Raw genomic sequence first — 72089 nt, 5'->3', positions numbered from 1 at the left:
GTGGTCCATGGACCACAAGCTTGAGGCAGGACATGTGGAAGGTAGGTGTAATCCTGAGGGACAGTGGAAAATGGAGATGGTAAGTGACTGGACTGAAGTGATGGGTAATTTTGAAAGGGGCAGTGAACTGAGGTGAGAGATTGTGGGAGTCAGAGAGCAGGGGCAGATCTCAGTTGGATAGCCAGACACAGTCCCCAGGATGGAGTAGTTTGGCTGGGCACCACCGGTGGTTGGCCTGGTAGCGGTGGCCCTCCATGCCCTCTTCCAAGCATTCAGGCCTCAGCGAACCAGGGCCTGGTGCATGAGACTTCCACCCTTGGCTCCTCTGTGGGAAAAACATGGGTTGGTAGTAATGAAGCAGTTCGAAGGTTGGTATGTAGATTGTGGGACAGCTCCATCCAGAGCAGATACCTTTTCCATGCAGAATGCTCTGAGGTGGTGAATCATCGCAGAAATGTCTCCAATTGCTGATTTGCTCTTTCTGATTGTCTACTGTTCTGTGGATGATAGCCTGAGGACAAACTCACTGAGGTGCAGAGGAGGGAACAGAAAGCTCGTCAGAAGCAGAAGATGAATTGTGGGCCCTGTGGAAGTGAATTACATGTTGGGGAAACAGGTTCACCATCTCAGCGGCTGACAGATAATGGGGGAGAGCAATGAAGTGGATCGTCATGGAGAACTGGTCCACCACTGTCATGATCACTGTAGCCCCAATGTAACAGGACAAACCCATGATGTAATCCATAGCATTGTGGGATCATGGGCATTGAGGGACCAGTAGGAGCTGCAGATTGGAGGAATTGTACTGTGTGCATTGAGAATAGGCAGCAACAAATTGACATATGTCTGTGATCATGGTGGACCACCAGAAATGGCGTCACAGAAAATTCAGCTCTGTCATGCCCCTGGATAGCTGGAGAGGGATGAGGAGTGGGCCCACTGGAGTGCCTCTGGATGTACATGCGGTTGACAGGAGTGTCAGCCAGAGCAGGCCTGGCAGATCTGGTTCTCAAGATTCCAGATGATCAGGGCAAGGATGGAATGACAGGCTAAGGGTCGATCTCTGTTTCAGCTGATCGAACTGCAGAGACAGAGTGACCACCTTCGTGTTCTTGGGCCCGGGTTGGCAGGAGATGGCGAAATTGAATTGCTCGAAGAAGAGGGCCCAGGGAGTTGAGTTGGCAAAACTGCTGAATGGATATGAGGTTCTGGTGGTTGGTCCAGGTCAGGAAGGGCTTGATGCTCTCCGTCATCCAATTTCTCCATTCCTCTAAGGCCCATTTAATGGTGAGTAGCTCCTTGTCTCCTACTCCATACGGGCACTCATTAGAGTTGAACTTGTGTGAAAAGAAGGCACAAGGGGATGTCTTCCCATCCAGCCCTCTCTGGGTTGAGGATGGCCCAGGTGCCTATGTCAGATGCGTCCACCTCTACCAGATGGCGGAAAATAAGTGCGATGATGGAGCATCATTTGAGCTCCTTAGAAGAGTGGTCTGCGGCAGCAGACCAGCTTATCCTAGATGATTTAGTGAGAGAGAGGAGAAGAGTGATGATTTGGCTGTAATTCCTGATGAAATGATGGCAGAATCTGGAGAAGACCAAGAAGCACTGTAGCTAGTTGAGGGACTCTTGTTGGGGCCATCCAATAACGGTGCACACTTTCTCTGGGTTCATGGGGTGAAAGGACGTAACCCAGGAAGGAAATGACTGGGGTGTGGAACTGCTATTTTTCTGACTTGCAGTACAGTTGGTTTTCAAGGAGACACTGATGGACTGAATGGACGTGTTAGACATGTTCTTGGGGGTTCTTGGAGAAGATGAAGATGTCGTCAAGGTAGACAAATGCATACCTGTGTAACATGTCTCAGAGGATCTCATGAACAAAGGCTTGGAAAATGGCTGGACTGTTGGAAGAAGATGACACCAGCCAACAATGTAACCAAGACCAACATCCTCCTGACGGTTCATGAAACTACTTCTTTTACTTCTTTTATGTCTTCTTTGTTTTTCAAATGTGGTTCTGCTAATGTTTGGTGTCTGTGATCTACATTTTGGTGGTATGTTTTCAGGTTGATTGAGCGAACTGACACTCTGCTCTCTCCAAAGGAGTCCATTGAGGTCTCAAGCAGCCTTGAGACCAAGAAGCCTAAAGACAAGGCAGGAGCCTTTGATCAACTCCACTTCTCACTGACAAAAGCATCAAGAAAGATTGAAATCATCAAGGAGCAAGTGGAAGGCGAAGTGGGCGCTCAGCACCATCTACTAGCCTCTCACTCATTGCTGCCAAAGCAAGGTGTCTGGGGTGACAGTCTCGCTCTCCTTCTCACTCACTGCTCCCGAAGGAAGGTCCTTGCATTCAAATGGATTCTCTCATCCTCTGGCTCGATACTGCTGGAGGATTGTGCTGGACGACTGGGTCTTCAGCGAGGTTTAATCGATGCAGTTTGTGGATTGGACTCTGTAGTTAATGTTATAATGCATTTCTGGTTCCTGGTCTCTCCTTTCTTCCATTGCTATTTTGGGCAATTTTGATGGGGCGGCCTGCAGTTAACGAATGACACAGTGTTCGATTGAACTGAACAGCGTTCGCCTGGACTCCTTCAATTTTGTGTTTTGTATTCCATATTTTTTGCTTCTTTTTTTTGCCCCTTGTACAATTTGTCTTTTGTTTGCACACTGTGGGGAGGGAAGTGTTAATGCTTTTCTTTGAACAGGTTCCAGAGTTTTCTTTGTTTTGAGCTTGTCTGTGGGAAGACGAATCGCAGGGCTGTAGACTTCACAGGAATTTTGATAATAAATGTGCTTTGAAAGGCATCACCGGGTATTCATAGTGGCCAGCGGGTGTTACACTACTCATCCCCCTGGTGAATGCAGATCAGGTTGTACATACTGCGTTGATCAAGATTTGTGAAGTTCTGAGGCTCGCGGAGTGTTTCAAATGTGCTATCCATCACGTGGAGTGTGTAGTCATTCTTAATGGCGAGCTTGCTGAGTCCACAGTACTTGATCCAGGGACGGAGATGTCCATCTTTCTTTTTGACAGAGCAGAACCCTGCACCATTTGGGAACTCAGATGGTCAAATTAAGCCATGCTGTAGCACCTCAATGATGTAGTAAGTCATTGCTTGTGTCTCAGGACAGGAGAGGGAGAACAGATGACCTCAGGGTGGGGTGGTGCTTGGGAGGAAGTCGATCCCAGTTGTGTGGTCCGTGAGGAGGCAGAATGCTGGCCTTCCTTTTACTGAAGGCACTGGCTAAGTCATGTTATTGCTGCAAGAATATGGTAAGGTTGAGAGTTTCCTCCGTCTCCATGGATTTATGTAGTAAAGTCAGCTGAGGTTTCAGGCAACTGGTCCCCAACTCAGCAATGAACCAGTTGACAAGATGAAGTGAGGGTCATGAGAAAAGAACGAGGGATAACCCAAGCAGAGAGGAATTTTGGGTGAGTCGATGAGGAGGAATTGAATGGACTCATGGAGCTCTCCAATACTCATATGCACAGGTTGTATCCATGCTCTGACATTCCTTGACCCATCAGTGGCCATGATGTAGAAGAGGTACAAGATAGGTTTGGTAGAGATTCCAAGCTACCATACAGAATCTGGTCCAGAAAGCTGCCGGCTACACCAGAATCCACCAGAGCTCCTGTGCACGTAGAACCATCAGGGTGTGGATGAGGACGAAGAGAGTTAGGCTATGGTGCTGGAACGAAGAGCTGCGGGGAGCCCACATGATTGCAGGCCACTCGTCTCTACCTGGTGGTGTAGTCTTTTCAGACTCAGTGGACATTTAATGCATGGGTGATAGGCTGGTCTGCTTTAAGGTGCACGTTAGTTCTCCAACAATGCTCACACTCTTTTGGGGGGAGCTAAGGGATCTCTCCCTAACTGTATGGGTTATGCAGCCTGAAAATGGTTCTGGGAATAGAACTGTGTTCTGGCTGGTCATCTGTAGGGTCGTTCCATAAGATGCTTATCAACATGGAGAGCCAGAGTGATGAGGCTTTTGAGGTCAGTGGGCATTGCCAGAGTAGATAGCTCGTCTTTCAAGCGCTCTGAGAGACCATGATGGTAATGGGCCAGTAGCGCTTCCGCGTTCCAGCTGCGTCCCGCCATGGAGCAGTTCAGATACCAGAATCCAGGGCTCCGAGGCAGATGGCTCAGGGTTGTTGTAGTGAGACACTGAGCTGGTTGAGAGTGGTGAGCAGGTAGTCAATGATTTCCTCATTAAACTGTATAACTTCTTTTAGGTGAGTAAACTCTGCTGAGTCAATCACTAATTCACCCATCCCATCAGGAAATATAAAGGAGTTTTGACCCAAATGCTGAACAATGGAGATAATTTAGCATACCAGTTCCCAACCTGGGGTCCATGGACCCTTTGGCATTAGTCCACGGCACTAAAAATGTAGGGAATCCCTGATTTAATGGTAAGCAATAACTTTAATAATCAACTGCAAAATAACAAGCCAAAAGGGGCCACACAACAAGAAAAAAATACTTAACACAACAAGGTAACTAAAGAGCTCAGAGCAACCAGATGAGGCTGGCTGATTTTATGGGTGAACAAGGATTGTGGATGAGAGTTTTGTTTAAATAGGCTGCAGATGATGAGTTGGAAACGAGTGGCAGGTGATCCTTGTTAGCTGAATGGAGACTGGGATGTCTGTGCAGACCTGGCAAAAGTCTTTGTGATTCAAAGCATTTTAGACAACTGTGAGGACGAATTGATTGTTCGAAGTTTCATCTCCGTGTTAGTGATGGTGATATTTATAAGCACCTTCTCGTATTTATTTTCAATTCATTGTTTTGAAACAATGTAATTATTCACATCTCAATTCCCAACACTTTATATAAGAGGTTCATTCATTCTCCCCATGACCTAGGGGGCTTCCTCCAGTTAGGGTTAGTAAGTACAGGTTCAAATTCAAGTTTATTGTCACTCAACCATATAAATGTACACTACCACACAAACCAATGTTCTCCCGGACCAAGGTACACAACACAATACACACATTAAATAATATTGCCATGAATAAATTAATTAATAATAAAATACATTCCAGAAGTTTGACATTAAGCATAAGGTCTATTTTCAACACATGGCAAAAAGTAAACAGTATAACACTATTGGCATTTTATAAGTGATGAAATCTAGGTGGTGCAGGGAGTTTAGTAGTCTCACAGCCTGAGGGAAGAAGCTGTTTCCCATCCTAACAGCCCTTGTCCAAATGTCATGGTACCTTCTGTCAGATAGTCAAGGGACGCAAAAAGATTGTGGGATGGATGGGAGTGATCCTTGACAATGTATGTTGTAAGTTACTGAGCATGCTGTGTTGGTGCTAGAAGCTTGGCAATGCTTGGGGGCTGCCTGCAGCACATCGTTGTCCTTAATGCAAACGGTGCATTTCACTGTACGTGTCCATCTACATGTGGCAAATAAAGCTGACCATCAACCTCTTTTATCATGCACACAAACTGAGTTTTTATTCCTGCATAAATGGGATCTAAATGCCTAGAAACTGCACCGTTTGTGTTGGCAATTACATGCAAATTATAATAAAAGTCATCTAGCTCACACTTTGAGAATGCTTGGTGCCAGTTAGAATTTGGGCAATGGAGTCCACTTCTTGATCCCTTGATCCCACTTGCATCTCAAAGGTCCACATGGTATCCGGTAGCACAACTTGAGCTCAGTACCTAAATGCTACTTATACTGCTTCATTTTCACCCCATTGTTGTATTTTCTTCAGCATCAAAGCTTTTGGACTAGACAAATACCGGGTGCAATTTAATGGGTTGTGTCTGATCACCTACCCATTCAAAAAGCTGCTGTTTTTTTTAATGCAGAATCAATAATAAATCTTCTTTATTGCTGCATTTATACTTACATTTGCATTCTAACTGCTTTGAAAGTTTCGCTCTTATATCTCAGGAATTAATTATAACTTTGAACCCCGGAGACAACATGTGCAATTCCTCTTTCATGATTTCAGAAGCTGTTGAAGGGACCATTTAGAATAGATGTTAAGGAGAATTTGTTCATACATAGAAATGGCCTGCAAGTAAGATACTGGAGGCCAAACATTATATTAATTTATGGGACTGTTCGAGATGAGTGCACCGCACAGATCCTCGAGCTAGCTCTGTCGTTGAATTGGATCAGGAGTCTTCTGCCTCTTAACTCCATGCCGTGTTCTGCTTCACAAGTATGCACTTTGTGACCACCTCATTAGGTACAGGAGTGGAATCCTGTGTGGTCTTCTGCTGCTATAGACCATCCAATGCAAGTTTCAACATGTTGTGCGTTCAGAGATGCTCTCCTGCACACCACTGTTGTAACACGTAGTTATTTGAGTTGCCGTCACCTTCCTGTCAGCTTGAGCTACTCTGGCCGTTCTCTGCTGACCTCTCTCATGAATAAGGCGTTTTTGTCCAGAGAACTACCGCACGCTAGATGTTTTTAGTCTTTTGTCCCATTATCTGTAAACTCTAGAGACTGTTGTGCATTATAACCTCAGGATATCAGCAGTTTCTAAGATGCTCAATCCTCCCCATGTGGCAGCAACAATCATTCCATGACTAATGTCATTTAGATCACATTTCTTCCCCCGTTTGATGTTTGGTCTGAACAATATCTGAACCTCTTGACCATGTCTACATGTTTTAATGCATTGACTTGCTGCTATATTATTAGGTGATTAGATATTTGCATAAATGAGCAGGTGTACAGGACATACCTAATAAAGTGGCCACTGAATGTACAAAGGCTCTTACTGACTAAAATACGACAATGTCAGCTTGGCTCTGATTTTTACTGTTCAAGCCCTATGTACTGGACACGAGGGAAATAGTTCTCAGTCAACTCTATCAGCTCCTTTAATCATGTTAAGCTCATCAAATAGATCATTCCTTAATCTTCCACAATCCAAACTGCATACCAAGTGCGAAAGCTTGCTGCATGCTAGAAGTCTGAGAAAAAGCAGAAAGCACTGAAGCTGCTCAGCAGATCTGTTACAGGGTAAGTGATGGCACTAGTGTTTCAACCTAACAACCTTCGGGCAGAACAAAGAGAATTTAAATTTAAAACCAGTTATAAGGCATATAAGCAGTGAATATCAGTAAAACCTGACATGGTGCATTTAAATGCTTCAGAAAAATAAATCTCTAGCCTTCTCTCAAATTCTAAGTCAAAGTGAATTTATTATCGAAGTACATATATTTCACCATATACTACCCTCAGGTTCATTCTCTTGCAGGAATTTACAGGAAAATAAAGAAAAATATGATTGTATTTATGGAAATCTAAACATAGATAATGACTGGCCATCTGATTGACTTTTGAGCCAGTCAGGGAGCTAACAGTGATGAATTACAAGCAGAAAAATGGTGCTGACACCAAAATTCAATCAGTCATGCTTTAATTGAATGGTGGGGTTTCTCGAGGGGCTTTATGACCTATACTTGCTTATATTTCTTATGAAGGAAGGAAGAGGAGGACCAAACAAATAAATTGGAAGATAGAAACAGTCTCCATAGCTCTGGGGGACCTGTCTGTTGATGAGCTCTACTTCCTGGCTATGGGTCGACTTCCTGGTTCTGCGGCAGACACTGTATTTGATGATGCAATGATCCTCAAATGTTAGCCTTCTGGAAACTGTGAATCTTTGTACAGCTATATGAAGAACTGACAATTTCAAATCAGTACGGTGAATTAAAAAAACACAAACTGCTGGAGAAACTCAGCAGGTCAGGCAGCGACTGAAGAGGGAAATCGGCAGCTGACGTTTTGGGTCAAGACCCTTCATCTGGACTGAAAGACAAGAGTCTGGACCAGGAAGTGAAGGGAAGGGGTGGAGTAAGAGTTGGCAAACAACCATATGATCCAGGTGAGGAAGAGTGATAGACGGAGGAGAGAAGAGTGGAAATAGTGACAGAGGCTGGGAGGCGATAGGGGGAGCAAGAAACAAGCTGGCCTGATCGCCATCTGGAATGGAGAGGTGCACTGCACAGGGCTGAAATAAGCTGTAGAAAGTTGTGGACTCAGGCAGCTCCATCATGGACACTAGCCTCCCCAGCATCCAGGACACCTTCAAGGAGCGAAGCCCCAATAAGGAGGCATCCATCATTAAGAACACTCTATCACTTAGGACATGCCCCCTTCTCATTGCTAACATCAGGGAAGAGGTGGAGGATCAAAGTAGAACATACAAGGTAAATGGTAGGACACTGAGGAGTGCAGTAGAACAGAGGGATCTGGGAGTACAGATACATAATTCCCTAAAAGTGGCATCACAAGTAGATAGGGTTGTAAAGAGAGCTTTTGGTACATTGGCCTTTATAAATCAAAGTATTGAGTATAAGAGTTGGAATGTAATGGTGAGGTTGTATAAGACATTGGTGAGACCAAATTTGGAGTATTGTGTGCAGTTTTGGTCACCTAATTACAGGAAGGATATTAATAAGGTTGAAAGAGTGCAGAGAAGGTTTACAAGGATGTTACTGGGACTTCAGAAACTGAGTTACAGAGAAAAGTTGAATAGGTTAGGACTTTATTCCCTGGAGTGTAGGAGAATGAGGGGTGATTTGATAGAGGTGTATAAGATTATGATGGGTATAGAGTGAATGCAAGCAGGCTTTTTCCACTGAGGCCTGGGGAGAAAAAAAATCAGAGGTCATGGGTTAAGGGTGAAGGGGGAAAAGTTTAAAGGAAACATTGGGGGGGGCTTCTTCATGCAGAGAGTGGTGGGAGTGTGGAATGAGCTGCCAGGTGAAGTGGTGAATGCGGGCTCACTTTTGACATTAAGAAAAACTTGGACAGGTATATGGATGAGAGGGGTTTGGAGGGATATGGCTCAGGTGCAGGTCAGTGGGACTAGGCACAGCCAAGAAGGCACAAAAGGCCTTTTTCTGTGATGTAATGTTCTATGGTTCTATGGAGCTTGATGGGGCACACACTCAACAATTCAGGAAGAGCTTCTTCCCCTCTGATTTCTGAATGGACGTTAAATCCATGAACACTATCTCACTACTGTTTCTTTCTATCTTTGCACTACTTATTTAATTTAACGTTTTAAATTAATATATATACTTCTTACTGTAATTTACAGTTTTTATTATTTTGTATTGCAATATACTGCTGCTGCAGAACAACAAGTTTCATAACGTATGCGAGTGATTCTAGTTCTGATAAATATGGTGAATAGTTTGGGGAAAAAAGTCCGTTGAATGGTTCAAGCCATGGCTTTGTTGATGTGATTTTTTAGTTCTGAGTCAATTGCGGGTGCAAGTCCCGCGCCAACTGAGTCCGAACTGGCACTATGCTAAATTAAGGTGCATCCTTCCAATGAGACATTAAACCCAACCAAATCTGTTTTCAAAGATGGGTGTAAACAATACCAAGGAACATTTGAAAAGCAGAGGATTTTACCCCAGTGTTCTAACCAATACTTATCACCTAGTCAATATTCAAAGATTCAAAGTGTTCAAGGTAAACTTTTTATCAAATTAGAAAAATGTATGCCACTATATACTACTCTGAAATTCATCTTCTTAAGGCATTCACAGTAGAACAAAGAAATACAATAGAACCAATGAAAAACTATGCACAAAGGCTGGCAAACAATCAATTTGCAAAAGAAGACAAACTGTGCAAATACAAAATAAACAAATAAGTAAATAAATACTGAGAACATAAGTTGTTGAGTTCATAGGTTGTGTTCAGTGATCAGTTCAATGTTGGAGTGAGCAAAGTTATCCCCTCTGGTTCAGGAGTCTGATGGTTGAACCTGGTGGTGTGGGACCTGAGGCTCCTGTACCTCCTTCCTGATACTAGCAGCGATAAGAGAGCATGGTCGGGATGATGGGGGTCCTTGATTACAAAACCTGTTTCAAATGGTTCAATTTAATATCAGAGAATGCATACAGTAAAAAAAAAACCCAGAAATTCTTACTCTTCACAGTCATCCATGAAACAGAGAAAAGCTAAAGTATGAATGACAGAATTATTAAAACCCCAAAGCCCCTCTCCCCACTCCTTATAATAATATAACAACATCCCAGATAAAGCCAATAGGTTTATCTAGTTGTTATCATGTTGCTGTTCATGGAGGTACCTATATGCAAATTAGCTTTGTTATTTCCAATATTAGAACAGTAACCACAGATAGAAATACTCTGTGGGTTGTAATTTGCTGCAACTACGAAAAGCACCAGGTAATTCATTTTCTGTGTTATTTAATGGCATATTGGATGAAATAGGCAACTCAGGTATCAATATTCCTGGATGGTTTATGCGATGTGAAGACTGCCTTCCTCTTACCTCTACGAGTGAGTTAAAATGAAGGAAAGGTCAGTGACAAAGTTTAAGGTGTTCCCTTGGAGACTTCTTATAAAAGCTTCATGTTTCCCTTCCAATGGACAGCGTACTCTGCAACACTGTTCTGGAATCATTTAATATTTAGCATCTTACTTCTCTTTGACAGCTACATAATCATTGTGAAGACCAATCTTGCCTCTGCTTCCACTTTCAGAATATTGATTGTGTCCTCTATCAATGGTTCGCCTGTGAATCTTTCATTAGAAACATGCACTTCTTTTTAAGTTATTCTTAATCTTCCCCCCCCCATGCACTTCTTTTTAAGGTATTCTTAATCTTCCCCGCCCCCAAAAGAACCCAACATGTGAAGTTTTAGATATTTTTTATTATTGGCACAGGTGTTGGTGATGTATGAGTCTCTAAAAATTAAGTGCATACTGCTATATTGTTTCCACGGAGATGAAATAATTGGCTGGTAGGGCAAACAAGGAAGGCATGTAAAGAATAAATGAGAGTTTAGTGAAGGAGTTTGAAAGAAAGGATATTTTTAAAAGAGGAGAGGGATAAAGGTCCTCGTGCGAGGTACGATCTGCTGTTTAGACAATTTTAAACGTCAGCCCAAATCGGAGGCAAGAGCAGATATCAATCGCTCTCCATGATTTTCACTCCTCTCCCTAGGACGCCAGAGCTTTCCGCTGTTCTGTTGTTTGGTCAATTTAAACAAAAGCCAAGATAGACTGAAAAGACAGGGTTTTGGGATCCAAGGCAAGAGCCGATTTCACTCACTCTCTGCGATGGTCACTCCTCTCTTCACAGCATTGGTGCTCCAAAGACTGCCCTGGCTGTTGTGCCCTGTGCCCACTAATATGACAAACTGATAAGTGAGGCTTTGGGCCTACTCCGAGCTGCTCTGGGACTCAGATCTGAAGTCTCAATTTGGTTCAGAATGTTCACTTCAATTGTTTGCATGATTTGTGTCTTTTCATTCTCTCACAAATCAAGTGTTGGTCTTCTATTTTATTTTCATTCTTTATTTTTCTTTTACTGTGTTCTTTCCGGTTTCTTGTTTTGTGGCTACCTGTATAATTTATACATTCTTGATAATAAATGTACATTGAATGAAAGGTAATTCAGGTAAGAAATTCCAGAACTTAGCCTGTTATGTTTGAAATGTGTTGGGTGGTAGTTGCCATTGAACATGCAACTGGAATCAAAAGGAGTGGTGGGCCTAGAAAAGGTGATGGAAATAGGATTGGAGTCAGAAGGGGTGGTGAGATTGGAAAAGGTGATGGAAATAGAATTGGAGTCAGAAGGGGTGGTGAGATTGGAAAAGGTGATGGAAATAGGATTGGAGTCAGAAGGGGTGGTGAGATTGGAAAAGGTGATGGAAATAGGATTGGAGTCAGAAGGGGTGGTGAGATTGGAAAAGGTGATGGAAATAGGATTGGAGTCAGAAGGGGTGGTGAGATTGGAAAAGGTAATGGAAATAGAATTGGAGTCAGAAGGGGTGGTGAGATTGGAAAAGGTGATGGAAATATAATTGGAGTCAGAAGGGGTGGTGAGATTGGAAAAGGTTATGGAAATAGGATTGGAGTCAGAAGGGGTGGTGAGATTGGAAAAGGTGATGGAAATATAATTGGAGTCAGAAGGGGTGGTGGGCCTAGAAAAGGTGATGGAAATATAATTGGAGTCAGAAGGAGTGGTGGGCCTAGAAAAGGTGATGGAAATATAATTGGAGTCAGAAGGGGTGGTGAGATTGGAAAAGGTTATGGAAATAGAATTGGAGTCAGAAGGGGTGGTGAGATTGGAAAAGGTGATGGAAATATAATTGGAGTCAGAAGGGGTGGTGAGATTGGAAAAGGTTATGGAAATAGGATTGGAGTCAGAAGGGGTGGTGAGATTGGAAAAGGTGATGGAAATATAATTGGAGTCAGAAGGGGTGGTGAGATTGGAAAAGGTTATGGAAATAGGATTGGAGTCAGAAGGGGTGGTGAGATTGGAAAAGGTGATGGAAATAGGATTGGAGTCAGAAGGGGTGGTGAGATTGGAAAAGGTGATGGAAATAGGATTGGAGTCAGAAGGGGTGGTGAGATTGGAAAAGGTGATGGAAATAGGATTGGAGTCAGAAGGGGTGGTGAGATTGGAAAAGGTTATGGAAATAGGATTGGAGTCAGAAGGGGTGGTGAGATTGGAAAAGGTTATGGAAATAGGATTGGAGTCAGAAGGGGTGGTGAGATTGGAAAAGGTTATGGAAATAGAATTGGAGTCAGAAGGGGTGGTGAGATTGGAAAAGTTTATGGAAATAGGATTGGAGTCAGAAGAGGTGGTGAGATTGGAAAAGGTGATGGAAATAGGATTGGAGTCAGAAGGGGTGGTGAGATTGGAAAAGGTGATGGAAATAGGATTGGAGTCAGAAGGGGTGGTGAGATTGGAAAAGGTTATGGAAATAGGATTGGAGTCAGAAGGGGTGGTGAGATTGGAAAAGGTTATGGAAATACAAGTGAGGTAGGCTGGCTTAGATAAAGTAGCATTTATACATAATATGAAGCTAAAGTTCAGTTGGTGAGCAGCAGAATCTTGACTGAAGTGGTTCCTGGAACATGGGAGGAGGCATCTGTAGGCAATCCAGCAATCAAAGGGTTAAGAATGCTGCCGAGCTTCTGATCCATTGTGAGTGGATCGTTCCTGGCCTTAGGTCACCTCCACCACCCCAAAACATAAACTGTGTCTGTGGTTCCTCACACTTGTTTTGCTATAAGACCTCCCCAAGCACTACTTTGCACTCACCCCCACCCAAAGAGGAAACTTGGGGGCCGGTTCAGTACCCGACGTCGTCAAAAAGAAAGGATGCTTCAAATGTCACTGGACAATCGAGGTAGAGCAGGCACAGTAACAGGCCTGTGGTGAACTACATATACCTGTCTGGACACGCCCCCCCCCCCCCCCCCCCCCCCCGCTGACTGCTCCTGTGGCTTCTCCCACTGACCGTGGCTCCTCCCACAGACCCCAGTATAAAGGCGATTGAGGCCTGAGCCCTGCCCTCAGTCTCCAGGATATAGTATGGTGGTCAATTGCTGCTTGTTCTTTCTTCCAGTCAATAAAAGCCAATATCTCGCCTCACGTCTCAGAGAGTTATTGATGGTTAATCAAGGCCCTTCTGGCCCAACAAGCCTGCACTGCCCAATTTCACCCATGTGACCAATTAACCTACTAACCTGTACGTCTCTGGACTGTGGGAGGAAACCAGAGCGTCTGGAGGAAACACATGCAGTCATGTAGAGAAGGTACAAACTCCTGACGGGCAGCGGCGGAATTGAACCCGGTTCGCTGCTGCTGTAATAGTGATACGCTAGCCGCTAAGCTATGCTACTGTTCTAACGTGGCAGCACAAATAATCAATCATGAGTAAACTGCCCAGGTCAGTAAAGCAAATAGCATCTTAAAGCTAGCTGAATTGTTCCACTGCATTTCAGGCAGTCCTTCCAACAGTGAGCCTGCAGCTTCAGGGAATAGCTGTCTGCACTCATTTATGATAGAATCTTGCATAACGAAATGCTCGGGAAGCAATGACCTGTGCTTTTTCCCACAGCAGAAACATCACAGCCCATCAGAAGAGAAGGGTTGTTCTATGTAAAGCTTCCTGTCACTGCATGGCCTCAGACATCGAGAAGAAAATTAAAAAAACATAATTTATACACTGCTTTTTAAGAGGCCAGATCCTTAATTGTTAACCTCTCTGATGCTAACGTCCCTCAGGATAATATTTCTGCATTAATTTTATTCCAGTATTTTTGTTGCTTTTGGGTACAATGAAAGGATCCCCTTATTAGAGTCTCTTCTGTGTCCTTTCTGCTTGAGTTGGACTGAAGGTAGGCAAAAGGCCACTGGGTCTCCCCATGGGAGTGGGTGGGTGTGGCTTGGCTGGCAGGTTTCAGAATGTGGCTGTGACTGGAGAATTTAAGCTTTAAGCTTCCATTTATAATGGGAGCTTTAAGCTTCCATTTGTTGGTGTAAGTGGAAAGTGAAGTGGGCTTGAGGTGAATAAACTGTGGGGATAGTGGAACTGACCAAGGCCAGTGTTGGCCCACTCACATTGATCAGAAGCTTGGACACCAGTACTGTTCCCCTCAAGATCCGAGCCCCATTACATTATCCATGCTCTGTCTGCCTGCTTGGAGATCATGGAGCCATAGAGTTGTACAGTGAGAAACAGGCCTTTTGACCCATTACATCCAAGCTAACATTATTTGCCCATTTACACTAATCCCATCTGCCCACATTAGGTCCATATCATTTATGAGCTGCCTATTCAAGTGCCTGTCTAAACATCTCTTAAACATAGTGACTGTGCCTGATTGCAGCCTCTCCTCTGGCAACATGTTCCTCATTTCAACCACTCTATATGTAAAATACTTTACGCTCAGATTCTTCCTTGAAACTCCTTCCTCCTAGCATAAACACTATTCCATCTTGTGCTGACAGCCCTACCATAGGAGAAATGATTTGGACTATTGAGCCTATCTATGTCTTCTGTAATTTTACATATCTCTATCAGATCATCCCTTCAGCTGCCTTCTTTCCATGGAAAACAAGCCTGTCCTATCTGATACTCCCCAATAACTGAAGCCCTTTAATCTTCTCAGCTTGGAACATAAAACAGTACAGCACAGTACAGGCACCTCGGACCACAATGTCGTGCCAAGCCTTTAACCTACTCCAAGGTCAATCTAATAGTTCCCTCTCACATATCCCTCCATTTTTCTTTCAACCATGTGCCTATCTAAGCATCTCTTAAATGTTCCTTCTGCATCTGCTTCCAACACTATTGTTCACAGTGTATTCCATGCACCCACCATTCTCTACATAAAGTTCCTCCTGCTGACATCCCCCTTATGCTTTCCTCCAATCATCTGAAAATTATGCCCTCTTGTATATGTCATTTGTGCCCGGAGAAGAAGGTGCGAGTGTCCACTCTATCAATGCTTCTAATTATCTTACAACCCTGATGAACCTCCTCGGCAGTGAGTATGGTTCCAAATTTTATATCTCTTGCTCCTGTGCAGCGGATTGGCTTGATGCTGAGTTTTTAAGCCGGTGATCACCAAACTGGATCTGGTGAAGGTTGCATCTAACCCTGCCTTGTATCAGGGCATCAAAGGGTATGGGGAGAATGCAGGGGAGTGGGGATGACTGGAAGAATTGGATCAGCCCATGATTGAATAGCGGAGCAGACTCGATGGGCTGATTAGCCTACTTCTGCTCCTATATCTTATGGTCTTATGGAAGTGTCAATGCACAGGATTATAGAAGGCTTCAGAGGGTTGTAGATTGAGCCAGCTCCATCACGGGCGCAAGCCTCCCCATTATCAAGGACATCTTCAAAATGTAGTGTCTGAAGAAGGTGGTACCCATAACGAAGGACATTCACTATCCGGGACATATCGTCTTCTCATCAGGAGCCTGAAGGCCCACAATCAACATCTTAGGAACAGTTCCTCCCCTCTGACATCAGATTGCCGGATGGTCCAGGAGCTCAAGAACACTACCTCATTGCTCCTTTGCACCACTTAATTATTTATTTGTTACTGTAATTTTAGTCAATTGTTATGATTTGCGTTGTATTGTTGCCACAAAATAACAAATTCCACAACTACTGCCTGTGGCGATAAACCTGATGCAAACTAAGTAACAACCTTCTCATTTTCAAATAAGCATTGTTTCAATTCTTTTACTCTATTTCCAATGTATTAAACAAAACCATTATCTATAATGTCTCTGTGTAAGCTGCCACTTACTGTGATTTTCTTAAAATGCTGGACAAGTTTTCCGGATGTTCAAAGTGAAATGTCGCATGTCCTTGAAGTACGAAACAACTGCGGAATTTATTTGATTTGATTTGACACTCCTTTCTGTAACCTTCAGAGAGAGGACTGAAGCGCCTTTCCAAAGTCAAAACTAGCTTGCATCAAGTAGCAAGGTTGAAATCAAGTCACCTCCAGTTAAAAACATAAAACATCAGCACTTCCAGAGGTTTACTTAGGACAAGGCAAACAATACCCGGACAGGACAAGCAAAAAATAACTGTAGATGCTGGAAGTCTAAAATTTAAACCACAAATGCTGGAGATATTCAGGACAGGTAGCAGCTGTGGAGAGAGAAGCAGAGCTAACATTTCAAGTCGATGACCTTTCTTCAGAAGTTCATCGTCCCATTATAAGGATGTGAAAGCTTTAGAGAGGTTGCAGAGGAGACTTATCAGGGTGCTGCCTGGATTAGAGAGCATGTCTTATGAGTACAGGTTGAGAAAGCTAGAGTTTTTCTCTCTGGAGCAACGGAGGGTGAGAGGTGACTTGACGAAGGTGTATAAGATAATAAGAGGCATAGATCAAATGGATAGCCAGAGACTCTTTCCCTGAGCATTAACGTCTGATACGAGGGCTATAATTTTAAGGAGATTTGTGGATAGTGTAGAGGGGATGGCAGAGGTGTTTATTTACGTACAGTAGTGGGTGTATGCAACCCCTTACCAGGAGTGAAGGTAGAGACAGATACATTAGGGACATTTAATAAACTCTTAGATAGGCACATGGTTGATAAATACATGGAGGGCTATGTTGAAGGGAAGAGCTAGATTGATCTCAGAGTGGATTAAAAGGTCACCACAACATCTTGGGTCAAAGGGCCTGGACTGTGCTGTAGTGTTCTTTGTTCTATGTTTCATGTTCTAAGTGCCTGAATTAATACACTCAGTGGCCACTTTATTAGGTACCTCCTCTACCTAATGAAATGGCTACTGATTGTACGTTTGTGATCTTCCGCTGATGTAGCCCATCCACTTCAAGGCTGGATATGTTGCAGCTTCAGGGATGCTCTTCTGCACACCACTGTTGTAACGCTTGGTTATTCAAGTTACTGCCACCCTCCTGTCAGCCTGAACCATTCTGGCCATCCTCCTCTGATCTCTCTCATTAACTCTCTCATGTGCTTTCTCCCGCAGAACTGCTGCTCACTGGAATTTTATTTGTGTTTTGCTGTCCTTTTGCCTCATTCTCTACAAACTCTGGAGACTGTTGTGAGTAAAAATCCCAGCAGATCAGCAGTTTCTGAGATATTTAATCCACCCTAGAAACCCATTTGATATTTGATCTGAACAGCAACTGAACCTCTTGACCACGTCTGCATGCTTTTATGCATTGAGCTGCTGCCACATGATTGGCCGATCAGATATTCGCATTAATGAGCAGGTGTACAAGTGCACTTAATAAAGTGGCCACTGAGTGTAAGTATCCCTAACTTAGCTTGTGTTTATTCATACAAGGGAACCTCAGTTGCTCTGGTCTCACATTAGAGAAGATTAGGGCTCATTTCCTTTACCTTAATGCAGCGACTACAGGTGACTCCTGCATTTTGGGAGGGAAGGTAGGACTGGGGATTGCGTGCCAGAAAATCATCTGTATAGTGAACTTCCATCACCCAAAGGCATATCATATGCAAATGTACCAAGAAATGCTTAACAACTGACACTCAGATTGCGTAAGAGCGTATTTTTATTCTGTACCTCAGAATTTTATTTTTGACGATGATTTATCAGTTTGCAAAGTCTGAACATCTGTAATATGGAGGTGTTACGGATTCAAGCAACAATAAATATATGAGTGAGGCAGGGGTTTGTATAACAAATAACACGTTTATTAAACACTGAAAACAAACCCCCCAAAAGTAAACAAACCACTCACGTAACCGGAAATCAGCTGCTGTGCAGCAGCTTAAACAGTTCTTAAAGCAAGGATGATTAAACAGTTCTTAAAGCGATGTTGCAAAAACAGTTCTTCAAAGTAGTATCGCCAAAGTTCAAAATGCTCACAGTCCATTTAAGGGAGAGACTTTTTAAGATGATTTAAATTCTCTTTCACGTCGTGTTGCTTCGGTTCCCAAATCAAACTTTTCCAACGAAGAATTTACGTAGATGGACAAATGGAACGGCTTAAAGGCACTGACCTTTCCTTTACAAAACTGTTCCCAATTCTTTCTGCTATTATTCACAGGGATTAACACGGGGACAGTCAACGAATTCCTTCCGAATGAGGATCAAACAAGGTCGAACCCGTTTCACCGTCGAAATCGATTATCCTCGATCTTTTAACTCCCGAACTCCGATCTTCACTCTCTACTGATTCTCAACTAGCAGTGTTATAAAGAAACTGCTGGCAAATACCTTTAAACTTTAGGCATTAAATAAAACTTCATCTTTCAACTAAACTGTGTCATAACATTAAATCACGCAGTGGCATGAAGTCAACATGGCAAATCCAGCCACGAACTGCCCCTCCTCACAGGGAGGGGTCCTCCTTTTATACCCTGTAAAAAAAACCTGTCACATGACCTCTACTGGCAGGAAAATGACATCACTCCACCATCACAAGACCATTACCTCAAGTCCAGTATAGCTTCAACACCTGTCACGTGACAAGTACACCACTGTCACGTGTCACGGGTACGTAACAGAGGTCACCTGTGCTGGATCAGCTGCACTTGAAGGAATCTGTCCTCTGCCCTCTTTTGGAGATGGGACTTTGGACGAGGGGTTCAGGAATTGCACTTTCACCCAGTTCATGCAGGTAGGAAAGGCCTGGAGTAATTGGAAAAGCAAGGACAGTGGACCAAAACGATATAACCATATAACAATTACAGCACGGAAACAGGCCATCTCGGCCCTTCTAGTCCATGCCGAATGCTTACTCCCACCTAGTCCCACCGACCTGCACTCAGCCCAGAACCCTCTATTCCTTTCCTGTCCATATACCTATCCAATTTTACTTTAAATGACAATATCGAACCTGCCTCTACCACTTCTACTGGAAGCTCGTTCCACACAGCTACCACTCTCTGAGTAAAGTAGTTCCCCCTCGTGTTACCCCTAAACTTTTGCCCCCTAACTCTCAACTCATGTCCTCTTGTTTGAATCTCCCCTACTCTCAATGGAAAAAGCCTATCCACATCAACTCTATCTATCCCACTCATAATTTTAAATAGCTCTATCAAGTCCTCCCTCAACCTTCTACGCTCCAAAGAATAAAGACCTAACTTGTTCCACTTTGCTCTGTAACTTAGGTGCTGAAACCCAGGTAACATTCTAGTAAATCTTCTCTGTACTCTCTCTATTTTGTTGACATCTTTCCTATAATTTGGTGACCAGAACTGTACACAATACTCCAAATTTGGCCTTACCAATGCCTTGTACAATTTTAACATTACATCCCAACTCCTATACTCAATGCTCTGATTTATAAAGGCCAGCATACCAAAAGCTTTCTTCACCACCCTATCCACATGAGATTCCACCTTCAGGGAACTATGCACCATTATTCCTAAATCACTCTGATGCATTCTTCACAGCATCATCTCCTGATAACCACAATCACTGCAGGCTCTGCACCTTAAAGCTAGCTGTAAATAGTAATCATCACATGCTGTCAGACCAGTGACAAAGCAGGGAGCTTGATAAACTGGAGAGTAGTTTATTGTTACAGGTACTCTATAGAGATTATAACTATTGATATTGTGTCATATTTTAATGCACTCCCCATTTTCACTAAGTTAAATAGTCAGGGGTTATAGTGTGCGGACAGAAAAGAGGAGTTCAGGCCAGCAATAAGATAAATCAGTCCAAATGAAGTGTCTCAGCCTGAAATGTCGACCATTCATTTCCCTCCACAGATGCTCCCTGTCCTTCTGAATTCCTTCAGCAGCTCATTTATTGCACTGGATTCCGTGTTCAGCAGGCACAGCCATTGGTAACCTTTGTCCCCAAAGTCCATCCACAGGGGCAGAGCCACCCCTAGAAACTGTTTGCGTTGCTACCATCAGGAGGTCCAGGAGCCTGAAAGCACACACTCTGCGACCCAGGAACAGCATCTTCCCCTCTGCCATCTAGTTTCTGAACCCATGAACATTAACTTGCTATTTTTTAATTTTTATTTTTGCACTACCTATTTAACTACAGGGAATTCATCAATGTAATTCACAGTTTTTTACTATTATGTAATGCATCGTGCTGCTGCCGTAAAGTTAACAAATTTCATGCCATATGCAGATGATATTAAACCTGATTCTGATTCCCTTTGAGTTTGACGACAGTGGGGAAGAAGCTGCCCTTGAGTCTGGTGCTGCGTATTCTCGAGCTTTCATGTCTTCTGCCCTGAGGGAGAGGGGAGGAGAGAGAATGGCCTGAAGGTGAGTGGTATATGATCATGTTGGCTACCTTCCCGAGGCAGGGGCAAGTGCAGATGGAATAATTGGAGGCAGCCTTGTGTGATGGACTGGGCTGAAGTCTGAACATACTTTCCTACTTCCACACTTTTCCAAAACCCATTCCTTCCTCAGATATCCCTTTCTTACTCATAAACCATTCAACCCTGCTTTAATGATCATATTCAAAATTCTATGCTATGTCATAATTCCACTGAATAGAAAATGTTATTTTAAAAACATTCATTGTAGAATAACATCATGGCCAGACGCATATTCATTCCTTTCTCTACTTGACAAAACCGCCCAGGATTTGGTGTAACGTGCAGTGCTGAGATGCAAACATGAGCATTTGACAAATGAAGAAACGTGAAATTAATTTCCTGTATCTCCGCAGTTTCGAAACCTTCATCACTCACAAGACCAAACAGCTTCTCGATAAAGGACTCCCAGGTTTAAACGGGAGTGTCGGGGCTCAGTGAGACGCACTCCTCTCAGTGAGTTCAAGTCCACCGTGGAGCTTTGAGCACGGCTCATTACCGAGGAAGGACAGCACTGCTGGAGGTGATGAGTTTTTAGGTCAAACCGCTATTCGTTCCTTCAGGTTTAGGAAATGGTGCAGCATGCCACGGTACAAAGGCACAGAGAGTTTCCAAGCCCATGAGGGATAGGACTAGGGGTAGACCCTTGGGCCCATCAAATTAGAATCAAAATTACAGTCTTTGCAAAAATCTCAGGAACATATGTGCAGCTAGGGTGCCTGAGATTTTTGCACAGTGCTGTAGTAATTTTATGCATTGCACTGTACTGTTGCCACACAAAAATAATCAAATATCAAGACATACGTGAGTGATAATAAACCCGATTCTGATTTGGGTCTCTTTTGTTGACTGAGAGTGGGAAGGGAGCAGGGAGAGGGAAATAGTGGTTGGGAAAAGGGAAAGGGAGAGGGGAGGGAGCAGGAAGCACCAATGATTCATTTTATAATGTTCAATAAACCAGTTGTTTGGAATCAAACGTTCACGCCTTGTGTCTCAGGGCTGGTTGTGTCTGCACCAGTGCCACCCAACACCCCTGGCACTCCCTCTCTGCCACCTGCCCCACACCCCTCCCATGGCACTCCACCCTCGCCATTTCCAACATCCTTTTCTCCTGTCATATGTACAAACTTGCTCTCCTTCCACACTAACAAATACAGTACTGTGCAAAAGCCTTAAGCACGCTAGCTATCTATATGTGCCCAAGATTTTTGCACAGTACTGTAGGTTTACTATCCCTGATGTATACCATAACACTTGTTCATTTTCAGCAGCAGTTATGCATAAACATTACATAAATTACAATAGGAAATATATAAAATAATAGGGTGCAAAATGAGAGCACGATGGTGAGGTAGTATGCGTGGGTTCATGGACTGGTGAGAAATCTGATGGCAGTGACAAAGTTGTTCCTAAAATGTTGAGTGTGTGTCTTCAGCCTCATTTGTAGTAGTAATAAGAAAAGGCATATCCTGGATGGTGAGGGTCCTTAGTGATGGAGGCCTGAATCCATCCTGAAGGCTTAAGTTTTCCTGAAGGCTGAGTTGATCCTGCCCTCAGTTCACTCGGCAAAATACTTTCCTCATTCACCCTGTAATTTTCAGAAGAATAGTTCAAGTCAAGTCGGGTTTTATCGTCATGTGCGCAGGAGTGGTGAGGCATAGTATAATGAAAACTTGCAGTGGTAGCACAGACAAAACACAAAATATAAATTATACATAGAGTTTTATCATACAATAAAAAAGGCCATGCAAAACCAAGATCAAAACACTAGAACACAAGAGAAGGCAAGGCCACAGTACCGCAAGAGGTGGTCTGTATTATTCCATTGCTGAGGTAGAGTTAGGGTTGTGCATGTTGATTCATTAGCCTAATTATTGTAGGAAAGTAGTTGTTTTTGAACCTAGTATTGAACCTAATATTATTATTAAGCCTTTTTGGTATCTTGCTTTTAAATTAGACCATCTTATTTTTCTAAACTCTGTGTTTAGGTCTGACCTGTTCAAACAAATCAAGCCAGGCAAACCTTTCATCCTGGTAATGTATTTTTCCTGAGTCAGGTTAAAAAGATCCTATTTGTGAACTTAAGATTTAGGAGCAAGAGTAGGCCATGCGGCCCCTTCAAAAATGTAGGGGTCAGTGTTTGAGATGGTCTTTGCCCAATTCCATATTCCCACTCGTTCTTGGTAACTTATCACCCGCTTGCTTATCAAGACTGTAAAGGTCTTTTGTTGAAACACTTTGCTGTGCATGGGATCTTGCCATGTATATATGTTTCCTCAACAGCAATAACAGCATCATTGAATGCGGTTCACTGGCTGCAAAGCTCATCGGACAGTCTAAGGTAATAAATGTATGCTATATAAATGGAATAATTACACCAAGTGACAATTTGTGTAAGAGTGCAGAGTTGTAAACTCAGACAACTCTATCATGGGCAGTCATCTCCCCACTGTCGAGGACATCTTCAAAAGGTGATGCCTCAAAAAGGCAGCATCCATCGTTAAAAACCTTCAGCACTCAGGACATGTCTCTTCTTATTACTACCATTAGGCAGGAGGTACAAGAGCCTGGAATACAGAGTCAACATTTTAGGAACAGCCTCTTCCCCTCTGCCATCAGAAATCTGAATGGTCTAAGAACCCATGAACACTACCTCCCTATTTTGCTCTATTTTGCATTACCTATTTACTTTGAATATACTTCCAATTTTGACATAGTAATTTTTTATTATTGCACTGTACTGCTACCATAAAACAACAAATTTCATGGCATTTGTCAGTGATATAAGCCTGATTCTGAATCTGAGTGTCATAATGATTCAAGATTCAAGATTGTTTAATGTCATTTCATGTACACGAGTGGAAAAGGAAACAAAATGATTCTTACTCTGGATCTGATGCAGCAAAAAAACCCAAAAATAAATAAGATAACAATAATTTAAAAACATAATAAATATAAATACATAAGATAAGTAGCTTATATGCATAGATTTATTGTATGTACTTAATGCTCATCTTGGAGGCAACTTTAGGATGAAGGGACATATTAAATGTCTCCTAACCCTGGGTGGATGGAAGCATTCTACAAATTTAGAAAGGCTCTCACTACGACATGCATTTAATCTCAAGTCATGAAGAGAATGATCGAGCAAAATAACAGAATCTTTCTTGTGTGAAGAAATCTTCCTTCATGGCAGGAGCTGTAGCTCTACAGTTATCTGGCTGGAGTCCTCCATATATCTGAAGGTTTCTGACAGTACACAGCATGGGGCCAGGACAAGTTCTTTGACATGATCAAAAATAATTGATTTTCCGAATACAATTATGTTGGCTGCAGGACGGTGGATATATATATTACAATATAAATGTAGGACCATGAAATGTACAGTATGGATGTTAACTCTGGTTAAATATGAGATGAGAGAAGGTCAAAAAGGACAAACTCATCTACGTAGTACCTGATATGATCTATCTGTCTTCATAAAAGGTACTTAAAACATCCTCCAGTCTAAGATTAAAGATGATGAATGGTGCCAGAGACCTTGTAGTTTTTATTCACGCCCATGGCAGTGCAACTCAGCCCCAACCAGTCATGGAAGGAGCCTGATCTTTAGCAAGATTGCTCAAGGGGGTGGGCAATTCGCCCTCTGCCTTTCAGGGAATTCTGAATGGACCTATGTAGTTATTAGTAACTCTCCCTTGTGTACTGGAAGATAAGGAATAAATTAATGGGATCAAAGCCACTGTTAAACCAAAGGGGAATTGCAGTGAGGGACATTTATGTATGGCCTCATCTTGATAACTACAGCTTCATTTATATTTCAACCAGTAACAATCTAGAGAGAGCAGTTGGTCACAACTGATAAAGGGGAAAATACTGTGTGTGTGTGTGTGTGTGTGTGTGTGTGTGTGTGTGTGTGTGTGTGTGTGTGTGTGTGTGTGTGTGTGTGTGTGTGTGTGTGTGTGTGTGTGTGTGTGTGTGTGTGTGTGTGTGTGCGTGTGTCTCCACATACGCTCTGATTTTCTGCGTCAATCCGCATAGATCCTACTTCACCTGCCATCCCTCCCATTTACATTTTTTTTCTGTAATTGACAATTGTATTTTGTAAAGCCAAGAGCTTCTGCAGCTGCTGGAAATCCAGAACAATGCACACAAAACACTGGAGGAGCTCAGGCAGCATCAATGGAGAGGAATAAACAGTCGACGTTTCACGATGCAGTCCTTTGTTTTTGATTTTTGATTTTATTGTGATACAGCCATTCCAGCCCTTTGATCCATGCTGTCCAGCGATCTCCTGATTCAATCACGGGATAATTCACAATGGCCAATTACCCTACCAACCAGTGCCTCTTTGGAAACTGGAGCACCCAGAGGAAACACACATGGTCACGGGGAGAACATATAAACTCCTTCCGGGCAGTGGCAGGAATTGGCCTAGGTCACCTGCAAAGTGTTGTACAAACCACAACGCTACTGTGCTGCCTTCAAATCTTGATGAAGGGTTTATTCCTCTACATCAGGGGTTCCCAACCGTTTTTATGCCATGGACTAATACAATTAAGCAAGGGATCCATGGACTCCAGGTTGGGAACCCCTGCTCTACATGGATGCTGCCTGACCTGCTGAGTTCCTTCAGCATTTTGTGTGTGCTGTAATTGAATTTTATCTGTTTTTTTCTTCCCTCTCACTCTTCATTTTCCTCTTCCTCTCCCTCATGCTTCAATTGCATGGGCCAGGAAAGGAAGACCAGGATCGGCCAGGGCTGAGGTTCAGGAGGAATATACTTTGACAGTACACAGTATACCTGGAATATATACAGCATCCTGCATACCTCTTAATCAAATCTGACAAACCATTTTAACTCCACTCCCCTGTGCCCATCCTGACATGGCCTCCTTTACTGCCTCAATAAGGTCACTCTCAGATTGGAGGAGTAACACATTATATTCCATTTGGGTAGCCTCCAAACTGATAGCACAATCATTGATTTCCCCAACTTCTGATAATTCTTCCTCCCCTTTCTCTCCTTTTACATTCCCTATTCTGGCTCCCCTCTTACACTGCCTCTTCTCCTCACCTGCCTATCACCACCCTCTGGTGCACTCCATCCATCCCTTTCTCCCATGCTCCAATATCCTCTCCTAACAGATTCCTTCTTCTTCAGCCCTTTATCTTTTCCACCTATCACCTCCCAGCTTCTCACTTCATTCTCCCTCCCCTCTCACACCTATCTTCACCCTCACTTGACTTCACCTATCACCTTCTAACTTGTACTCCTTCCCCTCCCCGATACCTCCTATTTTTGACTTTTTTCCCTTTCCTTTCCCATCCTGATGAATGGTCTTGGCCCAAAGTGTTGACTGCATGTTCCTCTCCGTAGATGCGGCCTGACCTGCTGAGTACCTCTAGAATTTTGTGAGTGTTACCCGAGAGACCTATCCCACCTTATGAGCCATTGCTAATTACATAGACTTCAACCCATTGGTTCCTGTGTGTGCATTTAAATATAATCACAATGACACCAAATTAAGGTGATTAGCATGAGTGAACTAATGCTGATTGGTCGGGTTTCTCTCAGTGCACTTCATCAAATGAAATAATACCATTTCATTTGATGAGAGATCTAGATGATATACCTACATGGAAATTGTAACTGGAATACAATGGTATGAAAACAGGTGTTAAGTATTTTTATTATCAATAAACATTATTCCCTAGAGCGTTGGAAAATGCAGGGAGATTTGATACAGGTATACAAAATTATAATGGATACAGATAAGGTAAATGCAAGCAGGCTTTTTCCGCTGAGGTTGGGTGAGACTAGAACTAAAGGTCATGGGTTAAGGGTGAAAGGTGAAATGTTAAGGGGAACATGAGGGGGAACTTCTTCACTCAGAGGGTGGTAAGAGTGTGGAACGAGCTGTAGAAGTGGTGGATGTGCTGGATTTGGATCAGTATATGAGTGAGAGGGGTGTGGAGGATTATGGACAGGGTGCAGGTCAATGGGACTAAGCAGAATAGTAATTTGGCACAGAATAGACTGAAGGGCCTCCTTCTGTGCTGTAGTGCTCTATGACTCTATAACTAGTCTTTGATATTTGTTGAATCCATTAGTATGTTCTAGCACCACATAGATTCACACACAAAAGAAATTGCTCCAGGGCACTACGGTAGCATAGTGGTTAGCACGATACTGTTACAACTCCGGGTGTCGGGGTTCAATTCGTCTGTAAGTACCTTTGTATATTCTCCCCATGACTGTATAGGTTTACTCCGGGTGCTCTGGTTTCCACCCACAGTCCAAAGCCATACTGCTTAGTAGATTAATTCTTCTTCTTCTTCTTCCTAAGTCCATCACCCCTACTTCAGCTCACCAACGTCCTCTGTCCTGGGTCAGTCTTTCAAATTTGCCCTCAGGTGTAGCCCATCCTTGAAGTCCCTTCCTCTCCCAGTGATGAGGTCTGTGAAGTTTCTGTTGGTGTTTTTGTAGCACTGGGTTTTTATGAGACTTGCTTCTTGGCCGCATTGCTCAACCCTCCTCCTTTCGCAGCTGGGCTTGGAACTCCCCATGGAAGAGCTAGCAGTTTAACTGGACATCGTAAATTGCCCTGTGATTGGGTTAGTGTTAACAGGTGGGTTGCTTGGCAGTGCAGTCTGTTGGGTGTGAAGGGCCTGTTCCACACTGAATCTTTAAATAAATGAAATAAATGAATAAAATATTTTACAGTAGAATGATCTGTTAGGTTTAATATCAAGGTCTGTAAACAATTTTAGATAAATGAACTGGAACAAATGAACTTTATCAACTGCCAGGACACATAAAATTAACCTTATTCTTAATAAAATAACAATTATCGATGGCATTAAAAATGAAATTTTTGTTCTTAAAAGCCATACAAAAATGCTAGTTTTATTGATAGTAACCTCAGAGCATGTCCTTTAACAGAAACTCTGGAGGACTTTGACTTCTGCCTAAAAATTAGATTTGATTTCTCATTGATGTGTTAAACCATTGTGTAGTCCAGAGCTAACACTAAGTTAGGACCTCAGTTCATAGCTCCTGCAGGGCATCATCGTCACCGTAGAGTCCTATTGCAAAGTTCAAAGTTCAAAGTAAACTTATTATCAGAATAAGTCACTCTGTACAACCCTGAGATTTATTTTCTTGCAGGCATTCATGGTAAATACAAGAAACACAATAGAATCAATGGAAGACTGAACTCAACAGAGTGGACAAAACATCAACGTGCAGAAAAAAAACTACAATCTGCCCAAATACAAAGAGAAAGAGAGGAAAAAAAATAAATCAGTAAGCAATAAGTATCAAGAACATGAAATGAAGAGTCCTTGAAGGTGAGTCCATAAGTGTGGGATCATTTTACTGATGGGGCGAGTGAAGTTGAGTGAAATTATCCCCTCTGGTTCAAGAGCCTGATGGTTGAGGGGTAGTAACTGTTCCCGAACCTGCTGGTGTGTGAGTCCTGAGGCTCCTGTACCTTCTTCCTGATGGCAGCAGCCAGAAGAGAGCATCGCCGAGATGGTGGGGGTCTTTAATGATGGAAGCTGCCTTGCTGTGACAGCGCTCTGTGTAGATGTGCTCAAAGAGGGGAGGGCTTTACCCCGTGGTGGACTACGATAGATTGCAGTCACACTCCACATCCCTGCGTGACGTGCTCCTATTTTTTTTTATATACCCTGTGAACATTCACAGTGTAAGATTCCCTTTACTGCTCTAATTTCATTTGGATGCTTCCCACATTCCAGAGATGTACAGTTAGGGTAGTGAGTCGCAGGCTTGCTATGTTGGCCCGGAAGTGTGACAACACTTGCACAATCTTTGCTGATTTGATTTGATGCAAACGACACATTTTACTGTATGTTTCGATATCTTGATGTACCTATGACAAACAAAGTTCATCATTATCTTCTTTTCCAATTTCTCCTAACTCTGGAGTAAAACTTTGCTCTGCAATTTGTGGGGTCATCAGCTGTCTGACTAACATTGAGCAATTATCAGCTTTCCTAAGGTGAATCTCACTCAAATGTTCCTGGGTTCATTTAGGGCACCATGGTGGCCTAGAGGTTAGTACGATACTATTACAGCTTGGGAGATTCCGGAGTTCAGTGTTCAATTCCAGCGCCAACTGTAAGGAGTTTGTATGTTCTCCCTGTGACCATGCGGGTTTCCTCCAGGTGCTCCGGTTTTCTCCCCATAACTCAAAGACATACAAGTGAATAGATTAATTGGTCATTATAAATTGTCCCGTGATTAGGCTAGTATTAGTAAATAGATGGCTTGGGCAGCACAGCTCATTGGGCCAGAAGGGCCTATTCAAAGAGGTATCATGAAGTAAGTAAATTCCTATAGGCTTGCTGAGTAATTCGGAAATGCTTCAAACGCAATCTACTGCATGCAAAATTGCCTTTCCTTTACAAATAATATATCTGAAGAAACTTTTGGTATCCTCTTTAATATTATTGGCTACTTTACCTTTGTGCTCCATTTTTCCTTTTTATGACTTTTTAGTTGCCTTCTGTTAGCTCTTAAAAGCCTCCCACTCATCTGACTTACCATGAATTTTTGCTCTATTATATGCTCTCTTTAGCTTTTAGGATGGGTTTGACTTCTCTTGTAAGCCACAGTTATGTCATTCTGCCTTCAGAATATTCCTTCCTCTGTGCAATGTATATCTCTTGCACCTTCTGAATTGCTCCCAGAAATTCCAGCCATTGTTGCCCTGCCTTCCTCCCTGCTAGTGTTCCTTTCTGATCACTTTTGGCTAGCTCTCTCCCATGCCTCTGTAATTCTCTTTACTCCACTGTAATATTGATTCATTTGACTTTAGCTTCTCCTCAAATTTCAGAGTGATTTCCATCATATTATGATCACTTCTCTCCTAAGGGTTCCTTTACCTAAAGCCAGTTCATTGCACAACACCCAATCTAGAATAGCTGATCCCCTAGTGGGCTCAACCACAAGCTATTCTAAAAGGCCATCTCGTAGGCATTTTAGAAAATACCCCTCTTGGGATCCAGCACCATTCTAATATTCCCAATCTACCTGCATATTGAAATACCTTCTGACTATCACAATATTTTCCTTTTGATATGCATTTTCTGTTTTCCATTGTAATTTGCAGACATCTTTACTACTGTTTGAGGGTCTATATATTTCCCATCAGTCTTTTTATCCTTGCAGATCCTTAGCTCTACCCACAATAATGCAACACCTTGCTATCCTGCATCACCTCTTTTGAACGATTTGATAACATTTATTAACAACAGAGCCACACCATCCCCTCTGCCTACCGGCCTGTCCTTTCAATGCAACATCTACCCTGGACGTTAACCTCCCAGCTATAATCTTCTTTTGTCCATGATATCATATATGCCCATCAGTAATTGTGCTACAAGTTCATCTACCATATCCCATATACTGCGTGCATGCACTAAAACATAGCACCTTCAGTCCTACATTCACCCTTTCCAATTTTGTCTGCCTTTTGCATTGCAGCTCATCCTGTTGACTGCAATTTTGCCCTATCATCTGCCACTCCTTCCTAGGAGTCTCACTGCACCCTGTCTCTGTTTGTAAACCAACTACCCCATCCTCAGCACTATCACTCCAATTCCCATCCCCCTTCCAAATTAGATTAAACCCTCCTGAACACCTCTGGAAGACCTGTCCACACGGATATTGGTCCCCCTCGGGTTCTGGTGTAGCCTGTCCCTGTGTACAGATCATGCCTTCCCTAGAAGAGATCCCAATGATTCAGAAATTTGAAATCCTGTCCCCTGCACCAGTTCCTCTGCCACACATTCATCTGCCAGATCATTCTATTCTTGACCACTGGTGCATGGCACGGGCAGCAATGCAGAGGTTATTACCCTGGATGTCCCGCTTTTTAGCTTTCTAGCTAGCTACCTAAAGTCTCTCTTCTGGACCTCTTCACCTATCCTACCTATTTTATTTGGAGTCATTGTATACCAAGACTTGAGGCTGCTCAATCTCCCCCTGCTTTGGACCCAATCCGAGACATCCCTGTCCCTGGCATCTGGGAGGCAACATACTATCCGGGTGTCTCTATCACGCCCACAGAATCTCATCGCTGTTCCTCTGACTATGGAATCACCTGTCACCACTGCAGTCCTCTTTACTTCTCTTCTCTTCTGAGCCTCAGCACCAGACTCAGTGCCAGAGGCCCGGTCACTATTGCTCATCCCGCTCAACAATATCCAAAGTGGGATACTTATTGCCCCACTTCTGACAGTCACACAGTTACCTGCAACCTACGGGTGACTACCTCCCTGTAGCTTCTACTCATCAACTCCTCATTCTCCTGTATAAGCCCAAGATCATCGAGCTGCCTCTCCATTTCCTTATTTTTTTCTCTGAGGAGCTGCAGCTCAGGGGACCTGGTGCAGCTGTGGTTATCCAGGAACAGGGGACCTGGTTATCCAGGAGGCTGGAGGTCTCCTAAAATTCCCACATCTCACACACAGAACAAAACACTGCCCTGGAGAGATTCTCACTACACGAACAGGAAACCTGGCAGAGCATGAAGGAAGAAAAAAAACAGAAACTTACCAGATACTTATTTCGCCCAATGCTGATGAGCCAAAGCCTCTCCAAGAATGGCCACTCCGCTTGCGGCTGCCTTACGTGTGAAACCTCCCTGGTTTCCTTGGCTGCGTCAGTCAAGGCAATACGCACAGTCCCGCCAAACCCGTGAGATTGAGGTGCTCTCCCATCCCAAACCCCGGTTTGTGTGGATGCTGTGTAACTTGCTACCCTGTTACAAAACTCAGTGTCAAGAAACAACCGACAGCACACTGCTTACGATTAAAGGAATTATATTTATGAATCCTAACTTAACTAAAAGGTTCATAAAGAAAAAAAAAACACAAAATCTGCCCTTTATAATTAAACAGTTGGATGTGAGCAAGTTGGAGTTCAACTCTTCCCAAAATTCATGTTCTCCGATCCTCAGTCGTTCTTGGCACCTGGTTCCATCGGATCACGGTCTTCCACCTGTCATGGTCCCATCAGACATGCCCCACCTTGCTATTACCTCAGTAATAGGGCCTCAATCCCCTCGTCTAATTTCCTAGTTCCACTAATTACACACACCTGCTTTCCCCGTCAGAAAATGCAGCATAAAGACCCTGGAATCACAACAAGGAGCTGCCAGTTCGTTGGTCGACTCTTGTATGAGGAACCTCGTTTCATGGTTCTTTAGGACTGGCAGTTCTAAGTTCTGCATCGTCTCCTGGATCCTCTACATGAACCTGGTCTCCGCGTAAGGACTCTCCTGGATCCCTATTCCACGCTCGCTGCGGTGCTAACGCCTCCCGACTCTGTCTCCGCACCTGTGTCCTGCACTTGGGTTCGTCCCCAGCCACGCCCTAGCACCACCACCGGGTCGAATCCTACAGTCACCCCTCTCCAGCGTCTTCCCTCTTCATCTCCCCTTGAACAAAGGACCCAGCTCACATTCGAAGCACCGGTTATCTCTAACCATCTACAGAAAGACTATTACGTTGGCAGTGAAACTTTTCCCAGGGTAGTAAACTTGTGTTCGCTCATTCTAATGTATCCCGCCCAGCGACTGGTCGCAGTCCAACTCTGGAGAAACTGCCGCGAAGGGCTGCCTTTTTTTTTATCTTGAGTGCGACCCTAAGTTAAAATGCAGCTCCCTACTCGCGTTCCCGCTCAGTGATTTGTTATAGTCCAACTATAATGTACTGTTCTACCTTACAGCTGAACTGAACATTATACGCACAGGTGTACGCTAAAAATGTAACCACTTTGACATCAAATAACTTTCTAACCTAAAACGTTAACTTCTCACCCAGATGCCGCCCCCTTTGGGGCACGTTTCCAAAACATCCTGTTTCACGTGAGTGAAATGTGGATTGTCACCTCCTTCCCTGTGGGCCCACAATGTTGTTTGCTCAGTTGCGCTTATTATTGAATTCGCATCTGGGAGGAGTGGCTCCGGAGTGTAGCCATACAGCGACAAGCGTAGCCGCTCCTCTCGGATGCGAGTTAACTTCTCTCCAGTTCCAGAACGAGTCATTACAGTGGGTCCGAGTTCACTCAGCGTTTGCTCTGGAATCCTGCTCCTGATCGCCGGAAGAAGCTGTAAGTCTAAGGGAGCCGGAGATGTCGTTCGACGGTGTTTACTCACTGGACGCTGTGACTTTGATGCTTCTCTGCGCCCTCGTCGTGTTGTTTCTCGCTTATTTTCGCAACGGGGCTAAAACTCACGTAGAGCTCAACTTCCCCCCGGGACCCACTCCTCTTCCGATCATCGGGAACCTGCACCTCCTGGATCTGAAGAAGCTCCACCTGAGTCTCATGGAGGTAAGAGGAGTCGCGACCCAGACCAGCAAATACTGGACACTGTGTACCAGTCCTACCGACGGCCTGGCAATGTTGTTTTAGTATTCCAGGCAACATGGCAGAAAAGTTAACTCAATACTTTCGCAACTTCCCAAACAACTACCACTTGAAAATCGCCCTCCAGGTCACTCACCTTCCTGACTTGGAAACTTATCGCCGTTCCTTCATGGGCAAAAATGCTGGCTTAGCTGGCGACTCCCACATCCCGAACATTAATAAATCAAAAAAAAAACTCTTGTTGCAGATACTGCCTGTTCTAGATAACGCTAGTCAGTGTTTCAACATGAGGAGGTCTTCTCCAAGTATTTTTTCAGTAATAAATGAATATTTACAAGTAAAAAACCGTGCAACACCTTAGTCAATGTGTTAAGTTAATATTTTAAAATATTAGTATTGCTGTTATTCATGTGGGCCCACTGGGGCGGTATGCTTCCACAATAACTGAGAGGATTTCTCTTTTCTTTTTTATTCTTTTTATTAATATTAAAAATAATGGATATAACATAATATTAATACCCAATTATTGGGATTACATTGTTAATGGTTAACATATATAAATATATATATTCAGTTAATACAAAGGTAATAAACCTCCCAAAATTGCTCAAGTACAAATATAGTATACATAGAAGAAAGGATTAACATATCCAAAAAGAAAAAAATATATACCCCCCAAAAAAACTAATTTAAACAATACTAACCAAAAACTAAGTAAAAGAAAAGAACGTGGGCTGTTTGAAACATCAAAAAAGAAAGAACCATTAGTATCATTAACTCCGAGCCCCTCTGCATATCTTAAAACAAGGAAATAGGTTTGGAAAAAGGTCAAATCACATCATATAAAAGTGTTGAATACTTATGGCTGGGAGGTTAAGCACAGCTCCAATGCCATAGTTAAATTGGCTGATGACACCACTGTTGTTAGCTGAATCTGAGGTGGTGATGAATCTGCATATATGTGGGAGATTGAAAATCTGGCTAAATGTAACCTCAACAACAATCTCAACAAGTTCAAAGGGCTGATTATTGACTTCAGGAGGAGGAAAACAGAGATCCACGAACCAGTTCTTATCGGGGGATCAGAGGCGGAGAGGGTCAGCAACTTTAAATCCCTCGGTGTGTTAACTAGTTATCTGTGTATTCATTTTATTTGGTTATCTTTGGTGTTTGTACAGTGCGCTGCCTTTTGCACAACGCCTGTTTGCCCTGTTGGGCATGGTCCTTCTGATTCGATGTTATGGTTCTTGGGTTTACTGTGCCCGAAAGAAAGCAAATCTCAGGGTTGTAAATGGTGATATATATACTTTGATAATATATTTACTTTCAACCTAGAACTGTACTGTAACTCTTCCCTACCGAGCCTTTGCGGTAGACGTGCCTAGCGGACTTCAGCACGTACTCCCGCAGGCAGGGATGTGCCAGTTGGCAGAATTCCTCTGCGAACATCTCGATGCGCTGACAGACCGAAGGGCGTCCGGCATCCAGTTGATCTTTCAGCAACACGGGTGTCCAGGGGAATAACCCACAGATCAGAAAGTCCTCTGTTGCGCAGCAGCTGAAGGTGAGCTGTGACGCATTTTCCGCCACACCCTCCTTGAATTGGGAAACTTGCTCCTGGCATTGACAACAATAGCAGACCTTGTCTCTTGGAATTGAGCAGTGGGGCAGTTCTGCCTGGGCAGCCAGCCCGACAAGGAAACATGCGGTGTCCATGGGAATGTTCCGGAGCCTCTGGGCATCGCATGGGAGAAAAACTCCTGTTGACGGCGATGGGAACATTTAAATTCAGTTGGTATTTGTCAATGTGTTAGTCACTGTTATTGTCTACGTGTAGTTGTCGTATTGCAGAATGTAATTTGTATTAAAAGTTTTTATATAAAACATACGCAAATTCAGATGTTAATAGAATGGAGCCAGGGAGCGTTAACTGGAAGCAGCTGCCCTAGAGAGTCCACCTCTAACATGTGGAAGTTGTTTAAAGACCAGCTGATGCGCACGCTACAGGATGTTAAGATAATGTGAGTTTGGATGACCAGTGTGGTTATGGAACATGGAATATAGAACATTACAGCACAGGAACAGGCCCTATGGCCTGCCAAGTGACCAATGGCTAATTAAACTAAGCTCTTCTCCCTATACAATGTCCATGTCCCTCAATTTTCCTCACATTCATGTGCCTATCTTAACGTCTCTTAAGAGTCCCTAATGTATCTTCCTCCATCGTCACCCCAGGCAACACATTACAGGCATCCACTACTCTCTGTGTAAAAAATTTTGCCTCTCACATCTTTGAAATTAGCCTACTTCACCTTAAATGCATGTCATCTGGTATTAGACCTTTCAACCTGAAGAGAAAGATATTGTCTGTCCACTCTATCTGTGCCTCTCATAATCTTATAAAGCTCTATCACATCTCCCTGCAGCCTCTGGCTCGACAGAGAAAGCAACTCAAATCTGTCCTACCGCTCATCATAGAGCGTGCTCTCTAATCAGGCAACATTCTGGTAAACCTGGTCTGCACCCTCTCCAAAGCCTCAACATCCTTCCAACAACAGGGCAACCGGAACTGAATGTAATACAAACACGAGGAAATCTGCAGATGCTGGAAATTCAAACAACACACACAAAATGCTGGTGGAACAAAGCAGGCCAGGCAGCATCTGTAAGGAGAAGCACTGTCAACGTCAGGGCGAAGGGTCTCGGCCCAAAACGTCTACAGTGCTTCTCCTTATAGATGCTGCCTGGCTTGCTGTGTTCCACCAGCATTTTCTGAATATAATACAGCCTAATTAGAGTTTTATAAAGCTGCAAAATAATTTCCAGAACTTTGAACTCAATGCCTTGACTGATAAAGGCAAGCATGCCATCTGCCATCTGAACCATCCTATAGACCTATATAGCCACTTTCACGGAGCAATGAACTTGGACCCCAAGATTCCTCTTCTCATCAATACCAATAAGGGTCTTGCCATTCATAGCGTACTCTCTCCTTACAATTGAAATCTAAAGAAATGATGAAGGTTCCTGTTCTAGTGAAGAAGATGGTGCCACCATACAACATGTCTGTCCTTCAGACAGCTCACAAAACTATTTCTCTTACTTCTTCTATCAAATATGATTATTTTATCAAGCTACCGGGTAAGTCCAATTGGAACCTGCGATTTACATTTTGATGATGTCTTTTTGGGTGGATTAAGCAATCTGGTGCTTTTTCATCTCTGAAGGAGGTCGGTGAGGTTTACGAGCAGAGTGTGTGGTCTAGATGCCAAGAAACCTGGAGACAGGGTGCGAGCCAATGATCGACTCCATTTCAGGCTGCTTTTAGAGGACCCTGCAGTTCATGTTATATGTATTTCTGGTTTCAGCTTACTTCTCTTGTTTGTGACTTGACTCCTTTCTTATTGCTAGTTTGTGTGATTTTCATCAGCGTAGACTGGCTCTGTGGCTTGCAGTCAACGAACTACACAGTGCTACATGGAACTACTCTGAACTTTCATGGACTGTTTCAAGGATGCTGTGGTTTTGATGTTTTATATTCTGTGTTTTTCCCTTGTTCTTTGCCATTTGATCTTTTGTTCTGCATTGGGTGTTTGATGTTTTCTTTGAACTGGTTCCATGGTGTTTCCTTCTTTCGTGGCTGTCTGTGGGAAGACGAATCTCGGGGTTATACACTGCATGCATACTTTGATAATAAATGTACGGTACTTTGTTTTGACATTGCTTTGGAACCTTTAGCTACTGCTATGCGTGATTCACCTAACATTTCTGGTATTACCCATGGAGAAGGGACATATAAGCTATCATTAGACACAGTTGATTTGTTATTATATATTTCCAGTTCACAGAGATCCATTCCTGCAGTTTTATCTTTGCTTACTCAGCTTAGTAGCTTTTCTGGCTATAAACTGAATCTTAATAAGAGTGAACTATTCCTATTAAATATGCAAGTTTCAATTTACAAACATTTATTATTTAAATTGGTCACAGACAGCTTTACTTATTTGGGTGTTAAAATTACTAAGAAATGTAAGGACTTATTTAAGGTTAATATTTTACCATTAATTGATCAGGCTAAACAACTGTTTACTACATGGTCCCCATTGTCCTTATCAATGATTGGTGGAATTAATGCTATTAAGATGATGGTTCTACCTAAATTTCTATATTTATTCCAAGCATTACCAATTTTTATTTCTAAATCCTTTTTTGACATTATTAACTCTAAAATTTCTTTGTATGTATGACAAAATAAAAATCCTAGATTTAAGTAAAAAATATTTACAAAAGTCTAAGAAGGAAGGTGGATTGGCATTGCCAAACTTAAGACTTTACTATTGGGCAATTCATATTTTCTATTTTATATTTTGGACACAGGACTTGGTGGCAATACAAAGACCACAATGGGTAAATTTGGAATGTAAATCCGTACAAGGTTTTTTTCTGTTTTCTATCTTAGGGACCTCTCTTCCCTTTGTTCTTTCTAAACTGAATTAACAAATACTTAATCCAATAATTAAATATACATTACAAATATGGTTTCAATTTCATAAATTTTTTGTTTGAATAAGTTTATTTTATCAAGCCCCATTATATCTAATTTCTTTTTCCAACCCTCTGTTATGGACCAAGCATTTTCGATATGGAAAATGAAGGGTATAACATGTTTTCGTGACTTATTCTTGGATAACTGTCTCATGTCGTTTGAACAGTTGTCTAACAAATATAACTTGCCTAGATCCCATTTTTTTTTGTTATTTACAAATCAGAAATTTTTTGAATAATATGTTACAGTCATTTTCGAACTCATACCCAACTGATATTATGAAATAAATTTTAGGTTTAAACCCTTATTAGAAGGGTTTAATGGCAACTATTTATGATATGATAATGAAAATACAGCCAGGGATATCAGATATAATTAAGAATGAATGGGAAAAAAGAACTTCAACTTTCCTTACCTACAGAGCAATGGGAGAAAATTTTGCAATTAGTTAATTCTTCCTCTATATGTGCTAAACAAGCCAACACGCCTTGATACAATTTAAGGTGGTGCATAGGGCCCATATGTCTAAGAACAAACTTGCTCATTTTTACTCCCATATTAATCCAATTTGTGACAGATGCCATTCTGAAGTAGCCTTTTTGACTCACATGTTTTGGTCTTGCCCTTTTTTGCAGAAATACTGGAAAGATATTTTTGGTATCATTTCAACGGTTTTGAGTATTAATTTACATCCTCAGCCTATTACTGCAATTTTTGGTTTACCAATGGTGGATAACAGTTATTTATCCTCTTCAGCTCCTCGGATGATTGCATTTGTTACATTAATGGCTAGAAGATCCTTTTTATTAAACTGGAAAGAGATTAATCCTCCAACTACATTCCAATGGTTTTCCCAAACTATATCTTGCTTGAATCTAGAAAAAATCATAAGTGTTATTTTTGTCCCTTCGGTTAAATTTGAAGGAACCTGGAGACCATTTATTCAACATTTTCATATGAGCTAAATCGACCTTTCCCGAACCTTTTTTTTTACTCTTAGATATTTGGTTAGAGGAGTGGAGTTATTGACATGACTCTTTATACCTGTTATAATATAATAGCGCAGGTTTGGTTAGCTTAGTTTGTAGTTAGTCAGTTTTTTAAAACTTTTTTTGGGGGCAATTTTTTCTTACTATGTTAATACAGTATGAGTTTGGGAGGTCAATACATTGGTGTTATCAACTGTTTGTTTTTGAATATATGACCTTATTAGCTATGTACTTTCAAACTCTCTGTATTTCTATTGTTTCTATGTTCTGCTTGAAAATTTATAAAAAGATTTAAAAAGAAAGAAATGTACTTTGAACTTTAAACTTTAAACATTTCAAATATAAATGCTATAAACTTAGTCAAAAATAAAAAGTCAGTGTATATAAGGTTTAAGAGGATAGAATCACTCAGAGCCCTTGAAGGATATAGAGGTGGCAGAAGTCAGCTGAAGCAGGGAATTTGGAAGAGCAAAGGAGTCATGGAATATCCTTGTTTTAAATGTAATTATAAAAACACTTTGGGTTGCCGTGGTAGCATAGTGGTTCATGTATCACAGCTCAGGGAATTGGAGTTCAAAGTTCAGTTCTGACGCTGTCTATAAGGAGTTTGTACGTCCTCCCCGTGAGGAGCATGGGTTTCCTGTGGATGCTCTGGTTGACTTCCACAGTCCAGAGATGTACAGGTTAGTACATTAACTGGTCATCACAGATTGTTCTGTGATTAGGCTAGGGTTAACTAGGAGGGTTGCTGAGCAGTGAGGCTTGTTGCACCAGAAGGGCTTGTTCCGTGCTGTATCTCTAAAAAAAATGAACAAACAAACAAGCAATTAAATAAATAAATAAATGGCATGAAGACCTTCAATTGCCCTGAATGGTGGAAGCAAGTATAGAGGAGAGTTAGGAATGGATGACGTACACTCAGTGGCCACTTTATCTGGTACAGGAGTGGGACCCAGTGTGGTCTTCTGCTGCTGTAGCCCAACCACTTCAAGGTTCAACATGCTGTGCATTCAGAGATGCTTTTCTGCACACCACTGTTGTAATATGTGGTTATTTGAGTTACTGTCATCTTCTTGGCAGCTTGAATAATTTTGGCCATTGTCCTCTGTCGTCTCTCATTAACAGTATGTTTTTATCCACAGATCTGCCACTCGATGTTTTGTTCACTTTTTACACCACTCTCTATAAACACTAGAGACTGTTGTGCATGAAAATCCCAGGAGGTCAGCAGCTTCTGAGATACTCAAACCACTCTGTCTGATGCCAACAATTACTCCACGGTCAAAGTCACTTATTTCTTCCCCATTCTGATGTTTGGACTGAACAACAAATAAACCTCTTGACCATGTCTGCATGCTTTTATGCATTGAGTTGCTGCGACATGATTGGCTGATTAGATGTTTGCATTAATGAGCAGGTCTTCCTAATAAAGTGGCCACTGAGTGTAGTTTCTGGGCTGTAAGCTAGTGGCCATTCCTGATGAAGTGATTATATAACTGAGTATAAAAAACAAGGATTTAATTGTTTAATTAATTAATTGATGATGTAAACGTGTTCCTCTGATTTCAGTTGTCTGAGAAATATGGTCCAATCTTCACCATCAAGCTTGGAATGATGCGAGTTGTGGTTCTGACTGGCTACGAGACAGTGAAGGATGCTCTTATCAGCCATCCAGCTCAGTTTGCAGGAAGACCTCACATCCCGATATTTGATGATTTAATGCAGGGTTTTGGTAACTCTCGCCATCATTATTATCAAACCTGTTACATTTGGTTGCATCCTCATTCTGCTCAGTTCAGTTCTTGTTGGAGGCTTGTTATTCTAAAGTGTGAAGCTTGCAAGGGTCTTAGACACAACATGAACACCAAGATTATGCAGGTACTGAAATTCCAGAGTAATACACACAAAGTACTAGAGGAACTCAGCGGGTCAGGTGGCACCTTTGGAGAGGAATTAAGAGTCAACATTTCAAGCCGAGACCCTTAATTGTGACTGGAAAGAAAGGGGGTAGAAGTCAGAATAAGAAGCTGGAGTGAGGGGAAGGAATACAAGATGGAAGGTGATAGGTGAAGTCAGTTGAGGGGAAGGTGGGTGGGAGGAAAGAGTGTGGATGAAGTGAGAAGCTGGGAACATCTTCAAATGTCTTTGCAATCCTTTGCAAACTCTGCTCAATATAATCTCATTATACCCAGGTGATTTATCCCTGTGGAAATTTCCATTGGTGTACAAAGGGAGTGTGGTACTATTGGGGGGTGAAATGTGTCACTAAGCTGGACTTCCATCAGGGCACTATAAAAGATTGTGTGGCCGTATTTTAAAGAATTTGTTCTACCTGTTATCTTTGCCAATGTTGATCCCAGTAACAATACATATGCAGATTATTGGGAGCATTGGTTACCATAATTTACCCCTAGTACAGGCATGTGATTGGACAGTCATGACCTTGGAAGTTATATGGCAATGTAAGAACAGAGGTGTTTTCTTGGTGTTTGGTGTAGGTTTGCTGTATTGTTGGCCATGAAATAACTAAGTAAAAAAGAAAACATCTAACTGCAAAGAGTCAAAAACAATGGAAAAAGGCAAACCAGATGTCTTTGTTCCGGCCATGTGGTAGAAGCAATGGATGCCACCACTGTGTGAGACTGTTCTGCTACCTCCATTTTGGTTTTGCTCAGATGTAGCTGGATCAAACCACTTAGAAGTGAACAAAATAAGGCATCTACTGATAATCTGCTGAACTAGAGATAATTTCCAAATAAGATGTTGTTTGTGAGATGCTCATATATAACACCTTTCAGTCCTGTATTCATCAACCAGTCACAGTGACTCCATACAGTGGGTCATCCCCCTCAACAGTATCCAGAGCTATTATTGAGGGTAAAGGCCACAGGGGTACTCTGTGGCTGCCCGTTTCCCTTCCTTCTCCTGGCAGTCACCCAGGTACCTCACTCCTGAATCCTAGGGGTGACCAGCTTCCTGCAGATAGAAAGCATATTTCCTCATTTTTGATCAGTTTTAACTTGGGTAGCAGGTTGCATTGACATCCTGTCTCAATAATTATAGGTGTCGCTTTGAGTAACGGCGAATCTTGGAGGCAAATGCGAAGGTTCACCATATCCACTCTACGGGACTTTGGGATGGGCAAGAAAACTATTGAAGATAAAATCATCGAAGAAGCCCATTTCCTGATAAAAGTGTTTGAATCCCATAAAGGTAAGTCCAAGTGAATAAACATAAAAAGCATAGAACATAGAACATTATAGCTTAGTAAAGGCCCTTCGGCCCAGGATATTGTGTTGTCCTTTTAACCTACTGTAAGATTATTAATCTCATTTTAAAATCTTTTTTATTAATATTGAAGATCAACAAAAATACATTAAGTCAATATGTCATTATGTACAATAAGGAATTAAATTAGCAAATAACTGATTAACAAAGCTAAGCAATATATCAATAATAATAAGAAAAAATAAATGTTAAGAATAGTTTTGAAAGAAAAAAGAAGGAAAAAAAGAACCCCTACTAACTAACTAAAAAAAAAACCCTACTAACTGAAAAAAAAAACCATTGGGAGCACAACCCCGGAGCTACACATCATATAAGCTTCCATTAAAAAAACATCAATCCGCCAACTCAAATCCATTTAAAGAAAAATCAGAAGGAAACTATATTAATTAACTCAAATCAGATGATAGTAGCAGGCAAATGAACCCCATCTTTTCCTCAAAATCAAATCGAGGATCAAAAGTTCGACTTCTGATTTTCTCCAAACTAAGACATAGCATCACCTGAGAGAATCATTGTATCAAAGTAGGAGCAGAAGCATCTTTCCATTTCAACAAAATAACCCTTCTGGCCAATAATGTAATGAATGCAATTACATGTTGGTCTGATAGAGAAATACCATGAATATATTGAGGGATTAAACCAAATAAAACTGTCAATTTATTAGGTTGTAAATTAATTTTTAAAACTTTAGAAATTGTAGAGAAAATAGACTTCCAAAAATGTTTCAATACAGAACACAACCAAAACATATGTGTCAATGTGGCTGTCTCGGTTTTACATCTGTCACACTGACTATCAACATTTGGAAACATTTTAGACAGTCTCTCCTTTGTCAGATAGTATCGATGAACAATTTTAAATTGAATTAAAGAGTGATTGGCACAGATCGAAGAAGAGTTAACCAACTTCAAAATCTGCAAACAATCTTCTGTTATCAAGGTCATGTTAAGCTCTCTCTCCCAATCTTGCTTAATCTTAAATCAAGGGTAATTATGCTGTTGTAACAATAAATTATAAATTTTCCCAATAATACCCTTCACTAAAGGATTCATTTTTAAAATAATATCTAACAGGTCAGAATCCTGTATATGTGGAAAATTACTTAAATATTCTTGTAAGAAGTTTCTGACCTGAAGATATTGCAGGAAATATGAATACAAGAGAGAGTATTTAGTTACTAATTTCTCAAAAGACATCAATCGGCCATCTTGGAACAGATCCATGAAGGAATAAACTCCTTTATTCCTCCAAAGAAGAAAGGTAGGATCACTTAATGAAGGTTTAAATAAATAATTTCAATAAACTAAAAAGTTTAAATTTGTTGAGATTAATAAAATTACAAAACTGGAACCAAATTCATAATGACTGCTTAATCACAGGGTATAAATTTGAATTAGTAATTTTGTCCAGTTGTACAGGTAGAGAAGCTCCTAATAATGAGGTTGTGAAACTGTTTCACAGCATTCAATTCCAAATCAGCCCAAGGTGGTTGTTCGTTTTTATTAGCCCAATATAACCAAAAACACATATAATGTATATTAACAGCCCAATAATACATTCTTAAATTAGGCAGAGCAAGACCTCCATCTTTTTTTAATTTTTGTAAATGATATTTACCAACTCTTGGTCTTTTATTATTCCAAACAAAAGATGAAATAATAGAGTCAACCTGATCGAAATACTTCTTAGTTAAAAAATAGGGATATTTTGAAATACATATAAAAATTTTGGTAAAATCATCATTTTAACTGCATGAATTTGGCCAGCTAACGAAAGTGTAAGTGGATTCCATCTACAAAATAATTGCTTCATAAAATCCACTAAAGAAACCAATTTAGCTTTATAAAGGTCTTTATGATTTTTAGCAATAATAATAATACCTAAATATTTAAATGAGTGCCATCATATATAAAGGAATGTCATCATATATAGAAGCAGAGTCATTTGGGGGGAAATAATTCACTTTTATGAAGGTTTAGTTTATATCTCAAAAACGTTCCAAAATCGTTTAATAGTTTCAATAAACTAGGAATGGATTCTTCAGGATTCGAAATATAAACTAAGAGATGATCAGCATAAAAGGAGATCTTATGAACAGTCCCATTTATCAGAATTCCATGAATATATTTAGCTTCACCAAGTGACATAGCCAAGGGTTCCAGCACCAAATTAAATGACAAAGGACTTAATGGACATCCTTATCTCGAACCCTACGAAAGCCGAAAAAAGGAGATCTGCAATTATTAGTAATAACAGTAGCAATAGAGCTTTTATATATCATTCTGATCCACTTATTAAAATTAATACCAAAGCCAAATTTCTCTAAAACATTAAATAAGTATTTCCATTCAACTCTGTCAAGTGCCTTTTCAGCATCAAGAGAGACAACACATTGAGGAGTCTTAGAAAAGGATGAATATATAACATTTAACAGTCTCCGAACATTAAAGAAGGAATAACGGCCCTTTACAAAACCTGTTTCGTCTTGAGAGATAATCTTAGCTAGGAAAGTCTCCAGCCGATTAGCCATTATTCTTGAAAGAATTTTAGCATCCACATTTAATAATGAAATAGGTCTATATGAAGCACAGTCAGAAGGATCTTTATCTTTCTTAAGAATTAAAAAAACAGAAGCTTCATAAAATGAGAGGTAACTCTTCTATCAAAAAAGAATCTTTAAGCATTTCCAACATATATGAATAAAGCAATTTTTCAAATCTTTTATAAAATCCTACAGAATAATCATCCAGTCCAGGAGCTTTACCAGATTGCATTGAAAAAATAGCTTTCTGAATTTCATTTTCAGTAATAGGAACATCAAGAGTTTGTTGACCTTCAACAGAAATTCAAGGAAAATCGATGTTTTGTAAAAAGGCATTCATTTTAGAAGAATCAACTGGAAACTGAGATTTATAAAGTTCAATATAAAAGTCTTGAAAAATTTTATTAATATCGTCATAATTACATGCTAAACTACCATCTCCCTTACAAATTTTTAAAATTTGTCTTTCAGCTCTAGCTACTTTTAATTGAGATGCTAATAGCTTATTATTTTTATCTCCAAACACATAAAATTGACTTTTCAATTTAAGCAAATTTCTTTCAATAGGATAAGTTAATAATAAATTATATTGTGATTGGAATTCAACTCTTTGAATAAATCAATGTTAGGAGAGATTGCATAAATATTATCCAAGTCTTTAATTTGTTTGGAAATCTTATCTAACTCTGTTTTTGTCTGTTTCTTAAACTTAGCTGAATAGGAGATTATCTGACCACACAAATATGCTTTAAATGTATCCCATATAATCAATTTCGACACATCTCCCTTATTATTAAAAAGAAAAAAATCTTTTATCTGAGTCTCAATAAATTTGACAAAGTCCGTACTTTGTAATAAATTTTCTGGAAAATGCCAAGACAAATTTGCAATAACGACATCATTCAATTCAAAAGCTAAATGTAAAGACGCATGAACTGAGAGAGCTATAGCATCATATTCACATTTCTGGACTTTGGACAAAAATCGGGGATCAGCTATAAAATAATCAATTCTCGAATATTTTTGTGAATGTGTAAAAAAGAATAATCTCTATCATTAGGATGTAAATGTCTCCAAATTTCAACTAGGCCAAAATCAAATAAAAAAGAGTTAATAAGTGATGCAGAACAACTCGGAAGCCGCTGATTGGTTGAACTCTGGTCAATCAAAGGATTTAAACAACAGTTGAAATCACCACCCATTAACAACATATATTCATTTAAATCGGCAATAAAGCAAATTCATTTTTTTAAAAAGAAGGATCATCTACATTAGGTTCATATAGGTTAATCAGAACAATTTTTCTATTATAAATTGTTCCTTTAACAATTAAAAATCTACCATTAATATCTGACAGAATGTCTTCTTGGATGAATAAAATATTTGATTTAATAAATATAGATACTCCCTTTGTTTTATTTTGACAAGTAGTGTGAAATTGAAGGCTTTTCCACATTTTAAAAGATCTATTTGATCGCCCATTTTGATATGCATTTCTTGAGCAAAAATTATATCAAGTTGGAATCGATTAAAAGTCTTCTTTCGCTTAATAGAATGATTCCAACCACGTACATTCCAACTTATAAGGTGTATCTGTTTAGTTACCATAAAAAAAATTATTTTATTTAGCACATAAATACACGCATACCAGCGGGGGCTAATCAAAACTGGCAGTGATAAGTATAACCATATACAAAACATGCATGCTCCGGAACTCCGTAATGGGAAAAAAATACAAAAAGGAAACTAAAATTAATCTTACAGTTAATCCTATAACTCAGAACTAACCCCAATCCTCCCAACACCCCAAAAAGCCCGAACTTCAGCAAAAAAAAGCCAAAATGCGTCCCCACAGAGTAAAAAAAAGAGAGACTCTGCAAGCTTCCCATTTTATTATAGTGGTTTTAAAAGCTTTCCTTAATTCCTCCCCCCAGTTACAAAAAAAAGGCCCTAAAATACAAAAGCCCTGCAGAGCAAAAAAATATTTTGCTAAATATAAAAAGCCAAACACTACAGAGCAGCACATCACCATATCAAGTCATGTTAACTGGTTCTTCTGCCCACTTATAGGCCTTGCTTCTAACTGATATATATGCAGTTTAATTATCAATTTACTTTGATGCCATCCATTGCTTTACAGAGTATTATTGTGCTGGAACAATGGACACTGGTGAGGCTAAGTAATCATTAAAACATGGAATGGATTCCCTGCAGAAATGTCTAATTGTGTCAGAGGGCACAATTTTACGGTGATTAGAGGAAAGTATAGGGATCTCAGATGTTTTTTTTTCATAGACCAGTGGGTGCATGGAAAGATCTGCCATGGGTAATCATAGAGGCAGACAGAGTAAGGACATTTAAGAGACTCCTAGATAAGCTCATAATGTAAGACGAGTGGAATTCTCTACAGGACGGAAGCATTAGATTGATCATGAAGTAGATTGAAAGGTAAGCAGAACATCATAGGCCAAAGGGCCTGTACTGTGCAATATTGCTCTACAACATCTGGCTCCCCATATCCAGCATAAAAGTTCAGATGTTTATACTTAATCCTTAAAAACAAGCTGGGGAATGCAGAAACAATCTCCAAAAATGCCAAAACAATAAATTAAACAAAGAGAAAAATGCCTATGTAATCTCTAGTGAAGAAAAATCAGCACCATTTTCCATTTAACTGACACGCCCAATGAAAAACTGTTTTAGAAAAAACTAAGTATCTATCTACTAAACACTCCCAACTATGTATATATAAGAAAAAGTCCTTATGAACTATGGAAATTGTCACTTAATTAAAGAAAAAGGAGGATAAAAACAAAAAGTCATTCATCGTTCACTTCAAAAAGTTCATATCTCTTTAAATGGTTGATCGATCAACGGACATCTTATGCAAAGCAGAAATCTTCAAAGCTTATCTTCTTTCCAAAATAACAATTATTCAGCAGACCTTAAACCATTCAAACCTCGGCTACAACCAAAATAGAGTTAACACAGTCCAATGCCTCTTTGGGGTCCAGAGAAACACGTGGAGTCGAATCTTTGGGTAATAATTTTAATCGGGCTGGATATTGAAGTGATGGGAATAATCCCTTATCATAGGCTATCTTCATAGTTGGAACGAATTTAGACCGCAGGTCCATAACTTCCCGTGGATAATCTTCATAAAAACAAATCTCGGAACCTTTAAATTTAAAAACTGTGTTTCCTTGCATATTTTATGATTTGGTCTTTAACTTTGAAATGAAGGAAGCAGACCAAAACTGACCTTGGTTCATTTGGATCCCGATTTCAAATTCAAAGTTCTATGTGCTCTTTTGATATCAGGAGGTTGAGGTAAAATATCTGGAAACAGAGATTGAAACAAGTTAGCAAAGTAGTCCAATAAATCTCCACTCTCAGATCCTTCCTTCAATCCAACAATTCGAATATTATTCCGATGAGATCTTGCTTCCAATTCAATAATCTTATGTTGAGGCTTTTCCAAGCGAGCTGAGATACCCACTATTTGACGCTTCACCTCTTTAAGTTCAGAATTCAGGGTAATATTTTCCTGCACAAATTGAAAACTCTCTCATAACGACGTCATCTCAGAAGAGGTAGCATCAAGTTTTACTGTGTTGTCTATTTTCTTGTCGAGAACCATCTGCGAATGTTCTAGACACTCAACCCAAGCTGGCGTTTCCTCTGATTTTTTATCACCTTTCCATTGCTGGATTCAGGAAGCTGCTTTCAACTTCTTAAAGATTGTGACATAGTAACAACTATTCCCCTCTAAAATCCGAAAAACAAAAGTTAAAAATTCAAAGTTTAAACTGAGGAAAAGGGAGAATTAATTGCAGCCACACAAAACTGTGTGTCACTCCATTAGACAGTAGGCGAAGTCCATAAGATTATTAATCTAACCCTTCCCTCTGACATTGCCCTCCATTTTTTGATCGTCCAATGTTCCTATCTAAGATTTTCTTAAATGTCTGTAATATATCTGCCTCCACCAGCACTTTTCATGCACTCACCACTCTCTGTGTGAATCTTTACTAACATCTCCTCTGTATTTTCCATCAATCACCTTAAATTTATCCCCACTCATATTAGCCATTTCCACACTGGGACAAAGTCTCTGGCTGTCCACTCAATCAACGACTCCTGTAAACCTCTATCAAGTCACCTCCTATCTTCCTTCACTCCAAAAACAAATGCCCTATCTCACTCAGCCTATCCACAGTAGAATGGGAAGCAGAATAATTTCATCTGTGAATTAAGAAGTACCAGAAGTTCGTATTCCAGAAAAAGCCCTTGTCTCTCAGTGTATGTTTGCTCAGCCTTTAGCTCACTGGTTACTGACCTGACTGGTTTCTGTCTTTGTACTAAACATTGCTGCCAAAGTCAAGAGCTAGACATCAGCAAAAAGAGTCAATTCAGGGTACTTATTAAAGAGTTGAAAGTTCAAATTTATTGCCCAAGTACATATACATTCTGTCAGCAGATAGTACCCTAAGAGTCATTTTCCTGCTGACATTCACAATAGAACAATGAAATACAGTAGAATGATGTAAAACAACACTCAAATACTGACAAGCAACCAATGTTGCAAATTGTGTAAATATAAACAGCTAATAATAATAATAATAAATAGCCACAACTGGAAAAATAGCAGCAATGGTAATATTTATGATGATTGGTATACAAAAGTTACTTGGTTTCATCCATAACTATTAATACATATCAACAATTTTCTGAAATATCCTGAAAAATCTGCCCAAATTTCAGAAAATATGTAAAACATATCCCTTACCTTAAGGAGAAATCACAAATGATGCCCTATGATCAAAATATCATCCTAATAATTGTTTATAAACTATATATAAATGGTAGAAATATTTTCTAAAGATATAAACATGAACTTTGGAGTAGCTAAGTACAGAACATTAAATATAAAGAGAGGTGCAAAAGAGCTAGAAGAATATAAAACAATACAACTGATGGATAAATATGAAACATGTAAATATCTAGGATATCAACAAGCAAAGAAAATAGATCATAGTGTGATAAAGGGAAAACTTTCGACAGAATTTACTTCAAGGCTTAAAAAAGTCTGCCATAGTAAAAAGCAATGAACACTTTAATATACCAATATAAATGTATTGTTTTGGCATAATATTGGTCTGAAACTGATCTAGAAAATTTACAAAGAAACATAAGAATTCAAATGACAAATTTGGGAAACACAATAAACACTCAAACCCACTTAGATTAACACTATCTTGTACAGAAGGAGGAAGAGGAATAACAGACATAAAAGAATTATACAATGGCCAGATAAAACTTCTGAGGATATACTTTCATCAACAACAACATGATCCAGCACTATATAGAAGCATATGCAATTCTGATAAGAAGTACACACCACTAAACTTAAATGAAAGTACAACCCAGAAAAATGAAGAAATTATCACTAGAGAAGAAAAGGTTAACCAATGGTCAGTATTTAATAGATGCACCTTTAGCAACAATTACAGCCTTGAGTCTGTGTGGATGGGTCTCTTATCAGCTTTGCACATCTGGACACTGCAATTTTCCCTATTCTTCTTTACAAAACTGCTCAAGCTCGGTCAGATTGCATGAAGATTAAGAGTAAACAGCCCTTTTCAAGTCCAGCCACAAAAGCTCATTTAGATTGAGATCTGGACTCTGACTTGGCCATTCAGGACATTAACTTTGTTGTTTTTAAGCCATTCTATAGCTTTGATTTTATGCTTGGGTCATTGTTTTGCTGGAATGCAGATCTTTTCCCAAGTCACAGTTCTTTTGCAGACTGCATCAGGTTTTCCTCTAGGATTGCCCTGTATTTTGCTACATTCATTTTACCCTCTACCTTCACAAGCCTTCCAGGGCCTCCAAGAGTGAAGCAACCCCACAGCATGAGGCAGCCACCACCCTGCTTCACGGTAGGGATGATGTGTCTTTGATGATGTGTGGTGTTCAGCTTACACCAAACATAGACTTTTAGTCTGGTGGCCAAAATGTTCAATTTTGGTTTCATCATAGCATAAAACTTACTTCCAGCTGACTTCAGAGTTTCCCACATGCCTTCTGGCAAACTCTAGCCAAGATTTCATGCGAGCTTTTTTCAACAGTAGCTTTCTCTTTGCCATTCTCCCATAAAGCTGCGACTGGTGAAAGCACCCAGTGAAGCATCCATTTCTTGATGATTGACTTACTGTACTCAAGGGGCAGTCAGTGACTTGGGCATTTTCTTGTTTCCATTTCCTGTCTTGTGCTTTTCAATAACCTTATCGCGGAGTTGCTTGGAGTGTTCTTTTGTTTTCATGGTGTAGTTTTTCCCAGGACACTGACCTGTTGGGTCAGTGACACTGACCTATTAAGTTGGATCTTCCAGGCACAAGTGTATTTTTGCTGCAATCAATTGCAACACCTTGACTGCACACAGGTCTCCAAACATACCGTAGATGTCGGATTATAAGCCGCTACTTTTTTCCCACATTTTGAACAGCTTTGAACACTGCGGCCTTTACTACGGTGCGGCTAATGCATGATTTTTTTCATGCCGCCAAAAACATTTTGCCTCGTAACAGTAGACCAATAAAATTGATGAGTAGTTCACAGAGGTCCAATGAAATTGTACGATAAATCAAGCGCACTTTCAGAATTAAATTATTGTAAATCAGTCATTTGTACTCACCCTCATCAACATGGAAAACACTCGAAGAAAAGCATTGTGCTGACTTTATGGCAGTTATTTAGTTTATAATATTTTCGCTTAGTAATTCATTTGTTAGTTAAAGTTAGAAGTGTTTTAACTATATTTGTTTTCTGTACTACATCGCGGGATGCTATGACATCACACCCGGTTTCGCCGCGTCTTGTGGGAAAAATACCAGTTTGCGATAAACGGGAAGGAGGGAGCGAGCACATTACGCGAGCGGCATTAGATCTGAGCATACGCTACTTTTAAGTTAAAGGCGATCAATAACTTTTCCTGGTAGGCTGCAGTATATATATTTTTTTACCAGTCGTTAGGAGATATTGGAATGTTGTTCAGTAAAAAAGTATACGCAACGTATATTTAAAAGTAGCCGCGTTACAGGCACGGTTCGAAAAAAAGCATTTGCAATATGTATTTGTTTATGTTACCATATGGATTTAATTAAAAGTTAAAAAATCCTCACGTGTAATATCTTTCTGTGTAAATATCTCATATTACAACGTGGGACACCTGCGGCCGAAAATCCGGTGCGGCCTGTACAAGTACAAAATTGATTTTCTTTCTAAAATTAGAGCCAGCGGCTTTTAATCAGGTGCGCTCTGTAGTCCGGAATCTACGGGAGATCTCCATTTAACTAATTATATGACTTCTACAACCATTTGGCTGCACCAGTGATGATTTGGTGAACCACATTAAAGGGGGCGAATACTTATGCAATCAATTATTTTGAGTTTCTTATTTGTAATTAATTTAGGCCACTTTGTAGAGATCTCTTTTCACTTTGACATACAAGAGTCTTTTTGTGTTGATCAGTGTAAAAAAAAACAAATTAAATCCACTGTGATTCAATGTTCCAAAACAATAAAACATGAAAGATTCCAAGGGAAGGGGGTGAATAATTTTTATAGGCACTGATCGTAACATGTAGAAATCAATAAGTGAAAAACACCAGAAATATGCTGAATTAAAAGAGGAAATTGAAAGACTATTGAGGATACTTAATAAAAAGTCAAATAGTATTCAGCATTTCAGTAATTTGTGAATGATCTGTGTTTCTGCAGGCCAAGAATTTAATCCAACCATTCAGATAAATGCTGCTGTGGGCAATATCATCTGTTCCATAATTTTTGGTCATAGATTTGATTATGATGACCAAACATTCATCTTTTTGATAAAGAAAGTGGATGAAAATACTCAGCTTGTTGGTTCTCCAATGGTTCAGGTAAATAAGTCTATAAGACTATAAGACAGAGGAGCAGAATTAGGCCATTTGACCCATCAAGTCTGCTCCACTATTCAATCACGGCTGATCCTTTATCCCCTCCTCAGCCTCATTCCCCAGTCTTCTCCCCAGAACCTTTGATGCCATGGTAAATCAAGAACCTATTAAGCTCTGCCTTAAATACACCCAACGGCCTGGCCTCCACAGCTGCCCGTGGTACTAAATTCCACAAATTCACCACCCTCTGGCTAAAATCTCATTGTTCACCAGAAGTGCAAATGCACATTCAGTGCCATTACCTGTACATCTGGTTGTTAATGGAAATATCTGATCACCCAATCATGTGACAGCAACTCAATGCAAAAAAAACGTGCAGACATGGTCAAAAGTTTCAGTTGTTGTTCAGACCAAATATCAGAATGGGGGAAACGTTACTTTGACCGTGTAATGATTATTGGTGCCATATGGGGTGAGTTCAGTATCTCAGAAACTGCTGATCTGTTGGGATTTTCACAGTTTCCGGAGTTTACAGAGAATGGTGCAAAAAAATAAAGAAGAAACATCTAGTGACAGCGGTTCTGTGGGCAAGAATGCCTTGTTAATGAGAGAGGTCAGAGGAGGATTGGCAGACCGGTCCAAGCTGACAGGAAGGCAACAGTAACTCAAATAACCACACATGGCAACAGTGGTGTGCAGAAGAGCATCTCTGAACACACACATCGAACTTTGAATTGGAAGTACTGCAGCATCAGAAGACCATGAGCATACACTCTATCAGGTGCGGGAGCTGCCCAATAAAGTGGCTACTGAGTCTATTTCAATTGTAGTTTATTTGCAAAAAGTCCCAGCAGATATTTTTGGGATTTGCAAGTACCTGCCCTTCAATTCATGAACAAAGCAACTTATATAGTCGACCAGTGAATCTGTGACAGAGAAATGTTCTCCATTGATCTATCAGTAAACCACCGTCGTGTACCATCCAGTGGTTCCACACATGGCCTTTGGACTCTGTGGATCCGTCCTTTCAGACATACATTCCTGCTCAGAACAACTGTGGTAATAAACACCTATCAACAACTGTAATTAAAATCAAGGATCAACTTTATTTGCCATTCACACAGTCGTGTGCGAAAATCCGAAGCCAAATATGTAGCTACAGTGCCTAAGACTTTTGCACAGTACTGCGTATTGGTTAAAGTAAAAAGGTGGCGGGGAATCAGAAATAAGAGCACTTAGCTTTGTTTTAGCTCAGTAATATTAAGTGTTGTTTGAAAACTGGGAAGGCATACAGTACCCCCCAGTTATAGATATGTGCCTAAGGGTTTCGCACAGTGCTGTACATTTGCATGTATTAGGAACTTGCTGTGATGGGTTTGTAAGACATGCAACTAAAAGAGCAGCAACATTTAACAAAATAAAGAATAAAAAATATGTAAAGAATAAAGTTAAAGTAAAAATATGAGATAAAATGTTCATAAATGCATAAACACCAGCATGTATTTTCAATGTAAACAGCATTATAACAAGTGGTTTAAGGTGTTTAATGTGCAGTGCAGTGATGGGGGTAATAGATAGAGGAAGGTAGGGGTGGTCTGACTGGAATGGTTGATCAGATTAACTACCTGGGTGAAGAAATGTTTCAGATGGCATGACATTTTTGTTTCAATAGCCTTACAGCACTTTGCTGAAGGGAGATTTTGGAAAAGTTATTTTGCTGAGTGGGTAGAGCCTGCAATGATTTTTCTAAAACACCTAATTTGACATTTTTAACGATTTGTTGCCATTTCTCTAATCCATGTAGATTTTTGGTATTGATTATCAATTGCTTGTTTTGATGTTGATAGCATTGAATAGAACTTTATTGCCATTGCTCAAGATGAGATTACAGTGCTACTCCAGCCCATGCAAAACAGATATTTACAATGAATGTGATATGGCTTAATTTGTTAAAAACAATCCCATATTTACATGCAACAAGTGATTTTGATAGTCCATAACACTCCAATACCATTGTTAAGCTGGGGTGCAGCATTATTCAGCTGCAGAAAACCCTCGGGAAGAAGCTGTTTTTCAGTCTTACTGTCTTACCTGAGAGTTTTCATGTCTCCTACCAGATGGCAGGAAATTGAACCGACAGTGTTCAGGATGGGTTGGGTCTTTAGTGAGGTTATGAGCATGCCGTTGGCATTTGGAGTTGTAGATTGTCTCCAAGTCCAGTAGCTGAGTGATGTGCTGAGCCACACTAATCACTCGTTGGAATGGTGTGTGATCAGTTTTGCTGCAGCTAGAGTACGACACTGCGATTCTGTATGTCAGTATGCTCTCTATCACACTTTGATAAAAGTTGCCCAGCAATGTTTGGAGCAGATTAGCTCTCCAGAAGCACCTCAGGTAATATAGTCACTATTATAGAGTCATAGAAAAGAACAGGATCAGCAACAGGCCCTTTGGCCCATCTAGTCCATGCTGAGCCATTGAAACGGCCTACCATGTTCCTCAGTGCCCTCCCATTCACCATGCAATACCTACCCTGGTTGGTCCTACCAAAGTGCAACACCTCGCACTTGTCTGCATTAAATTCCATCTGTCATTTTTCAGCGGATTTTTTTCCATTTGGTCCAGATCCCCCTGCAAGCCGTGGTGGTCTTCCTCACTATCCACTGTGCCTTCCCTACTATCATAGTTGTGTTGACGGACCAAGACAGCTTCTCAGTGATGTTTATCCAAAAACACCTGAAGCTGGAATCCCTTTCCACTAGCTCACCATTTATGAATAACAGGGCTTGTTTGGCCAGTACCTCTTGCCCTCCTGAAGTCAATTATCATATTTTGTTTCCTTGGTGTCGAGTGATCAGTTGTAGTTCCTGCACCAATCAGACAGAGTTTCAGCACCTCCTGTCTGGCATTGCTTGTGATTAGGCCAATCACAGTCATGTCATCTAGAAATTTGATGACTGAGTTTGCAGCATGAGCAGGAGTGCAGGGATAGGTGAAGAGAGAGTGGAGAAGGGAGTTCAGTGCATACCTCTGTGGGGCACTTGTATTCAGGGTTGGGGGTGGGGTGTTGATGTTTACTTGCCTAGTTTCACCATCTGGGAAAGATTAGTGAAGAAGTTCAAAATCTAGTTAGACCTACATGCGAAGACCTACATTGTGGAGCTTGACAGCGCTTGTTTGATAGTGTTTTGTTAAAGGCAGAGTTGTAATTAACCAAAACTATCCTGATGTAGGTGCCTTTGTGACCTTAGTGTTCCAACACAGTATGAAGGGTGACCGAATTGGCATCTTTAGTTGAATTATTGACCTTGTAGACAAACTGATTCTGGTTCAGGATAACCGGCATGACATCCTTGATGTGGGACATGACCAATCTTCCCAAGCACTTGGCAACTATGGGAGTGAGTGCCACTGGTCTGTGGTCATAAGAACATGGTGCCACTGACGTCCCAGGGATTAGTATGACAGTGGCTGCTTTGAAGCATGCTGCAAACATAGCCAGGGACAGCGAGAAGTTGTAAATATCCATCAGAACTTCCTTCTATTTCAGAACAATAATACTGATAGCAATGTTTTTACATTACAGCTTTACAATGCTCTTCCCATTCTGGGATTTCTACCCGGTTCACACAAGAAAATGTGGAAAAATCAAACATTGATTTTGCGGTTTATCAAAGAATTCATAACCAAGAACTACCAGACACTGGATGCAAATGATCCAAGGAGCTTGCTTGATGTGTTCATGTTAAAGCAGCAGCAAGTATGCTCCACACCAGCTCATAGTTTGCATGTTACCTTTTTTATAGAATTCCAGAGTTATTGAAGTACTTTGAATTTAATCCCTCAGGACTATAGTGGGATGCAAACTCCTTTCTCTAAGCACCTGTATTCTAAAGGGAGGATGAGGTAACCATGGCTGACAGAGAAGTCAAAGCCACCAGCAGCATGGAAAGTGTCAGGGGGTAGAAGTGAGGATTAATAAAGAGAAGACGCTTGGGAAGCTGAGAGGCTTGAAGGTAGATAAGACATCTGGATCTGATGGATGACACCCCAGGGCTCGGGAAGAGCTAGCTGAGGAGCTTATGGAGGCATTACTAGTGATATTTCAAAAGTCACTGCATTCTGAAATGGTTCTGGCGGACTGAAAAATTGCAAAACTCACTCCAATATTTAAGAAGGGTAAGAGGCAAAAGTCAAGAAATTATAGTTCAGTTAACCTGACTACAGAGGTTGGTAAGATGCCAGAGTCCATTATTAAAGGTAAGGTTGCTTAAAAAGATAAAATCCCATGGTATTACATGATTGATACTAGCATGGATAAATGATTGGCTGATAATAGGAGGCAAAGAGTGCGAATAAAAAGGGTGTTTTGTGTTTGGCTGCTGGTGAGTAGTGGAGCTCTGTGGGGGATGGTGTTGGGACCACTTATTTCACATTATACATCAATGATCTGCATGACAGAATTGATGGCTTTATGAAGATATGTGGAGGGACATGTAGTGAGATGAAGCAGGAAGCCTTCAGAAGGACTTGGGCATATTAGGAGAATGGGCAAAGAAGTGGCAGAAGGAATACAGTGTAGGAAAATGTACTTTTTTTTAGAAGAAATAAAAGCTTAAACTCTTTTCTAAATGGGGAGAAAATTCAGAAATCAGAGGTGCAAAGTGACTTGGGAGTCCTTATACAGGAGTCCTCAAATGTCAACTTGCAGGTTGAGTTGGTAGTAAGGAAGGCAAATGCAATGGTGGCATTCACTTCTTGGGGGCTAGAGTGGAAGTGCAAGAATATAATGCTGAGGCTTTATAAGGCATTGCTCAGACCGCACTTGGAGCATTGTGAGCAGTTTTACTCCCTTATCTAAGAAAGGATGTTCAGGAACTGAAGAGGGCTCCAGAAGAAGTTCACAAGAATTATTCTGGGAATGAAAGGGTTCACACATGAGGAGCGTTTGATGGCTCCAGGCCTGTATTTTTTGGAAGAATGAGGGGATCTCATTGAAATCTGTTGAATATTTGGAAATGAAAATATATTGACAGTGTGGTTGTAAAGAGGATGATTCCTATAGTTCCTATATTGGTGGCGGGGGTGCGGGGTTCTAGGACCAGAAGGTCCAGCTTCAGAACACAAATAACAGTGATGAAAAGTAACTTATTCAACCAGAGGGTGGTAAATTTGTGAAATTCTTTACCATAGTTGGTTGTGGTTGCCACATCATTTAGTATATTTGAAGCATAGGTTAATAGCTTCTTGATTAAGTAGAGTGTCAAAGGTTATAGAGGGAAAGTAGCAGAATGGGGTTGAGAGGGTTAATAAATTCATCATGATGGAATAGTGGAGAAGTCTTGATGGGCCAAATGGCCTAATTCTGCATGTGTATGTTATGTTCTTATCATCTTTTACAGGAATCAGGTAACCCAAATACATATTTCCATGAAACCAACTTGGTATTCACAATAATCGACCTGTTTGGTGCTGGAATAGAGACAACTTCAACCACCCTTCGTTGGGCTATGCTATTGATGATGAAATATCCACAGATTCAGGGTGAGGAGCATCTGATTGATGACTGTTTGTCCTCATGTGAGAATCTGGGCTCTAATCCTGCTGCTGAGTGCATTAACCATTTCCTTGTGTTCCAGAAAAAGTCCACGATGAAATCAACACCATGATTGGTTCTGAACGGTTCCCCAGAACTGAAGATCGGAAAAAATTGCCGTACACCGATGCAGTGATCCACGAAATCCAGAGGTTTGCTAACATTGTGCCATTGAATGTCATGCACTCAACAACAGAGGATGTGAACTTCAAAGGATATTTCCTTCCAAAGGTACATGAGGTGAAGTGAGTGGCTGATTGCTTCTCATATGCCGGCAATTGTTCCATGAAAGTGCAAATGGATTATTTGCAACTAAATTCTTAAAATTTCTGTGTGTAATTTTATATAACATATAAAACTGACATTTTTTGGAAGCATCAAGCGTGGGTCATGGGATGAGATACAGAGGGCAACTTGCAAGAAAATGGACTTTATTTTTTGTTCTAATTGTGTCTCTCTTGTATCATTAACATTTTTGTTGTGAACGTTCTATCTTTGGAAATGTCACTCCACTCTTTCAGAAGGGAAGGAGGTAAAGACAGGAAATTATAGACCAGTTAGCCTGCTTCATTGGTTGGGAAAGTGCTTGAGTCCATTATGAAGGATGATGTTTTGGTGTACATGGAGGCCCATGATACAAAAAAAGGCCGAAATCAACATGGTTTCCTTCAGAGGAAATCTTGCCTGAGAAATCTGTTGGAATTTATAGAGGAACTAACAAGCAGGATGGACAAAGAAGAGACAGTGGATGATGTTTACTTGGATTTTCAGAAGGCCTTTCACAAGGTACTGCACATGTGGCTTCTAAACAAGATATGATCATGGTGAAAATCTTATGATGCTATGTGCTGCAAGCAGGTGACTTATTGCACCTGGGCATACACGTACTTGAACATCTGATGATAATCTCGACCCAAGTCGAAGCCCACACCCTGTCCATGACTGGCAAGGCCCTCCTCACTGTTGAACAGATCTACATGGAATGCTAACACAAGCAAGTAGCATCCATCATCAAAGGCCCCCATCATCCAGGCCATGCTCTCATCTCTCTACTACCATCAGGCGGGATGTTCAGAAGCCATAGGTCCCACACTGCACAGTGCAGGAGCAGTTATTACACTTCAGCCATCAAGCTCCTGAACTGGCATGAATAACTTCAGTCACCACTGCTCAGAACTGATTCTATGACCTACAGGCTCACTTTCAAGGATTCTTTACAACTAATGCTTTCTGTATTATCTTCATTTGCAGTGTTTTTCTTCTTCTTTGTCGGATTTTGACTATGTATAGTTTTTTAAATAAATTTCTGTTATATTTCTTTGTTCTTGTAAATGCGTGCAAGAAAATGAATCTCAAGGTAGTTAATTGTGTAGAAGATGAAGAATGCCCTTAACTCCTGGTGGAGTCATCGGGGCGCCATCATGGCAAGCTTTATGCACCAATCTTTTTTGGTGATTGCTCATCATGTGGTGTTTCTGTAGCATTCTCCAATTGGTTTTTTTTACGTTGAGTTGCTAGCTCGACGCTCAACCCAGCACAGACGGAAAGTGTGCAAGGGAGCCGGCTGGATTCGAACTCAGGAACATTCGCTCCGGAGTCCAGCACTGATGCCACCAGCCGGCCAGCAAATGTGTAACGCCCTGGTAAAGGTTTCACTGCTAACGTTGTAGGGTATTTCATCTGATGGTCTTCCTGTAGAGGCAGAGTTTGTGTTATTGTTAGAGATAACTGGTGCTTAGAAATGTTAGCCATGCAATCAGCAGAGAAGGCTGTGGGAGCAGATTTTTTTGTGCCTGACACCAGTGTGAGCCTTGCTTTTCGTTCAGCGGGAGGTGAAGACAGAAGACGCTGGAGAGAACCGATCATAGGATTCAATCCGGTGGGGATCACTTTTTGATGGAGCAAGGTGCAGGACTCTGCTAAGGATCGGTGAATATGAATTTTGGAAGAGTTGAGCTCCCACCTATCCATATTTGACTGTTAAATTATAATGGGCCCTTTTTTGTTTTCTTTTTCTTTACTAACTCTTAAGTTAATATTCATAAATATACTTTAATTATATGGGGTGTGCAATCTGTTATTTGCTGGCAACGAGCTGTAACAGGGCAGGAAATCACACAGCGTTCACACAAACTGGGCCTTGGGTGGGAGAGATATCCCAATCTCACAGATTTTGCAGGGTGTACACCCTAGACTTGCACAACCAAAGAATGGTGGATTTCTTGGTGCTGAGTTGGGAAACTGCCAGCAAGGGATAAGGAGCTGTTTCCTGAGATACCCAGGAAGAAAGGGGGTTTATACTTTGATACCAACTTGACTTCGAACTTTGAACTTTTGCAGTAAGGCTGAGAGATATAAATGGTATCTGAGGGGAACCTCTCTCACCCAGAGATGGTGAGCAGCTGGAATAAGTGTATGTTGAACTTACTGAGCTATTGGAGTAAGCTTGATTAAGCAGTGATACTTTAAGAAGCTGCTTTACTCAGAACTGACAGCAGAGGTCCGAGCACCTCTAAGAGTCTGGTATGCTGCCTTCAGACACAACAACTTGATTCTCAACATGGACAAGACCAAAGTGATGATGTGGACTTTAGTAAGGTGGAATCTGACCACTTCTCACTGCACATAAACATCTCCTCTGTAAAGTGTTAGGAGCACCAAGTTTCTGGGAGTGCACATAATGGACAATCCTACCTGGTCCCTCAACACCACCTCCGCGTCTCCACTTCCTGAAGAGATTGAGGCCAGTGAGGCTCCTCCTCCATTCTAATGAATGTTTACAGAAGCACCATTCGAGGGTGCCCTGACCAACTCCATCACTGTCTGCTACAGGAATTGCAAGGCGTCTGACTGCAACTCCCTACAGAGGGTTGCGAGAACTGCTGAGAAGATCGTTGTGGTCTCTCTTGCACTCATCAGAGATATTTATCATATGCAGGGGCCTATAAAGATCGACATGGATCTGAAACTACTGAACTCCCCGTCACAACCCAGGTCTCATCACACATGAAGTGCCAGCAGGGTTATACTTTTTAGCTTGTGTCATAACTGTACCTTATTATTTCTTAATTTAATTGTGGAAATATAATTTGTGTTATGTGTGCGAATTTTCTGTACTGAGTTGTGCAGCTTGGTCCAGAAGAACATAATTTCATTTGGTTAAATGACAATAAACTGAACTTGAACTTGAAGTTTAAGATAAGTGAGTGACAGAGAGGAAATTTCAGAGGTCAGTGCTTTGCCAGGGAAGGTGTTAGGGATAAACTCCCACTACCACTACCTTATAAATGCTCCCCATGGCATGCATCTCAAATAGGCTCTAACAATCAAGTCCAGCTCCTGGCCTTCAAGTGTGGCTTAGCTACCGTCCTGGTGAAAATGTTTCTACTGGCAGCAGAAAGGGAAAAGGTGGGTTTCTGGCACCTTAAAACCAGCCGCTTCGGGCAGATGGGGCTTATCGGCCGTGCTTGGCAGCTCATCTAGGAGAAGAAAACATCTGATTTCAAACCTTCACTGCCTTGGAGCTATGCCCACTCAGGGGGAAGAGATGGAATCCATAAGACAGTTGTGCATTGAGTTCAGCACTGCCTGGCAACCCCTGCGATGCCACTAGTGCCAGACTGGATTGGTGTCTGCCATTCCTTTGGATTTTGTAGTGTATTGTGTTGTGAGGAGAGGCCGCTGATAGCGCAAAATTGCAGTCAACAGGATGAGTTGCAATGTAAAAGGTGGACAAAATCAAAAGGTGGACAGCAGAGCAGCAATGGCTGAAATTTACGGAAGCAATATGGCAGGCACAGGATATATACATCCCAAAGACGAAAAAGCATTCTCGGGCCAAAATTACACCATCGTAGCTAACAAGAGAATCAAAACCAACAGAAAAGCCAAAGAAAGGGTATATAATGGAGCAAAAATTAGTGGTTAGAGGATTTGGGAAGCTTTTAAAAACCAACAGAAGGCAAGAAAGATAAGTCATTAGGAAGGTAGAGATGGAATACAAAAGTGAGCTAGCCAGTAATATTAAAGAGGATACCAAAAGTTTCTTCAGATACATAAAGTGTAAAAGAGAGCTGAGATTGGATATGGGTCCCTGGAAAGTGATGCTGGAGAGGTAGTAACAGTGCACAAGGAAATGGCAGACAAACTAAATGAATATTTTGCATTAGTCTTCACTATGGAAGCCACTGTCAGTATGTTGGAAGTTCCAGGTGTCAGGGGTCATGAAGTGTGTGGTTGCTATTATGAGACAGAAAGTTCTTAGGAAACTGAAATGTCTGAAGGTAGCTAAGTCACCTGATGGTGAACATCCCAGAGTTCAGAAAAGCTGGCTGAAGAGATCACGCAGGCATTAGTAATGATCTTTCAAGAATCATTAGATTCTGAAATGGTTCTGAATGACTGGAAAACTGCAAATGTCACTCCACTCTTCAAGAAGGGAGAGAGGCAGAAGAAAGAAAACCATAAACCAGTTTGTCTGATCTTGGTGGCAGCAAAGATGTTGGAGTGGATTATTAAGGATGAGGTCTCAGGGTACTTGGAAGCACATGATAAGATAGGCCTTAGAGAGCATAGTTCCTCAAGGGAAAGTCTTGCCTGACAAATCTGTTGGAATTCTTTGAAGAAATAACAAGCACGATATAGAAAGGAGAATCGGTTGATGTTGTGTACAAGTTAAGAGCCCATGGTATCACAGAAAAAATTGTAGCATGGATAAAGCAGTGGCTGATTGGCAGTTGGCAAAGAGTGGGAATAAAAGGAGTCTTTCCTGGTTGCAGCCAGTGACTAGTAGCGTTCCACAGGGTCTGTGTTGGGACCGATACTTTAAGAAGCTGCTTTATTTAGGACTGTATGTCAATGATCTGGATGATGGAACTGATGGTTTTGCTGCAAAGTTTGCAGACAAGAAAAAGGTAGTTGGAGGGGCAGTTTGAGGAAGTAGAAAGGTTACAGAAGGACTTAGATTAGGAGAATTGGCAAAAAAGTGCGAGATGGAATACAATGTCGGGAAGTGTATGGTTATGCACTTTGCTAAAAGAAACGAAAGGGTTGACTCTTTTCTAAATGAAGAGAAAATACAAAAAAAAACTGACAGGTAAATGGATTTGGGAGTCCTTGTGCAGGATTCCCTAAATGTTAATTTGCAGGTTGTGTCTGTGGTGAGGAAGGCAAATGCAATGTCAGCATTCATTTCAAGAGGACTAAGTACAAAAGCAAGTATGTAGTGTTAAGATTTTATAAAGCATGGTGAGGCCTCACTTGGAGGATTGTGTGCACTTTTGGGCCCCTTATCTTAGAAAGGATGTGCTGAAACTGGAAAGAGTTCAAAGGAAGTTCACGGAAATGATTCCAGGATTGAATGGGTTGTCATATGAAGAATGTTTGATGACTCTGGACCTGTATTCACTGGAATTCAGAAGAATAAAGGGTGACCTAATTGAAACCTATGAGATGGTGAAAGGCCTGGATAGGGTGGATGTGGAGAAGATGTTTCCTTACAGTAGGAAAGGCTAAGACCAGAGGACACGGCCTCAGAATAGAGGGTTGTCCTTTTAGAACAGAGATAAGGAGGAATTTTTTTCTCCAGAGAGTGGTGAATCTTTGGAATTCTTTGCCACAGGCAGCTGTGGAGGCCAAGTCTTCATGTATATTTAAGGCAGGTTGATAGATTCTTGATTGTCCAGGACATGAAGGAATATGAGGAGAAGGCTGGAGATTGGGACTGAGAGGAAAATCGGATCAGCCGTGATAAAATGGTGGAGCAGACTCGATGGGCCAAATGGCCTAATTCTGCTCCTATATCTTATGGTCTTTGGATTGATCAGCTGTGTGGGGCAGGAGAGCCTGCTACTTGGGCAATAGCTTTCTCTCCACATCATACTGCCCTGACCAGCGTATCACACAGACAGCTAGGATACAACATCCATGGTTGACCCTGACCAATGGAGGGCCTCAGAATGCACTGAAGATAGGGACACAGTTGATCTTCGCTGAGTGAAGGACATTGGAGATCTGTTAGAGGTACAAATGTACAGTACCTGAAGTGTGGAATAGTTGCCAAGTTTGTTAATTCTGTTCTAGTGAAATACTTTCAGTGATAATTCTCAAAGGGAATAACAACCTAATTTATAAATTACTTTCTTAGGGCACACCAGTGATCCCTTTGCTAACATCGGTGCTGTATGACAAAACTGAATGGGAAAACCCAAATAACTTCAACCCTTCCAACTTTCTGGATGCTGATGGGAAGTTTGTAAAGAGAGATGCCTTTACTCCTTTTTCTATGGGTAAGAAGTTTAAATTACTGGATTGTAGGTTATTGGGATTTCTCCTCTGACCTTGACCCATTTGTAGGAAGGAATGTTTATATCAGATGGTAAAGCAAACATAAGTGGATGGTAGGAAGTAAGTCATAGTCATTGAGCATGGAAGCAGGCCATTCTGTCCACTATTCTATGCCAACCACTGTGCTCCAATCAGTATCAATCACATCTTCCAGAACTTGGAACTTCTATCTTCTATTCAATATCAGTGATCATCCAGATGCTTCTTAAATGCTGTCAACAGCTCTGCTTCTGCTACTGTCTCAGGCAGTGATCCTGTCTATACCCCTCAGTTTTATAAACTGCAATCATACACTCTGTGGCCGCTTTATTAAATACACCAGCTCGTTAATTCAAAATTCTAATTAGCCAGTCATATGGCAGCAACTCAATGTGTAGAAGCAAACAGACATGGTCAAGAGGTTCAGTTGTTGTTCAGAACAAATATCAGAATGGAGAAGAAATGTGACCTAAATGACTTTGTCAGAGGAATGATTGTTGGCACCAGACAGGGTGGTTTGAATATCTCAAACTACTGACCTCCTGCGATTTCATGCTCAACAATCTCCAGAGTTTGCAGAGAATGGTGTGAGAAACGAAAAGCATCGGTGACTGACAGTTCAGTGGGAAGAAATGACTTGTAGTTCTCAGAGGAGAAAGGCCAGACTGGTTTAAGCTATCAGAAAGGCAACAAGAACTCAAATAACCATGTGTTTCACCACTGGTGTGCAGAAGAACACCTCTGAACGTACATGTTGAACTGGGAAGTGGATGGACTACAACAGCAGAAGACAATGAACATACACCCAGGAGCTACTTAATAAAGTGGCCACTGAGTGTAGATTCATGGTGTTACACAGCACAGAAACACATCTCCTCTTATACTGCCTCACTCAAGGGAAAACTATCAAACCTTTCCTCATGACCGAAGTGCTTCTTCCAGGGGACATCCCAGAGATGTCCTCAGTACTCACATTGTGAAAGAAAATCAGGTTATTGTGGAAATACTCAGTAGGTCAATCAGCATCAATGATGGGTGTATGAAAGTTAACCTTTCAGCTAATGTCTTTTGGTGGAACTAGGAATACTTGAGAAGCAATGGTTGAAGTTGCAGAGAAGTGGGGATGCCTCCAGACGATGAAGGGAATGTCCATGACAGTGTGAAGGTCAAGAGAAACTAAAGACAAAGATGAGGGTGGTGCTGGCTGAGTGAGTGACAAAGACACACAGGAAGGGAGGCAGATAATCTGACGAGAGGAGGTGAATAAGGATAGCACAATATGGCCAGAACGAAGGGAAACACAGGATGGTTGGAAATCTAAACAAAAGAGAAAGCAGAGACCATACAGCAAGCCAGGCAGATCTGTAGAGAGAGGAATACTGTTAACTTGCATTCCCATTATAAAATGCTACTGTTCAGTGTCTTGGGGTGAGGGTGAATTACTCTGGTTTTTGAAAATTGACATTGTTCTGCCACTCTGTTTTGCAGGACGCAGGGCCTGTGCGGGGGAGACCCTGGCCAAAATGGAGCTTTTCCTGTTCTTTACCATCCTGATACAAAGGTTCAGGTTTCAAGTCCCACCGAACGTTACTAATCTGGAGCTTACATCTGGTGTGGGCTTCATCTCATGCCCAAAATACCAAAACGTGTGTGCAGTCCATCGCTGATGCAAACACATCATTTCACGACTTGTCTTGTTTTATCTCCTTTTCATTATTTTTGTAACCCTCTTATCAGAGCTCATATACAAACTTAGCTCATTAGCAAACTCTGCTAATAGCCACGTGACTCAGTAATGAGAAGGCCACCTTTCATAAGCAACACACGTTTGAGGGTTGGTATGATTTCAGGTTCAACCAAACAGGATTCAGATTCAGATTCAGTTTGTTATCATTTAGAAACCACAAATGCAATGCAGTTAAAAAATGAGACAACGTTCCTCCAGAATGATATCACAAAAGCATATGACAAAACAGACTACACCAGAAAATCCACATAACATTTGGCAATCCCCAATCCAGAGTCCGGAGAGGCTACTGCGTATTAATATCACGCTACCATCTTAGCGCGTTCCCCGGAAAGGAGCTCCAAATACACCAGACAAAACAAGACCAAAAACTAAAGCTACAAGACCTGCACAAAACCACTTAGTTACAACAGTGCAAACAATAGCATAATTGATTAAAAAAAAAGACCATGGGCACAGTAAAAATAGTCCAAAGATGTTAAAGGACTATAAGTTCAAAAGAAATCACCACACAGTTTCCACAAGTCCCCAGGGTCCCAACAGACTCACCATCCCACACCAGCGGCAGAAGGGAATACCCCCTTTTGTATGGATATTCATAATTAAGGGACATGGGTTGTCGTGAATGCTGTGTAAAATACTACCTAGGCACAATTTTTCGTAGCCAAGAAATGACAGATCATGCACCGCATAAAATTAGAAAGTAAGTATATTTAGCACATTGTCAACATTAACAAATAGTTACTGAAAAAAGTAAAATAAAAATAAAAGGGTCCATGACAATTAAACCAGTCCAATATGCACTTAAGCGTTGGATCTCATTTCTGGAGTAGTCGGAGTTGTATCATTTTACAAATGCACTGGGTCCATGGTCTGCATCAAAAGCACCTGCCACATTCTGAACGTTCTTCAAAGACCATCTTAAATGAACTAGCTCTCTCAGGAGCTTTTGCCCTTCCTCCTCGGAGACATTCACTTGTATGATGTACTTCTTACAGTAGAGACTCTCCTTCCAACGGCATTCTGCAGCACCTTCCCTTGTGCCCTGCTTGGCAGGTACCACCAAAAGACCCCAAACCAGACTACTGTCCTTCAGACCCAAAATGCCGGAGGAACTCAGCAGGCCAGGCAGCACCTGTGCAAAGGAGTAAACAGCTGACGTTTCTGGCCAAGACATCGACTGTTTACTCTTTTCCATAGATGCTGCCTGGCCTGATGAGTTCCTCCAGCATTTTGTGTGAGTGGCTTGGATTTCTGGTATTTGTATATTTTCTCATCATTTTCATCTACTGTCCTTCAGAGATCTGATCCTGCTCAGCTCTCCCGAATCTTCCGCGGGGCAGAAAGTTGCAATTCACTGACACAACATTCCTAAGTTGGACAACATGGCTCCTTCTCTTTAGCCAAAGCCAAAGCGCACTCTCCTGCTTTTACAAAAAACTGCTAAAGTAAAATACCTCGCAGCATAGCAGTAAAGATCTTAACCAGAACACTATACTTTAATAATCAGAACAAAAATGAGTTTCTTTATGTGGAATGTGCTATTTGTCAGCGGGCTAAATTATGAAGAAGCAATCTATAGTAGCTTCCTAATCTCAGAGCATAATCCTGCAAGTTCCAAAGATTAGAAACATAGAAAACCTACAGCACAATACAGGCCCTTCGGCCCACAATGCTGTGCCGAACATGTACTTACTTGAGAAATTACCTAGGGTTACCCATAGCCTCTATTTTTCTAAGCTCCATGTACCTATCCAGGAATCTTTTAAAAGAACCACCTCCACCACCACTGCCGGCAGCCCATTCCACGCACTCACCACTCTGTACGTAAAAAACTTACCCCTGACATCTCCTCTGTACCTACTTACAAGCACCTTAAAACTGTGCCCTCTCATACTAGCAACTTCAGCCCTGGGAAAAAGCCTCTGACTATCCATACAATCAATGCCTCTCATCAGTTTATACACCTCTATCAGGTCACCTCTCATCCTCCATCACTCCAAGGAGAAAAGGCCAAGTTCACTCAATCTATTCTCATAAGGCATGCTCCCCAATCCAGGCAACATCCTTGTAAATCTCCTCTGCACCCTTTCTATAGTTTCCACATCCTTCCTATAGTGAGGCAACAAGAACTGAGCACAGTACTCCAAAAGGGGTTTGACCAGGGTCCTATATAGCTGCAACATTACCTCTCGGCTCTTAAAATCAATCCCACGGTTGATGAAGGCCAATGCACCGTATGCCTTCTTAACCAAACAGTCAACCTGTGCAGTGGCTTTGAGTGTCCTATGGACACAAACCCCAAGATCCCTCTGATCCTCCACACTGCCAAGAGTCTTACCATTAATACTATATTCTGCCATCATATTTGATCTACGAAATGAACCACCTCACACTTACCTGGGTTGAACTCCATCTGCCACTTCTCAGTCCAGTTTTGCATCCTTATTGATGTCCCACTGTAACCTCTGACAGCCCTCCACACTATCCACAACACCCCCAACCTTTGTGTCATCAACAAATTTACTAACCCATCCCTCAACTTTCTCATCCAGATCATTTTTAAAAATCACGAAGAGAAGGGGTCCCAGAACAGATCCCTGAGGCACACCACTGGTCACCGACCTCCATGCAGAATATGACCTGCCTACAACCACTCTTTGCCTTCTGTGGGCAAGCCAATTCTGGATCCACAAAGCAAGGTCCCTTTGGATCCCATGCCTCCTTACTTTCTCAATAAGTCTCGCATGGGGTACCTTATCAAATGCCTTGCTGAAATCTATATACGCTACATCTACTGCTCTACCTTCATCAACGTGTTTAGTCACATCTTCAAAAAATTCAACCTGGCTCGTAAAGCACGACCTGCCTTTGACAAAGCCATGCTGACTATTCCTAATGATATTATGCCTCCAAATGTTCATAAATCCTGCCTCTCAGGATCTTCTCCATCAATTTACCAACCACTGAGGTAAGACTCACTGATCTATAATTCTCTGGGCTATTTTACTCCTTTTCTTGAATAAGGGAACAACACATGCAACCCTGCAATCCTCCAGAACCTCTCCCGTCCCCACTGATGATGCAAAGGTCATTGCCAGAGGCTCAGCAATCTCCCCTTGCCTCCCACAGTATGTCTCGTCTGGACCCGGTAACTTATCCAACTTGATGCTCTCCAAAAGCTCCAGCACATCCTCCTTAATGTCTGTATGCTGAAGCTTTTCTGTCGGCTGAAAATGATCCCTACAATTGCCAAGGTCCTCCATAGTGAATACTGAAGCAAAGTATTCATTAAGTACCTCCACTACCTCCTCCAGTTCCATGCACACTTTTCCACTGTCACACTTGATTGGTCCTATTCTCTCACATCTTATTCTTTTGCTCTTTATATACTTTGGGGTTTTCCTTAATCCTGCTTGCCAAGGCCTTCTCATGGCCCCTTCTGGCTCTCCTAATTTCATTCTTAAGCTCCTTCCTGCACAGCTTATAATTTTCTAAATCTCTATTATTACCTAGTTGTTTGAACCTTTCATAAGCTTCTCTTTGCTTGACTAGATTTTCAACAGCCTTTGTACACCATGGTTCCTGTACCCTACCATCCTTTCCCTGTCTCATTAAGATACACCATGACTGGGGAAACTCCATCCGTCCCCCTCAAAACCAAACATTGTTTTGTTTGGTTGTATATCTGTTTTCAGATGGCGCTGATAAGGGTCGACTCATTGCGTGTTGCTCCGATGGGAATCATCAAATATTCCCACTCAGGACCACTACAGCCGATATCCACAGTCACAGCCATACATACTTCAGAAAGCAACATCGTCTCAAGACAGTTCAGAAAATTATCGAAACTCAGAATGGACGGATCCCAGACTGCAGGCTCAGGTCTCAACTGCAGTTCCCCTTTAAGAAATAGGAAGCGAGGGAAGTGTGCTGGGCTGCAAGTGAGACAGAAATGCACAGGCTTCTGACCCCCACTCCGACAGTCCTGCGAGTGGATGTACAGTCTCTGGAAAATAAAATTGAAGACCTCAGAGCAAAATTGCTGTACCGGACAGACATTGGGGACTACTTTGCTTCACGGAAACATAGTTATCCCCTGCCATTTCGGATACAGCACTGCAGCCCAATGGTTTCACCATTCACCATAAAGACAGGACAGCTCAGCCTTGTAAAGGCGAAGATGGAGTATACTTTATGATTAACCGCACAGACATGGCGGTTCTGTCTCCGTACTGCTGCCCTGATCTGGAACATCTAGCTGTCCAAGTGGTCCCTTTTATCTGCCAAGAGAGTGTTCCGCCTGTGGTGAACTACATATACCTGTCTGGACACGCCCCCTGAGTTATTGATGGTGCATCACCGCCATCATCCTTATAGCGGTGTAAATTCCACCTCAGGCCAACTTCAGGCTTGAAATGGAAAAGCTAAGCTCCATAATCAGCAGCTAACCTGATGCCTTCACTATCTTTGTGGGATTTTCAACCAGGCCAGCATGAAGAAGCCTCTGAACAACTGCCACCAACATATCACCTGTGGGACCATAGCATCCAACATATATGACCACTGTTACACCATCATCAAGAGCACTCACCCTGCCATTGTCGTGGTTCCTCGCGCCCCACAAACGACCAGGAGATGCAGAAGATTCTTCAAGAAGTATTAAAGTTTAATTTGCAAATCAAAGCTGAGACAGTCATTGAGCTAGTCGCTGATTGCCCACCGATCCTTGTACATAGCATTTTTTATAGCAATCTCCTGGTTTAGTTGCATTAGCATATCCAATCGGTCTACAGTTGCGTATCACAAGTACATCCGCCACTATTGTTTCTACCCATTGACTTAATCATGTTCTAATCTACATCTCTTAGCTAACTCTCATTAACACACCATTATCTTCTACATTCTTAAGATTTCATTCCCCTACTAAATTGGATACATGCATAGCAAATAGCAAACTCAAAGCTGACTATATAATCTACATATCTTAGCTAGCCTCTCATTAACACACATTGTCTTCTACATTCTTAAGATTTCATTCTCCTACTAAATTGGATACATGCATAGCAAATAGCAAGTTCAAAGCTGACTACATAGTTTTGGTTACACAGCAAACAATGCAACTTTTATACTCCAATACCATCCCTTGCCCTCACTTTGTAAAGTCCGATGCCCCAGCTGTACATCTACTTGCTGCATATAGGCAGAAACTAAAGACCGCAGCACCAGTGGTGAGGACCGCGAAGGTATTATCAAGGGAGGCAGGGGAGTGCTTAAAGGACTGCTTTCAATCAGTGGATTCAGGGATTCATTTTCAAGTCTTATTGAATACACCACAGTTATCACCAACTTCATCAAGTCTTGTGTGGATGAGTGTGTGCCTTCAAGAACATACCATACATGCCAAAAGCAAAGACCATGGTTGAACCAGGGGATTTGAAGTCTGCTGAGGGCGAGTGAGTCTTCCCAATCTCACAATATGTCTACAGTCTACAGCAGATGCAAACAGACTGGCTATCCACTTGGCCTTGCATTGCCTTGACAATACTAATACTGAAGTCAGGCTGCTGTTTATTGTCTACAGCTCAGCATTTAACACAATCGTACCGTCAGTTCTAATCAAAAAGGTCCAAAACCTGGGCCTCTGTACCTCCCTCTGCAACTGGATTCTAGACCTCCTCACCAGGAGACCACAGTCTGTGCAGATCAGAAATAACATTTCCTGCTCGCTGACAATCAACAGTGGTGCATCTTAAGGATGCATGCTTAGCCCACTGCTCTACTCTCTCTACAACTACTGTGTGGCTAGGCACAACTCAAATGCAATCTATAAATTTGCCGAGGACACAACTATTGTTGGCAGAATTTCAGATGATGATAAGGAGGCATAGAGGAGCAAGATAGATCGGCTGGTTGAGTAGTGTCAAAACAACAACCTTACATTCAGCATCGGTAAAACCAAGGAATTTATTGTGGACTTCAGGAAGGGTAAGTTGGGGGAACACACACCAGTCTACGTCGAGGCTTCAGAAGCTTGCTCTGGGCATCTCTATAGATGCAGCTCGTTCGCCTCTCGCTAACAGCCACCAGACCAAGCAGTGAGAAAAC

At 41.3% G+C, this 72089-nt stretch overlaps 1 protein-coding gene across 2 annotated transcripts; it reads left to right on the top strand.

Moving 5' to 3' along the window:
• Positions 1–32611: 32611 nt before the first annotated feature.
• On the top strand, positions 32612–66784 carry LOC140735365 (cytochrome P450 2K1-like). 2 transcript variants are annotated; one of them, XM_073060329.1, is made up of 9 exons: positions 32613–32973; positions 40114–40276; positions 41608–41757; positions 52157–52317; positions 55901–56074; positions 57717–57858; positions 57954–58141; positions 64056–64197; positions 65723–66784. In XM_073060329.1, exons 1-9 carry the CDS (start codon positions 32773–32775, stop codon positions 65899–65901), a joined length of 1500 nt encoding a protein of 499 aa, XP_072916430.1. In that variant the 5' UTR covers positions 32613–32772; the 3' UTR covers positions 65902–66784. The 2 variants fall into 2 exon arrangements, with proteins under 2 accessions (XP_072916431.1, XP_072916430.1); XM_073060330.1 differs by lacking the exon at positions 55901–56074 and having other exon boundaries at positions 32612–32973.
• The last annotated feature ends 5305 nt before the right edge of the window (positions 66785–72089 follow it).

The sequence above is a fragment of the Hemitrygon akajei genome, chromosome 11 (assembly GCF_048418815.1).
Source record: "Hemitrygon akajei chromosome 11, sHemAka1.3, whole genome shotgun sequence".
NCBI lineage: Eukaryota > Metazoa > Chordata > Chondrichthyes > Myliobatiformes > Dasyatidae > Hemitrygon > Hemitrygon akajei.
The sequence above is the reverse complement of the archived record's forward strand: the minus strand, read 5'-3'. Positions and strand labels throughout refer to the sequence as shown.

Excerpts from the sequence above, each read along its gene's own strand:
- LOC140735365 (XM_073060329.1), top strand. The coding sequence starts at position 32,773 with ATGTCGTTCGACGGTGTTTACTCACTGGACGCTGTGACTTTGATGCTT. Across the intron at positions 32,974-40,113 it reads TCCACCTGAGTCTCATGGAG|TTGTCTGAGAAATATGGTCC; the intron begins GTAAGAGGAGTC and ends CTCTGATTTCAG. Across the intron at positions 40,277-41,607 it reads TGATTTAATGCAGGGTTTTG|GTGTCGCTTTGAGTAACGGC; the intron begins GTAACTCTCGCC and ends CAATAATTATAG.